The 72,089-nt window shown below is 42.2% G+C and overlaps 3 protein-coding genes across 3 annotated transcripts in view; 2 read left to right on the top strand and 1 right to left on the bottom strand.

Moving 5' to 3' along the window:
- Window positions 1–12,401: 12,401 nt before the first annotated feature.
- LOC121860126 (elongation factor 1-beta-like) lies at window positions 12,402–14,494 on the bottom strand. The gene is made up of 4 exons (XM_042357160.1): window positions 14,318–14,494; window positions 13,678–13,912; window positions 13,273–13,462; window positions 12,402–12,654 (listed from the first exon to the last, which is right to left on the bottom strand). The coding sequence occupies exons 1-4, from the start codon at window positions 14,398–14,400 to the stop codon at window positions 12,500–12,502; spliced, it is 663 nt and encodes a 220-aa protein (XP_042213094.1). The 5' UTR covers window positions 14,401–14,494; the 3' UTR covers window positions 12,402–12,499.
- Window positions 14,495–15,240: 746 nt separating this feature from the next.
- LOC121860128 (NADH-ubiquinone oxidoreductase 75 kDa subunit, mitochondrial-like) lies at window positions 15,241–29,617 on the top strand. The gene is made up of 15 exons (XM_042357161.1): window positions 15,241–15,345; window positions 17,899–18,061; window positions 18,795–18,902; window positions 19,599–19,757; window positions 21,143–21,286; window positions 22,603–22,740; window positions 24,014–24,148; window positions 24,259–24,448; window positions 25,457–25,536; window positions 25,981–26,199; window positions 26,458–26,625; window positions 27,153–27,362; window positions 27,722–27,898; window positions 27,994–28,128; window positions 29,018–29,617. Exons 2-15 carry the CDS (start codon window positions 17,906–17,908, stop codon window positions 29,171–29,173), a joined length of 2,175 nt encoding a protein of 724 aa, XP_042213095.1. The 5' UTR covers window positions 15,241–15,345; window positions 17,899–17,905; the 3' UTR covers window positions 29,174–29,617.
- A 25,561-nt stretch (window positions 29,618–55,178) lies between these two features.
- The window catches only part of LOC121860129 (zwei Ig domain protein zig-4-like), a 30,815-nt gene continuing 13,904 nt past the window's right edge, over window positions 55,179–72,089 (top strand). Inside the window, exons 1-2 of the mRNA XM_042357162.1 lie at window positions 55,179–55,246; window positions 72,055–72,089. The exon at window positions 72,055–72,089 is cut by the window's right edge and continues 43 nt beyond it. Coding sequence (XP_042213096.1) covers window positions 72,064–72,089 — 26 coding nt within the window. The 5' untranslated portion in view covers window positions 55,179–55,246; window positions 72,055–72,063. The remainder of the gene's footprint in view (window positions 55,247–72,054) is intronic.

The following is a 72,089-nucleotide window of genomic DNA, read 5'->3' on the forward strand; positions in this document are numbered from 1 at the left end:
TGTGTGTGTGTGTGTGTGTGTGTGTGTGTGTGTGTGTGTGTGTGTGTGTGTGTCTGTCTGTCTGTCTGTCTGTCTGTCTGTCTGTCTGTCTGTGTGTGCATTATAATATCAACACCAGTATGATCTCCTCAGTACTTGGCAAGAGCCAACCTGACTCACCACCTGACTCACCACCTCACTGACTCACTACTCCACTGACTCACCACCTCACTGACTCACCACCTGACTCACCACCTCACTGACTCGCCACCTCACTGACTTACCACCTCACTGACTCATCACCTCACTCACCACTTCACTGACTCACCACCTCACTGACTCACCACCTCACTGACTCACCACCACTGACTCACCACCTCACTGACTCACCACTTCACTGACTCACCACCACTGACTCACTCACTGACTCACCACCTCACTGACTCACCACCTCACTGACTCACCACCTCACTGACTCACACCTGACTCATCACTTCATTGACTCACCACCACTGACTCGCTCACTCACTGACTCACCACCTCTCACCACCTGACTCATATCTGACTCACCAACTGACTTACTCTGACCAACTGACTTAGCTGACTCACCACCTGACTCATCACCACCTGACTTATCACCACCTGACTCACCTGACTCACTGACTTATCTGCTCTCTGACTTGACTTAGCACCAACTGACTTAGCTGACTCACCACCTGACTTATCATCTGACTCATCATCTGACTCACCACCTGACTCACCACCTGACTCATCATCTGACTCACCACCTGACTCACCTGGACAGTATGGAGGAGCGTCACACTCTTGTGCCACCACAGAAGGTCAGGTCACAGCTAGGAGGCCGCCCATGTAGATCTTACTACAGCTAGGAGGCCGCCCATGTAGGTGCTATTACGGCTAGGAGGCCGCCCATGTAGATCCAACCACTGCTAGGAGGCCGCCCATGTAGATCCAACCACTGCTAGGAGGCCGCCCATGTAGGTTCTATCACTGCTAGGAGGCCGCCCATGCTCAACCTAACCCCACATAACATAGGTGTGTGGGGGGGGGAGGGGGCTGGGGGGTAGGCCTCGGCAGGTAGCAGTGTTCACATTTTCACTTAGGAGGGTTGGCCTCTCTCGTACACTTACACTGTGTACACTTACACTGTGTACACCAGCAATAACAGGGTCGCCACTTTGTATAAATATTAATAATGTACAGTTAAGTAATCCTATTGGTTTATTTTCTTATAGATTAATTGGTATATATATTATATAAACTTACTATTTGATATTCACTCATTTATTTGACATTACACTCACGGTAAGACACTTGTCAAAATACAGGATTATAAAACACAAATTTTCATTCAATTTTCCCGAGGCGGAGTCCAGCAAGAGGTAACATTATCATCAGTAAACGCATTTACTTCTTTTAAAAGCCAAGAAGGACTTAACTCCCCACTAAACACACACACACACCATCACAGCCACGCCATCACCGACACAGCCACGGCACCCTACCGCAGCTTTAAACACTACTTTCCGGGGACTTTATGTCAACTAGAACAGCATCCGGGGAAAACTCTCGGGGCACGCACGTCCACCTTCATCCGCCGACGTTCAGAGCGACACTGAGGGTGGGCGGGAGGGATCAGACCGCCGCAGACTCCTACCTTCAATTTACTGGCGTCGACAACCCCGCCACCACCCGCCCTCAACTCAAAGGAAATAATTAAATCTACCTCAAGGAATATCACCTTATGTACTGTATATTTATCTCACATAATACCCACTGCTATCGTAAATTACGCTAAATATGTCACGAGCGTTTAAAAGGGAGGACTATCAACACAAAGACGATACTTAGCGAAAAATCACCATATATCATTGAAGAAAGTTTTTTATTCAATGATAATGACCTAATTTTAACTGGTTAACTTCCTCGACCAGATAACCTTTGACCTAGTGATATATTTTTTTTCTTGTCGCTTCTATGACCACACAGTCAACTTCCAAACACGATCCACGAAATTAGATCTGAAAATTGGGATCTGTGTGTGCGTGCGTGTGTGTGTGTGTGTGTGTGTGTGTGTGTGTGTGTGTGTGTGTTTACAGCTTAACCCTCACACTGAGTCAACACCTTCCCGGATGACTCTTGGAAAAGTTAATCTCACAGAAACGTTTTACCAAGTTAATCTGACAGTCATTCACCGAGGAGGGTTAGGTTAGGTTAGGTTAGGTTAGGTTAGATGCAACTTAACTATCATTGGGTCAATCATCGTGTCTGAGGGTTGGCGACCGCGGCCCTCCACTCCATACATTTCCCCTTTTGTCTTTTCCGATCTTTCAGTATTGTGTCTCCTGTGTAACGAAGCTATTGCCTAGTGTCTGAAGTGAAGTATGAGCTCTGTGTTGACTACGGGGGAGAGACGGTGACAGATTGGTTTTATCATGACCAAGTGCTCGGAAAATGGACCTGGTACAAGGGATGGGAAGGCTGGGGGATTGATTCGATCGTTGTAAAGGATACGTGATAGTGAACGATAGTCGAGGTGTATTAATTTTAGACACTATCTCTTATTTTAAGGGTCAGGTAGAAGCTGTTGGCCATAAGAGAAGAGTCACATATCACCAGAATAAGTGAGTTGGCCTTGTGTGAATCTGACGTGTTACAAAATTTTAGACTGGAAAAAAAAACCCAGAGGAATTAATATGCCAATATTTTGATATCTCGTGATGGCAGTTCAAGTACAAGCAGATAACATACATTTCAAGTAATAGCAGTTCAAATAATAGCAGTAATAGCAGATAACATTAAACTAGTGTTATACAGAATTATATGTGAAATAGTGAAGTGTATCTCAACCTTTAAGGAGATAAAGGTGAGACTCAAGGAATATAACAAGATAGTACAGACTCCCCCAGGACAAACATGTGTGTACCCCGGAGTCAGTAATGTACTCCACACACTCCACACACTCCACACACTCCACACACTCTAATGTTTCTTGTCTCCATTATGATAGCAAAAGAAGCTGGATATTTTTCTACATTTCGTTCTTAATACATTTCCATAGTTGCTGAAATATGGTAGGGAGGTGCGTGTGGGGTGCGTGATTTATAGAGTAATATTTGTGAATCTGTGAGTGGCTGAAGAAGTCAAGAGCCTTCTGTGATCTGTTATAGAGGTAGGACTCTCGTGTTGTTTGGTCATACGTGGGGTAAGAGCCGAGTACCTTCATATAAGACTCACAATGAATCCTATTTTGGGGCCAAGGGAGCAATATCATGTAGCACACTGTATGTTTACCCCTGTAGGAACACGATGATCTGCAGTGACTTGGGTTGTGTTGCAGTGAGAGTTGAGGTGGTGGTCGGGGTGTCTTCTTTATCCTCCGTGTGTGTCGTATAGTTCAGGGCACATTGTTGACCCTCCATACGCCTTGTCTTTCTGCCGTTGCCTTCACTCCTCCTCCAGCTCTCCCCTCCTCCCCCAGCAGGCGCGACCTTCCCCCACTACTCCCCCAGCAGGCGCGACCTTCCCCTACTACTCCCCCAGCAGGCGCGACCTTCCCCCTACTACTCCCCAACAGGCGCGACCTTCCCCCCCTCCTCCCCCAGCAGGCGCGACCTTCCTCCCCCCACTACTCCCCCAGCAGGAGCGACTCTCCCCCTTACTCCCCAGCACCTACATCGTCCAGCCTCTCCCGTCTATAAAATTTTGCATGACTGCCCGTCCTCAGTTCCTCCTCCACACCATCTCGACTGCCCCCCGTTGGACCAGTTGGGAGCGGTCTTGGAATAAATTAGAATTCTTTCTTTTATTCAACTTGTACGACATAACGAATTCCAGAAATAACTCTATAATTCTTCAAGTTTCATTCAGCAGCAAATGACGTGATAGGAGGAGGCCCATTTTCTTGTTTTTATTAGTTCAATTTCATAACAGGAGATATTGGAGGTAGTGCTGGCCGCCGTGTATCATATAACATGTTAAAGCAGCTCCATTCTGATGCCATTTGTATATGATTCTTCCACGTCGTTAGTCTGTTCGTCGCTTACATATCCAGTGAGTCGAAATACAAACACAAATTACCGCGAAGTTACTTGGAATCATTAGATGAAGTTTATGTCATTCACTTAGTATGAATTGTTTGTAATGAATAATATATAAGAATGAGTTTTATGTGGTTTATGACACGGCTCAAGTGTACCCAGAACGATACCAAGATGGGTCCACTATCAGGGTGTCGTTCGTCTGGATTCGATGGTCGCTGGAAACTGTTTCTCTCTCATACTAGCGGCTGTTATTCACACCCAGGTACCAGTTAGGCTCACTCACCAGCGTTTATGACAACCCTAGAAGCTGCTGGGTGTGGGCTTAAGTGTCCTGACAGCTGCTCCACTAATAGCTGCATTGTTAACTGTTAAATGGTTGGCATTAACACATCCAGCTGAGAACACTCATTAAATATCCCTCTTAATTATACACGTCTATGACCCTGACCTGTTGTGTGAAAGAAAAATTACTTAACGTGGAATTTTGCCTCGCGTACCCAACATTCCCCTCAGAGAACACTAACCTCCTCCTCCTCCTCCTGGTGGTGTTAACAGACTGGACCGTATCAGTGCTGCTTTATCGAACCAATACAAAGCCTGGGAAGAGATCCATCAAGTACTGCGGTCAAAATTTATCCACTAATACACGTGCGTCCGTCCCTCTTTACTAAATTAGATGAAGATAAGTGTCGCCAGATGACGTAGGTAGAACACTAAGGCAGGAAACCCTATAAAGCGTTAGTCTGGACCGTAACAAAATAAAGTTATGGCTTGGCAAAAAGTTCTCCGAGATGAGATGTCAACAGAGATGGTGTCGAAGTTCCCAGACGGCCCCGTAAATGACAACACACTCTGCGGGTTCTTATCGTAACTCATCATCCCTCTGTCGTTACGTCTTAAAGGGAGAGTTACCGTGATCTAAGGTAAACTTTGTAAGAGTAGAAGGATCGTGTTGAGATAATGATGATATCAGTATAAAGTTTGTTTACAGGAGGACGTTCTTTACTGCAGCTGTTGTTATTAAACTGTCAAGAGACTGATGAAGGATCTCTTGATGTTATCCTTCGCTGTTAAGATCCACAACACAGCCTAGTCATGGAACACTTCACCCAGACGAAAACATGAGCCTGGTTGGAGACTTTAGACAAGCATTAAGACGCTAAGTTTGCTGTCTAATTACCCGTGGAAAGACTCTAGTTATTCTCAAGATGGTTCCTCACCCATATTTGATGTTGGTTCTCTTCAAATATCAGTGACTCCTCGAGGGGAATGTCCGTCTGAATGATGTATATGTGAATGTAAAATTTCTTGCATTGACTCGTCTAAAAATGACTCAAGCATGACAAAAAAGATTAAAAACTCATTACGTAACGATGGGTAGAGTTGACTGCATTTAATAGGAACTAATTTACATACAGCATAAATGACGTATAAACTTGACGTAAAATATTATCCTTTATGTAAATTAAAGTAATTATACCTTGTTTGTTAAGTGCCGTGACTAGCTATTTTGTCTTACTGCTAAATTCTTGGAATGTCGTCACCCCTTGTGCCGAGATGTTGACAGTGTTGACAGATACGATAACTCATCTTTTTCTCTCCTTTGTCTATCTTGTGGAAAATATGAACAACAACACATAAAAAGACAAACACTGGGCAGATCCTCCTCCTACCCTACCCTACCCTACCCTACCCTACCTATCCTCACCCTACCCTACCCTACCCTACCTATCCTCACCATGCCCTCACAGTCAACACAATCCTCAAGTCGCGTTGGTCGTAAATATTTTGAGTAGCTCGGACCCCCTCCAATGACCCTAAGGAATTAAAAAGAATAAATAAATAAATAAAATAAATAGATAAATAAATAAACAAACAAATTCATAAACAAACACAAGCAAACAAATAAAATAAATGAATAAATAAATAAATAAATATTGCATACGGAGGAATCCAGTTAATCTTGGAGTAAATTCTTAAAAGCCTCATGCATCCAGTAAGTCTCCCTCACGGAAGTCACAATATATAAATGACGGTCAAAATAGCGTCATTGCAGTGAATACTCTAGTAGAAGATGCTTTATATCCTTAATTAGATGGAGAATAAAATATCATGGGAATCTACTCGTGTTATCTCAGAATATCCTTGCAATATGCCCTGTTAACAATCCGTGCAAGACTAAGTGACGGATATTTTGGTTATGTGTGACGACCAGGAGCTTATATCTCTCCCTTCCTCACCTTATTTTTTGGATATATGAGGTAAAGTTTCCCTCACCAAGTACCTAGGTGACCCTCATCACTCGCCTGGCTGTCATAACATAGTTTACCCAGGCGAGCTGTCCGTTTTCTGTGACGCACTAAGCATGGGATATGTTCTGTGCCTGAGGTTTTTTTAGTGAGGAGGACTGAAGTAAATTAAACTGCGTATTTAACTTATTTTTTTCTTGGTTTAGGACTTGTTTAGCGCTTTTCTTTCTAAATGAATGATATTTTTCATTTTCCGAAATAAATAAATAAATGAAAGGTAAATATGCTCTGATTGCAGTTTTCTAACCACCATTTCATTAATCCAACAGCCACATTTCTTTACAAGGACAGTTCTGCTACTCTGAAGGTCTTCCGTCCTGTTTGAACGTATATACGGCTGACGTCTCTCAGTTACAGCGGCCGTTCCGTTTTGTCGACGTTTGAAGCACTGGGTCTGGTGACTTGGGTCGTAAGCTTCAAAAAAATTTATATTATTTTTATTATATCCGCATTACATAAAATTATATTAAGGACGAGATGTAGATAAACAGTTTTAAAATTCTGTTGAGAGAGAGAGAGAGAGAGAGAGAGAGAGAGAGAGTCCCTCATATTAACATACTAGTGACAAGGGGTCGTTATTGCATTAATAAAATGGTTAACAAATATAATAACACATTAAATGAGCCGCCCTTTCCCCCTGATTAGGAAAGATTATGGCTCCCTCACATAGTTCGCTAATATATACGGGCAGGAACTGAACACCTCCAGGCTAGAACAGTAACACCAACAATGAACAAAATATCAACCAATGTTATAGATTTTCTGTTTCAGTGTTCTCGCCTTCTCTTGGCCTCATACATTTTTATCGTCAGTTCATGTTATTTACGCCGCCTGAAGTGTCTCTCCTCGGACGGGTGTTGTGAACGAGGCCATAAAGTGAACGCGGCTGCCTCACACAACCCCAGCACCACCCTGGCGCCATATGTATTTATATCCCTTCCCACTCGTTCATCCGGCCCGGGAAATTTACACCCTCTGAGCTTTGAAAGGCTTGTCGTGTTGCTCAAACTAAAAATACGGACTAAATATATTAAGATTCGCTCTAAACGCTCCACTCCAAGAGGGTGTGAGTGCTCTGCTGGGAGGCGGTGTTGGTGGCAGCGTCTGGCAACAGTATACTGCGGGTGCCTCCCTCTACACTCTCCTCCACTAAATACAACAATAACAACACTAGGGAGTTTATTTCTAAGATATATGTGAATATAAAGTGTACGTGTTATAAAAACACTTTCCAGGCTGCTTAACTTTTATCCTCTTCACCACTGATCGACTCGTTAGCCGCTTGGGCGATCGGTCACGTCTCTGTCACTCACTGTTGGCAAGTACTGGCCATGCACCGGCTCCTGAATGTACCTGAACCTGCTCCAGTGTTGGTCAAGTCTGGTCTTGAAAGAGCTCACACTCGGTGCCGTCACAACACTTTCTGGTAGATTGTTCCAAGAGTTCACAACTCTCACTCCGAAATAGTTTGCCCTCACAGTTTTCTGGACTTGCGGCTTCTTCAATCTTGAGCTGTGACCCCTTGTGGGGCGAGCGTCCGCCAGCTCCAAGTAAGGGCACTCGACTGAGTAGTGCCCCCTGAGATGCTTATACACCTCAATTAGGTCGCCCCTTGCCCGTCTGTAGTATAAGCTAGGCAAGTTCAGGCACTCCAATCTCTCAGGGTAGCTGAGGTGCCGAAATGCAGGCACCAGTCTGGTGGCCCTCCTTTGGACATTTTCAACCAAATGACAGTCCCTAGTATATCTCGGGGACCAGACGGGGTGACAGTACTCCAGATGGGGAAGCACTTCACTCTTGAAGATCGTTACGAGGGACGGACCGTCTAGATATCTGAACGACCTTCTTATAAGACCCAATAATTTATTTGCCTGATTTACCTTCTTCTCGCAATGGGCCGAGAACTTCAGCTCATTGTCAACATACACACCTAGGTCCTTCTCACATTCAGTCTCAAATAGTGCAGGGTGAAAGAGGCGATTGCAAGCCATAAGGGAACGAGTTCTCTAGGGACGAAAATAGATGAAGCTGGAGCCTTGCTGGTTCCCAAACTGGAGCAAGTTGGGAAAGAGATCCTTGCTAAGACTGAGGAAGTAGCCGATAGAATGGAGGTGGTTGCTAAGAGGAGTTATGCTGACATATTAGCAGGGCCACGGGAGGGGGCGGGGAGTAATGCAGGATCAGAACAGGTTCTACAGCAGCGAGGGACTCTGAAGAAGTGTGTCGAAGAAATGACAATTAATGGACCTACTGTTAGGGGAGAGGAGGAACAACGGGAACGTTTCCAGCGCAGGAACAATGTAATAGTGTTTGGAGTCCCCGAGAGCCAGGCGGAGGGAACCGAGAGTAAGGTAACACACGATAAGATGTAGTTTAAGAATAGATAGACAGTCACAGATAAAAAGTGCTTATCAGTCAAGATTTGTGGTAAAATTTACAACTACAGGGTGTACTGTACTGATGGGGATAAACTGGACACAAAACTTTGCGAGATACTTGTACATATATACAACAGATGAATTGTATTGTGGATAAGCTAAAGTCCTGCACTGTACATCAAATTATCTGGATTTTTTAAACTTAATGGGAAAATTCAGATTTTTTGTATACCCGAGTCATTGTTATTTATCCAGGTTCAGTATCGAAGAAATTTTGGCAAATGATAATTCAAAGAGTGTCTAGACACAAGCCCTTTCAAATTATCATTATTTTTTTTTAAATACAAGCACAACAGACTACTACTGTACCTGGACGCCAGAGAATAACACAGTGGGCCAGTCTATATATAGTCTCAACCTCACAACACCATCACAATTTTCCTTATTATTGTATTACACTTTGGTATACAGTACATTAACCACTCATTTGGGGGTTAGAAGTGTGTTTGTGAGTGGTACTGAGGGAAACATGCAATGCACAGTGGAACTTTGCATTCAGCACACATCCAAGTTGTAAGTTTCTTTTTCTGAGGTCGTTTTGTCGTAGCAGAACACACCCTGCAGCGACGCTGACCCTTGACTCTGTGTTTCCTTGTACTCCCTGGTACTTCTGGAGGTGGTATCGCCCCATCGCCCCTAACTTCATCCCTCTCTAAGATTTTCGAAACTATCTTGAACTCCCATTTTCTCCGTCACCTTGAACGCCTTTCTCTTTTGTCGGATCACCAGTATGGCTTTCGCCAGGCGAGATCTACTGGTGATCTGCTCTCCTATTTCACCCATCTTTGGTCATCCTCTCTTACGGATTATGGGGAAACCTTCGTCGTGGCCCTCGACACCTCCAAAGCATTTGACAGGGTATGGCACAAGTCTTTGCTATCTAAACTTCCCTCTTTTGGTTTTTCTCCCCCACTTTATTTTCAAATTTCTAGCTTCCTTGAGAAACGATCCATGGCAGTTCTTGTCGAGGGATCGATCTCTCGCTCTTTCTCTACCAATAGTGGTGGCCCACAGGGATCTGTTCTCACACCTACTCTCTTTCCTCTTTTTATCAATGATTTACTTCACACTACTGCTAATTCTATCCATTCTTACGCTGATGATTCTACTCTTCACTCTTCTTCACATTTTCCCCTTCCTCCTAACTCTCAAACTAGATATGTTTCCAGAACTGATATCATTACTTCTATCAATGCGGATCTGTGCAGCATCTCTGAATGGGGAGGTACAAACTTGATTAAATTGAATAGTACTAAAACTCAATATTTACCTATTACACTTTGTAAATTAGACGATCTCCCACCAATTACATTTCAGGACTCTATCATCCTACCAAATTCTGAAATAAATATGTTAGGCCTCACCGTTTCCTCCAATATGTCCTGGAAATCACACATCCTTAATATAGCTAAAGCTGCCTCCCGAAAGTTGAGAATGCTGTACAGATGCCGTAGCTACTTCACTCCTGAGCAGTTGCTCCAAGTATATAAGGGATTCATTCGTCCTAACTTGGAGTACTGCTCTCATATCTGGGTTGGCTCTTCTTCTGTCCAACTGTTAGATAGGGTGGAATCAAAGGCATTTCGTCTTATTAACTCTCCTCCTTTAGTTTATTACCTTTCTTCCCTTTCTCTTCGCCGCAATGTTGCTTCACTCTCTCTCTTTTACAGGTACTTTAACGGGCAATGTTCAGTGTATTTGGCATCCTGTGTACCGCCGGCAAGGCCGTGGGCTCGTGACACTCGTCTTGCCCGCGGTGCCCACCGTTTCTCTGTGGATGTCGGTCACACTAGAATAACCCGTTATAGTACCTCCTTCTTTCCTCACACAGCCAAGCTGTGGAATGCTCTGCCTTCTTCTGTGTTTCCATACTTATACAATGTCTCACTTTTAAAAGCTGGTTTTCCGGCATCTTCGTGGTGTAGAATAGCACAGTACATGGTATAACCTTTTTCTTTTCTATATTCAATTTCTTTCTGTTCTTATTTTTTCGTCTCCCAGGCCCCGTTGTGGGTCGTTTGACCTGTGGCCGAGTGGACTAATTCCCAAAACCTTAATTGTGATCATGCCATCCGTAAACGTTGACACAATTCCATGAAATAGAGTTAAAGCACCGCAGCCCAGCCAGCAGCCCGAGCCTCTCAACCAAGTGAATGGGGTCCAGTGCTGTCAATGTTTCCCCGAGCAGCAGCTGGAGCAATAAGTGTGGGATGCAAATTTTCCTAAAGCATTACCTGGAGCACCCGAGGAGTGTGTGATATACTTCCCAAGAGGATAAGATAAAGTAAAGTACACTAAAGTAAATTAATTTCGGTCCCCCATGTATACATGGGGTTCAAAATGCTCAGAATAGCGAGATCTAAATGTACCTGCAGTAGTTAATTCAGTAGAAATTAACCTTTTCTATAGAAATTTTAATAAAAGATTCACCTAATGGAACTTTAGTCAGTTTATGCAAGGTAAATTTTTCGTTGCAGATTATTAGCAAAAAATATAAGAATAAATGAATTTTAGGGTTATTAGGAACCCTTGCCTAGTTATATTGGGTTGGTTAGCTAAGGATATTGTTAAGTTAGGTAGATAAGGTTAGGTTAAGCTGGGATAAATTAAGTTCAGTGGGTTAGGTTAGAATAGGATATGTTAAATTTGATAGGTAAGGTTAGGTTTGATTAGGATAATTTAGGTTTGGTCACAATAAATTAATTTAAATGCAGTTAGGTTATATTAGATTATATTATAACATATCTTAACTAATTGCGAGTTCTTTTTTATGTTTCATAACTCGTATGGTATTTGGGTAACTGCACAATTTGTCAAGTACAATACAACAGCTATGATTTTATGCATAATTACTAAAAGCTCTGCAGGCAGGACACACCAGGAACTGTACTGTAGGTCTAGTTAAGGGAGGTGAGGTCCTACTTAATTTTGGGATCAGCTGGAAAAAGTTTCCGAGTCAATAAAAGGTTTGATAAAGTGACATGATTAATTTAAAAGATCGCCAAGTAATACATTGGTTAAAATAATATAATAGTTTATAATTGAATGGTGTACTGCAGATGAAGACCAGAGGTACTCATGTGGTGGGGTTGAGAATTTAATTAGAATGATGAGGCTTTATTTAGTGAAAGATAAGTCATATAGGTATCTTATGGCAGGTACAAATATATTCCATCAATAAAAGTGTATGTATTACAGCAAATGATCAGGTCTGCTTTTTATGAGGCATTTCTATGGTTTCTTGACAATTTCAGTATTTATTTTTTTTTGTAGGCCCTTTTTTTTTTATTTGATTTTGTCCTTTAGATGGGTACTATCTGTTTCTTTAACCAATAGCTTTCCTTTATCTGGAGGCATTATAGAAACATTTGTCCATCTACTTACCACCACCTGGCAGGGCTGGCCACCATTTTGTGAACTCATTCAGGTTCATCATATCAAGTGTACTGTATTTCTGATGTCTAGTTTTTCCCCATAAGTGACACAGTGTAGTTAGTTACCCAGCTAACATAAGGCATCACTCAATCTGCTCGACTGTATCACATACATGAAGGTGATGGGAAGAATGCTAATTCTAGAGGATAAATTTAAACTTAAGAAAACGCATTTAATTTTTAAGTTTGACACTTTATTAAAAATATTTTTTCGAGTTTTTTTTTATTTTCAACGTTATTACTGTAACAACTGGAAGCTCCTAGAGACAGAGAGCTTATACTTTGTTGAAGGCTGCAACGTCTACGGACTGGACAAAGTCCTCATAGTCTTGAATCTTCTCGGTAAGGTCATCGACCGAGACCTTTGCGTCCTCCACCGTGCACAGGATGCTCAGCTTCATAATACCATACGCCAGAGGATTAAGCTTACCTAGGAGGGAAAGAGAATACATCACACACTGTAAATGGTAACACTTCATACACAGAAGCATTTACTATAACAAATCCCCTTAGTAACAATAATTGTTTTAACTATTATTATTTACTATCACTTCATCCCCCATACACTACCACACTTCTAAAGCCAAGACAAATATTTTCCTATACTAATATCAGAAAGAGGATTCACTTCAAGTCTAAGTCATCAAACAAAACAGACTCCTAATGTGTCCCTAGAGATGGGTGGTCTGGTGTTAGTCATTTTAGTCATGAATTAACGGACCAAGTGATGGTCATGGTGAAGTGGGTATTTTATTTGACATCTGGATCCCACATATAAATTTTACTCATCTAATACCAATTCTAAGCTGATCCAACCCATGTAGTCTCAAACAGATGAGTCCTTGAACTTATTTTTCACATCTAACTATTTACAATGATTAAATGTTCAATGTAGTTTGGTCATTAGTTAATCAAGGAATTAGGTTTCATTATTTTACTACATATTTATAAACCAATTCAGGCCTGACATTAATTGGCATAAATACAATAATAAAAAAATATATATATATACTGTATATATAAATAAATAAAATTATACAATACTTACTAGCACCCCAAACTAGGCCGTCCATGGTGACGGTTCTAACTTTCTTTTCCAATTCCTTCATGTCTGTTTCATCATCCCAGGGCTTGACATCCAACAATATCTGGGACCTCGCAATTGGACCTGGTTTGGCTGCTTTCTTTGCTGCATAAGCCGCCAAGCGCTCCTCCCTTACACGGGCTGCCTCGGCACTCTGAAATAGTTAACGGGTCTCAGAGGACGTTCTCTCAAAATGACTGCCATTATAGCTGACTCAGTACATCAGATACTATCTAGCAAGGCACATTGTAAATAATTCACCCGTGAGTTTTAACATCATTATAAAGAGGCATTAAATAGTCAATAATTTTTCAGGTACTCGAGACAACTTATTTCCTGTAAAGACACATCTATAGGTACAATACTAACCTCCTCTTCATCATCATCTGAGCCAAACAGATCAACATCTTCATCATCATCATTATCGTCATCATTAGCTGGGGCAGGGGCATTAGTAAGAGGCTTTTTGACACCTGGGAACTTAGACTTCTCATTGCCAAAGGAAGTAATATGCTTATACCATCTCAAGGCATGTGCAAATTTTTCTGCAGGGGCTTTACCAATTCCTTCAAACACACTGACATCAGCCTGAGAGGGTGAGAAGCTGTAAAAGACCAAATACTTCATTTAGGTAACATACAATTATACAAATACTTAAGTAACATTTACCATTATGAACTTATAAATGCTAGACAGACCTGACTGATCGACCCCACCTTAATATTACTACAGTAGCTCATTTTTCCCAATACCAGCCTCTTATAACTCTTATGTTCTTATGACAGGTGCAGGAGTTGGACCTCTGCCAGACCTCCATTTCCCATTCCTAATTTTATATCAATTTATCCACATAGACATAAATAAAATAATATATACACACAGGATACATTATAACAGGTTTTTAGAATCATTATATAGTTAAAGGAATAATAGTTGCCTTAATATACCCTGACTAAACACATGGTCAGTAGCCTAACTTGAAACGTATTTTTCACCTTTATCAACGTACCCTTCGATGTAGCTCTTGTCCCCTAGATGGTCATTGAGGGCTTTAACACCAACATCACTCTTCAGGTTGCCGAAATTTGTCATTTTAATAGCTGTGTGTGTCTAAATACCAACACCCTGTGCACGGCCGTACCTCTCAGGCAACAGTTGGACGGCAAGAGACCAGATAACTGTTCGGATGAGATATATTGACTTTTATATTTAATAGTTTATTTTATATCTGTGAATACCCTAATATGCAAATTTGGTAGAATAATTATGTTTTAAGAAAGATTATTTAATATTATTGCTTATTTAGATGTAATTATTCAGTTATAGGAACATACACGTCGTTACAGTTGGAATCTAAAGCCGGAGTCATTTGGTAGTTCGAACATCGTTGCCTTGGGGAATGTCTGCATGGTTCCAAATGCCATTCAGATAGTGAATTAAAACAATATTATAACATGTTTGATATAATAAAGGAATTATTAAAAGCTTTTTTTTTTATGCTTTATTTTAATTCTAGACATTTATTAATTTAAGGAATAATATAATTGTGAATGTGTCCGTCAACTTCTCCCCCGGCTTGTTACCGGTTACATTTTTTAACTCATTTCACACATTAATTTTGTCTTATGTTTAGTCATATAAAACAAATGGAATTCTTGGTGGATTTAATAAAATAACGATGACCATCTTTACCCTAAGAAATGAAATAGGTCAGAGGTCACGTTCGTAGTTATTTTTCGACATTAACTACCATGTTTCGGCAGCATAATATAAAGAAATATAATGAAGTCTTTTATTATCGAATCATTAAGACCAATTAGAAGCTTATATTTTTAAATTAATTATAAAAGATATTATTTTCTTAATAAACTCCATATAGATCCATAAAGACAATAAAGAACTTCCATCTCATCTATACGCAATGATCCCTGGCCGCTGATTGGCTAAGAGCAGTTCTTTAGCTTTACGCAATGATCCCTGGCCGCTGATTGGCTTAGAGCAGTTCTCCATCTTGACTCTCAGCTGATTGTTGTTTTGGTAAGAGTCTCCACCAATACTTGTCTATTATCATGACTTATGGCTCATATTTATTAAACTCTCTTTATGTTTCACTTAAATTATATCACAGGTGTTATGATGGTGTATATATAAGGTAGACCGTGGTGGATAAAGGGTGTTATGGCCACCCGGTGTGTGTAATGGTCACTGGCCCTTGAGTATGATGATTTAACCCTTGAGTATGATGATTTAACCCTTGAGTATGATGACTTAACCCTCGAGTATGATGACTTAACCCTCGAGTATGATGACTTAACCCTTGAGTATGGTGACTTAACCCTTGAGTATGGTGACTTAACCCTTGAGTATGATGACTTAACCCTTGAGTATGATGACTTAACCCTTGAGTATGATGACTTAACCCTTATTTACATTATTGAATGGTGAATTAATTTATAGAGGTGTTTCTGTTTATTAGGAGGTTAGGTCTTGTATTTGCATATAAGACATTGCTAAGGGAAGAATCTTGTTTTTATCAGGAAATACAGGAAGTAGATGTTGGTAGTATTAAAGAGACAGTGTAGGAAGAAGGATACAGTATGTGGTGGAATAAAGTACTCTACTATATTGATAAGTGGTGTGGGTAGTACTAGAGACGGCTAACACCACAACTTGTTTAGTTTGGTGATTTTTTTTACCACATGTTCTTATCATTATAGTATTTTAATGGAGGTAACAACTTGTTATTTTAATTTTAAGTATTTTTTTGTCTATCTACGATCATAAGTCACCTGTAGTGGGCAGGGCATGAAGGAGAGGGAATTTGTGGGGTAAAACTTACTTGACACTAAAATGATGTCTGTACGTTTTTTGTACGTGAAGAAAATTATTTACCGTAAATACTTCTCTGAAAAATCTGCCGAGTCAGCTCGTGTTGTCATCGCTCTGTTTGTGTACAACGGACCCACCCGATCCGAGTTTACTCTCATGTCCACAAAAAATTTAAAATTACACCATGACGCTTCAACGAAGTTGCTTTCATTGATACCAGCTATCAAAATAAGTACAGTATTCTCTGTTTAACATGGCTGGGGTTATAGGCTAAAATTTGTAAAAACTTTAGGAGTAATACTAAAAATTTACAGAAAAAGAAAAATGAGATATTGTTCCGTACTTTGATGCAGATTAGCAGTGCCCAGCAGTCTGGACGTGCCCAGACTAGGGGCCAGAAAAGTGATTCTTTAGGTCCTTTTGCCCAGCGGACAAGTTAATGTTTTGAGAGTAAAATACCAACAGGAATTTGTCAGGTGTTGCGTGACCCAACCTCCCTGTAGTACGACCAGGCTGTGAGCGTGTGTGTTTGACCTGATGCCATATTGTGACATCACTGCTAAGCTGATCCCTCTTATTGGTCTATTCTCACACTGATCTGACCTGTAAATCAGTATAAAAGTTCCCACTGAGTGTTGTGTGAGACAGAGTTGTGCTACTAATTGAAATGAAAACATGAATAAGAATCAAGTAAAATTAACCGAGTAATGATGAAAGGCATTTAGACGGTCAAAAGTAATGAGTGAGGTGATGCACAATAAATTTGGTTGTTTTGAAATCTTAAAAAATCTTTATTTAACTTTTCCCATAAAAACTTGGCTAAAAAATTTCCTGTACAAGTAAAAAAAAAAAATATCCAGCCAAGTAAATTTCATAGATCAGTTCTGGGATAAGTAAATGTTCGACATAATCTGTACAGTACAGTACAGTACAGTACAGTATAGTATAGTATAGTATCTTTATTGATTGATTCATTTTGTGTGAGGGACTGAACATTTTTGTGCCAAGAACTGGAGAGAAATCTTTTCACAAAACTCAGAAACTTGGGGCGGCTCACAGTACACCATCTCTTATTTTATTGCACAAACAATATAGAAAAGAAACCTGAAATAAGGTCAAAAAACATTTTGTCTCATTATAGTTGTAAGCAGTATTATAAATGATGTAGCTACAGTGGACTAAAATACATACATATACTAAAAGATAGATACATATACATTAAACATTATAAAGAGAGAAGAGGTTAAATGTTAATGTGTTGACTTGACTTGATTGTAACAAATGGTAAATGTGAAGGAAATGAGACCACCCAGTTGTACTGATCTGACCATCATAGCTACACTACACTTTTATTTTTGGGGTACAAGTCTTTTACACTCACTGGCAGGTATGAAGAACCCATGTTTTTCCCTCACCCTCCTGCCAGTGTTTGCAAGTATCCACAGTAACCAGTCTGTTTTCATTCACTAGAGAGATGAATGGCTCTCTGTTCATCAATTTGTTTACAGTACGATAAGAGAACTTTTTGGATTTATTTCAGTAATGTATATTTGTGTGAGATTGTTGGGCTTATTGCTGGTCCAAGAAATTGTATTGTTTTAGTAATTTTTGCTGGATCAGTGTGCTGTTACTAATGGCTGTCAGTTTAAAGTACAATATTAATATTATACTATGTAAGTAGTATGACTTCATTAACTTGGACAAGTATACTGAAGAGTTTCCTGCTTCAGTACTGCTAAACTTTGTGTCTTTCAATAACAGAAGCACAATGCTGCGTATAGGAGCATCACGCCTGCTCCAGCATGGGGGCAGGCATGCTGCTGTGGTCAGTGCAGCACGTACCCAGTCGTCAGCACCGGACAAAATAGAGGTTTTCATTGATGACATGCCTGTTATGGTGCCACCAGGAACCACTGTGTTGCAGGTAAGTTCTGGTACAGGATGGTATAAACTGTACCTCCTGTATAGTTATGTTGGTATAAAAGGGTAGATAAACCTGTACTAACAGATTACATCTTTGTTCAGTTATGAGAATTTAAGTTCCATATACTTACAGGAGGTCCCCGACTTACGACCGAGGTTAAACTTGAAATTTACAATATTTTATTTACTTGATGACTTATTTTTTGCTTTCATTTACTGTATTTTGTCATTCTGTTTCTTCTTTAGTCTTAAATTAAATGATTTTAGATATATAAAAGGACTTAGGCTATGATATAGTGGGATTTTAAACATTGTTCTGACGGACGCACAAATCCGTCTTACGAACGTCCTCAGGAACGGAACACGTTCATACCAGTGGCTTGTCCAGGACATTTTGGATGGGGTGGCCAAGGTGGGGCACAGACCCAAAGGCTGAGGAATAATACACACACACTGAACAAGCTTTGTGTCTTTTATAGAGTTCCATGTACTGTACCTGTAGTTAATAACCATTTTGCTTCATACAGTATTGAAGTTTATTATTATTTTTTAACTGGAAGATGGTGATTTATTAAGCACCTTGGGAGATAATATGGTAGACCTGTTAGCTGTATTATCTAGTCTACCCTCTGTCTGTATTCAAGCTTTATGTAGGGATAACTCCTAGTTCAGCTTATGTATTAATTGATGAGTGCTATTGTACCAGTATACTGACCACACAATGATTTTTCCAGGCTGCTGCACAAGCTGGGGTGGAAATCCCAAGATTCTGTTACCATGAGAGACTGTCTGTGGCCGGCAACTGTCGCATGTGTCTCGTTGAGGTGGAGAAGTCTGTCAAGGTCAGTATTTTGTTATGTTACATATCTTAATTTATGTTTCTTGTGTGTAATTTATTCCTCTTTGGCTCATGCTAAGTCAAGAAGATTCATGTAGTTGCCCCGAGGTTCAGACTCGTGAACCTGAAGCATTTATGGACAGAATAATACTTCAGTGTCTACTGCTTCAGGTTATGTGAGTCTGAATCTCGGGGCTGGTGGTTCATGAAAGGAGAGAGTACTTTTGTGGGTAACTGTACAGGTTATATACAGCATGTCTAGTATCTGTCCTGAAGGTACAAAACATTAATACAGGGATTAACCCACCCTGGCAGTAGTACCTCCCTGTTTGTTACCTGCCTTCTACCTTGTACCTAATGACTTATTTTTCAATCTCATTTACTGTATTTTGTCATTCTATTTCTTCTTTACTCTTAAATTAGGTGAGTTTAGTTGTATATGAGGACTTAGGCTATGTTATAGTGAGATTTTAAACATTGTTCTGTGAGTACGATATGCACATTGGGTAGGTGTTTCGACTTGAGGACATTTTCGACCCAAGAACGTCCATAGTATCTGAACTCGTACTTAACCCCGGGATTGCTTGTGTAGACTGTATAAGGAAGAGTTGGTTCTTCATTAAAGCTGTTGAAAGTCTAGATGATGACACTTCTCACTCAAGCTCTACTCTCTCACCTGTATAAATTACTGTACTTTCAGCCTGTAGCAGCTTGTGCCATGCCAGTGATGAAGGGCTGGCGCATCAAGACCGACAGCGAGATGACACGCAAGGCTCGCGAGGGTGTCATGGAGTTCTTGCTTATCAACCATCCACTAGACTGCCCCATCTGTGATCAGGGAGGAGAGTGTGACTTGCAGGTAAGGTGATGAATGATGTACAGTGGTCCCTCGGTTAACGAATTACCTTCAATAAGAATCTTCAATTCGTTTAACGAAAAAAATTCAATTAATGAAATTCTTACAAAAATCACGCTTTGTTTTGAACATCAGCTGATAAGCTGAGGAGGTACTCAACCAATTCAGTAATCTCTACTATGTTTACATTCGTTTCCAATGGAGTAAATATAAAGAAAATTGTGCTCTTTAATATTTGTGCATTTTTTATACAGTACAGTATTAAAATTATTGGTCATTCTAAAATTTAGCCATCCAAGCTGTCTACATAAAGTTTTTCAACTATTATTTTTGGCTCGATATATGTAACTTTATTCATTTATTGAAACTCACTTACATGCACACACTGTCCTAAGGGCAAAGCTGAACTGTACATGTAATCAGAATAATGTACAAAATGAGTACTAAAATTTTTGTCTAGTGCAAACTATGGCATGTTTACATTCAAATTAATCACTATCTTATAAGAATTCCAGCTATGTAAATTATATTCTCTCCGGGCATATCTATGGAATTTTATGAGCAAAAAGAAAAACTATTAAATACTCCCCCTTTTCCCTCCCTCCCTCCCTCCCTCCCTCCCCCTGCACCTGCCTCAGACAAAGGTTTGGGGGTTTTCACTAGGCTTACAGTTTTAATCATATATAATATCTCAGACTAAAGTTAGGAGAATATAATTTGCATTGCTAGATTCCTTGCAAGACAGCGAATAATTTGAATATAAACGTCATTTTTTTTGCACAAGATATAAAATTAATCGCCTGTATCACATTACAGTAATGATTTGAGAGCAAGAGTGTATATGTACGTATATATATATAGTGATTTAAGGGCGATTTAGGGGAATTTTAGGAGTGTTTCTGACTTTATGCATTTTTGGCTTTACTTTGTATATACTTTTCTGTGAGCTGGAATCAATTACCCAATATCCCATTGAAACAATGATTTTGGTTAACGAACGACCCTCTGGAACAAATTGAGTTCGTTAACCGAGGGACCACTGTATTTGTCCAGAATTTCCCCATTGTTGAGAGAAAGTTGGACTGACTTTGTTGCAATACATTATCTCAACATTACTGTAGATGTGAGACATACTGTACTGTATACAAGAATGACTAGTTTAGTTTATTCTTTGCTTTTGTGAATTTGGGGAACTTTTGCCAAATGATGACATTTACAGACGTTATTGTTAATTTTCAAGGGTAAACTTGTGGTTGTAATATTCATGTGATGTGAGTGTCTGTTAAGGCACAACCAGAGTTTCTATTGAATGTTCCTTTCCCATTGCACTATTACATAGGGTCACATGTGTTACCCCAAGTTATGATATTAAATTTCTTTATCTTCAGGATCAGTCGATGGCCTTTGGTTCTGATCGGTCTCGCTTTTTGGAGAACAAGCGTGCTGTTGAGGACAAGAACATTGGTCCCCTTGTTAAGACAATCATGACGAGGTGTATCCATTGTACACGATGTGTTCGCTTTGCAACAGAGGTAAACGTTGTTTTTTATTTTACCAAAGTTGTGTAATATATCTCCAAGTGTAAAATAAAAATTATTCTAATAGAAACTTAGTAAAGAGAAATGTAGTATTATTTGAGTTTAACGAGTGACCTGGTGAGATTGTGTCATGAAGCAGCTGTAGGGAGAACCCACCAGATACCCATAGTCTAGGTTAGGTTAGGTTTTTGATAGGACACAATTCCTGCAAATAATGTTTATGCTGTAAACCAGAGGCTGGATCTCTCGGCAGTAACGGAAAACAGATCAGAAATTTTCAGTACAGCTTAATGGCGTTGTGAAGCCTTAAATGATAAAACACATTTGCCTCTCCATTCAGATTGTTAGTTGCAGCCATTGTATCAGAGGATCGACATGTCCTGCTGTTATAGCAGACAAGTGTTAAGAATTTGTACCAACAGTCCCTGTAACCATTTGAACCACCACTAAACCAAGCATCGTACTAGACCGTGTGGTACATGGCTCACACTAACTCGGGACAGTTGTACAGTAATCAAACAGCCGGTGTTGATCTAAGTCTTGTAAGATGTGAATTTTAATTGGTTGATGTGGTCCTGAGCTCCTTGTCAGAGATGCTATATTTTACCTGTACTTGGCTTATAATGTTTGAATTTCTGTTATATTACACTATTATGTTTACTGTTGTATTGTTCCTCTTTTATTTCTTATTTCTCTGTGATTATTTACAATATATACATCATTTACAATACTTGTGACTAATGGGATAAATTACTGATATGAGTATTTTTTTTTTTTTTTAGGTAACAATTTTTGGATCGTGAATGTTGAGTCACTTACACACTAAAAAACACATTATTATTATCTCTATATAGTACAGCAGTTACTCCCACATACCACCGTAATCAGCACCTCAATACATTAGTGGGAGCATTCCACCATTACACACAGCATCATTACTCAAGCACAGACCAGGTTAGGTTCCCTGGTGCCCTGCTTGGTGTTTTAGGATATTCACCACCATATCACATCTCAGGTTCCACACCTTGTTAGCCACTGGTTTAAAGAGGGAGTAGCTGTTTTATGCTGTTTTAGCTTTATTCTGCTTAGGACATTTACACTGAACCAGAACACGTGACCCCTTGGACCCGATAGATTATGCGTTGGGTCTGGGGAATCAAGCAGGTCACTGGACTTTTTCCTTTGGCTATTACATGTGATTTCCAGATTCAATCCTTCATATTATTTGTTGCTTTAGTTTTTATTTTTTTTATATATATCTTAAAATGGTGAAAGTTTCTCCTGTTACATTTAATTGATCCTCTGACCAGATTGCCGGCGTGGAAGACCTCGGTACGACCGGACGAGGGACTAATATGGAGATTGGGACTTACGTGGAGAAAATGCTGTTGTCCGAGTTGTCCGGCAATGTGATCGACCTCTGCCCTGTTGGAGCTCTCACCTCCAAGGTATGTGTGGTGGTGTAGGGATTCTATTTCTCATCTGTGCTTCCTTCCCTTCCTTTCCCTTCCCTTCCCTTCCCTTCCCTTCCCTTCCCTTCCCTTCCCTTCCCTTCCCTTCCTTTTCAAAGTTGTAAGCTCTATATGTTCCCTGTATCCCCAGATAGTGTAATGCAAATTCTTCAAGTCACAAATGCCAGATAAACTAAATCTCGTTCTTTGTACATTTTAACGTGTACATCTTTAAATAGACCTTTACAGTTAGTTTGGCAGGTCAGGAGAATACTCATAGCCACTTGTGTACAGGGTCCCCTCTCTACTTAATAAAATCATCTGGTGTTAGACAAATATAATAGTCAAAGTAGTGTCCTCATAGTGAAGGGGTTAAGCAGTTGATTTTATGCATGTTTGATGACTTTACAGCATTTAGCTACATCCCTTTTGATAATTCACTAACTTACACTTCTCTCCCTATTTTTCTTTCACCATTTTTGCTCGCTTGTCTGTAAAAAAATAGCGGCTAAACTAACATTGCAACGTTACGCAACTTTGTCGTAGTTTTGCCTCCTAGTCCTTACTTCACTTTATACTCCTGATGAACACAATGGACAGCATTTGGAAGTTTCTCATTTATTACATATATTTCAGCACTTCCAACTTAGCGTTTGTATCTGTTTTGTCATATTATTTCTAATTCCATGAATGCCACAAAAAATATTCTTCCAGTTCTTCATATGCTTTCCGATCATATTCTTCAGTGTGAGAACTTTATCCAACTTTATCCATTTATCCTCTTAACCAACCTTACTCTTAACTAATAATTAATCAGTGGCTAAGTCTTCCCCAGTCCCCTTCCCCATGGACAAATCATAGAACACAGATGGACTTGAAACTTCCATAGATGCCTGGCTGCTGTCTCTGCAGATACTTTCCACCAGTGATGGCTGCTGTTTAAGGGTTAATACAGGTTAATACACTTTCCATGGAATACTGGACTCAGAAAACATTCCTGTATGCTTTCATTTATTCATATCACCTTTCCTTTCTTACAGGGGAACTAACTAAACATTGTCTGTCATTCCTGTGTCACCCATCACTCCATCACACATAGCCTCAATGTTTTGTCGTCCACTCTAACACTCATCCAACGTCTTTACCATTTCAAAGGTTCAGTCCATTTACTCCTGATGCTTTACCATTATTGAGCTTATACACTCACCTCTATCTTTCTTATTTCCTTTTCCTCTTATAGACACTGTTTAATCCAGCCTCAATATTTCAGCCCTATGCATTTACTGCGCGTCCCTGGGAAATTCGCCGCACTGACTCGGTGGACGTGATGGATGCTGTTGGCTCTAACATTGTTGTCAACCATCGCACAGGAGAAGTACTAAGAATCTTGCCCCAAGTGAATGAGGTAAGTTAATCATAATCTGTTGATGTAAGCTGAATAATAATGAATGTTTAAAAAAAAAAATTCTCAATGGTTTGAGATTTTAAGAATGTTTGAATTGTGTTTGTAAACAGGACATCAATGAGGAATGGCTGTCTGACAAGTCCCGCTTTGCCTATGATGGTTTGAAGCGGCAGCGCCTTGTGTATCCCATGGTGAAGGACTCTGACGGTGAGCTGCGTCCCTGTGAATGGGAGGACGCCCTTATTGTGGCGGCCAAGGCACTGAAAGCAGCAGATGGTTCTGTTGCTGCTATTGCTGGAGGTAAGATAACTGATCTTCTCATCATAATTGTTGAAAAATATATGTTACCATCCATACCTATTGTAATGTCTAGTTGAAGTAGTACATACAGTTAACCCTGGTCATCCTTTGAAGCTTTACACTGGCAGAAGTAAGGTGGTCGTCATTTTCCCATTGATAAAGTTTATTACTGACGGATTCATGTACTGCACCACCATTCCTCAACCCAGTCCTGGCTGAGTCAAGTGTGAGAAGAGCATTGTCCAGTGAATCCTTACCACACACGACCGGTTCTCTTCAGGCATATAACACACAACGGGACCTTTACGAGACCAGTTAGTCATTACTATAATAGAGCTGTACACTCACTCCAGTCTCACTATATAATCAATGTCATATTATAAACCTTCAGATTGTCTTCTCAGGATTTGTTTTTTCTCCGTTCTATTCCCTTTCCTTTGTTTATTGTATGTTTGCTGTCTTTGTTTATTTTACTTTCTCTGTACGTGGCTGCTGAAGAAAACCCTAATCCTCTTTTACCCAATGTTGTTTTACTGCACATGACAGACAGCTGGTTCATTGTGTAGTCGTCAGAGAAGTGTAAAATTATACCACTCATGTGTAAAATTATACCACTCATGTGTAAAATTATTCACTCAAATGTTTGTAGTGTTTCAGAAATATAAACAATGTAATTATTTTATTTATTTATTTTTTTATTTTTTTATTTTTTTTTTTGTGAAGCATTGAAAATACTGTTGACATCTGTTGAGAGGAAGAGGAGTTTGTTGTTATTGGAAGTTTTGGGGAGGGAAGGGAGTGATTACTGAACTACATGGTGGGAGGAGAGGTCACAGTGGGTCATTTATCGATCACACTGAGTACAGATAGTTTTTGAGTGACTGTATTTCAGACTTTTGTATTTGACCTTTTTGAAAATTATTTGTATTAAGGTTTTTTCCATAGCATCTGTGTGTTGTACTGGGATACCACTTACGGTTATTTATTTATTTATTCTCTTATCATTAGGCCTGGCTGATGCTGAAGCTCTCGTTGCACTGAAAGACTTAGTCAATGGTCTTGGTGGTGAGTCTACCTGCACTGAGGAGGTAAGGAAGGCATCAATCTGGTCTAGAGGCTCAGGTACAGTCTGGGGAAAAGTCATGTCAGTCCGCCACCCTGTCCACGAACCCAGAAACTCATGAACCTGTGAATTCGAGACACGACACAGTACGCCGTTTATGGGAGCCAATGATGAGTAATGTCCCGGGTTGAGTGGTTCATGGACTGGGTGAAGGACTGCCAGAACCCTTTTCCCTGACAGTACATATGTTTAATTGAGCCAATATTTTTCTTATATTATTTAAGATATTTTTTTTTTTAATGTATTTCAGAAAGCTCTATTATTAATATGCCATTGATTTTATAACTCAATATAGTCGTCACATTTAAAGATCATAATCTCAGACCCCAAGAAAAGAAAAATGGACTGTGACATTCTACCCACTTAATTATTTCCACAGACTAATGTAAGATACTGTTTCTTTATGTAGGTCTTCCCGGACGCTGGGACTGGCACCGACCTCCGCTCCTCATATTTACTAAATACGAAAATTGTCGGCGTCGAGGAAGCCGACATGATCGTTTTTGTCGGCGCTAACCCCCGATTCGAAGCTCCGCTGTTCAACACCAGAGTTCGTAAGGCGTGGACGTATAACGAACTTCATGCCGCCATGATTGGACCAGACGTGAATTTGACGTATGATTGTGAGGTAAAGAAATAGATAATACAGTTTTTCTTGAGGGTGCAGTGTGGTGTAGAGAGAAGAGTGTCTGTGTTTGGAAGGCTTACATGATAGGTCTCAGTGGAATTATGGTTGGTATTAGTACATTGATATTCTGGGTAATTTATAAATGTTACCTGATAATTTAGAATAGTTATCATTTTAGATTATGGTTAACATTAGCATAACAATGTATTATAATGTGTAGTAAAATTACTGGGGATGCTAATTATATATTTGTTTCAGCACTTAGGAGACGACGCTTCCATTATTGGGAAACTGTTAGACGGCTCGCACCCATTCTCACAGCGCCTCACTGCTGCCAAGCGGCCAATGATCGTAGTTGGAACTTCCCTTCTGGCTCGCCCGGATGGTGATGTTCTATATGCTCAGCTTCTGCAACTGTCGCAAAAAGTAAGCAGCATTTGTATCTCTGCTTCTGTTGTCATGTCATCTTAAGAGACAGATTCGCTCTACTAATTCACCCTGTATTATGTGAGCTGCCTGGCTGTCGGGTCATTGTGCGAACTGAAAGTTGGGGATAACCTCAGCTGTGACGTCATGATATTTCATGAGGTTAAGCACACTCAAACGGGTCACCTCGCTAGTTGACAGACCTCGTAGGGGAAGGCGGGGTCATGCAGCACGTGACAAATTCCTGTTTGGGTGTTTTCCTCTTAAATTATCAACTTTTCTGCCGAGCACATGGCCATGAAAAGCTACTTGTTTGGGCACGGCTGTGCTGCCAGGCACTGCTAATCTGAGCGGTCTGCCTTATTTTTATAACCTACTTTCACTATTTTAGGTAAGTGCTGAAAAATATACTGTACTGTTTAATCATCAAAATTCATTACAGTACAGTAATTATTATTGTACTGCAGCATAGAATGACATTGTATTTTCAGTTATTATTTTATCCATTCCTGTTGTGATTGTTGCAGTTGCGCAGTAGTTGTGAAGGTGGATCAGAGTGGCGAGTGTTTAACATTCTTCATCGAGTAGCCTCACAAGTGGCTGCCCTCGACCTTGGCTACACTCCGGGCGTGGCTGACATACGCAACAATCCTCCCAAGGTGCTGTACCTCATGGGTGCCGACGAAGGAGCTATTACTCGTGAAGACCTTCCCAAAGATACACTTGTTATCTATCAGGTTAGTTCCCTCTTGAACACTGTTATGAGGTGTTTACATGCAGTGTGTTAGAAAAGTCCCTCTGCATCTCTAGTTATTTACCTTTTTCTACTTACAGTAATTATTGGAAATGGTCGCAGTAAGTGTTGGAAGCTGATGCCATTCCCAATATTTACTGTAAGTATAACAAGGTAATATAACAAGGATGAACATTGTGTAGTAGAGTATAAATGTTTCTCTGTGCATCATTGGTGGCCATCTTGACCACGTGAGAGCTAAGAGTTCACTTCCTTCACAGAAAAAGGTTTGTCAGCATGTGGAACAATTATGTTTATCAATCATACATATCTCAGGGGATGACTGTACTATGACTCCTGTAGGGACACCATGGAGACCAGGGAGCAGAGATGGCAGATGTGGTCCTCCCCGGTGCTGCCTACACCGAGAAGACTGCTACTTACGTCAACATGGAGGGACGAGCCCAGCAGACACAGGCTGCCCTGGTCCCCCCGGGCATGGCTCGTGAAGACTGGAAGATCATCCGGGCACTCTCAGAGGTGGGGTATTGAGTTTCATGGTGTCCTGATTGGTTTAAATTTTAATCCCTCTGGAAGGTTCACTAAACTTTTACTTCACTCTCTTTACTTTCCAGATTGTGGACACGAGACTTCCCTATGATAAACTAAATGACATTCGTAATCGCCTGGCTGAAGTGTCGCCCAATCTTACACGCTATGGGGACGTAGAAGAAGCGAACTACTTTGCACAGGCCACAGCTCTTGCCGAGGTGAGAATATGTCGTCATCGGGAGAACATACGATTTTGGTTGAGCTCATTAAGGTTTATGTTTACAAACTATACAAAAATATAATGTAGGTTTATCAGGAAGGGTGTAGATTATTTTAGTGCTTGATGCCTGGCTGTGGTGACTCGAGTATCATCTGAGCAGACTATTGCCTGAACATCCATGTATCCCAGGACTCCCAGCATTGTTGACTTACACTAATTCTAAAGTTAGTCGACCTTGCTATCACAATCATATCTCCTTAATAACACATAAATATGGGAGGCAAGAGATACTTCTTTGGGCCAGTAGTCTTCACCATCACACTATCAGGTTCACCTCTCGTCCCATGTGTACAGTTGCCTGCACTTACACCTGGTACAGTGGCTGGTGCATTTTGTGAGATGTGGCAACTCTGTGGAATGCTTACCTAGTCTGGCTGCTATTGTGAGTTTCTTTAGAGGCCATTCCTGGAGTTTTAATATGATGTAAACAAACACAGAGTTGCCACAGAACACACCGGGTATAAGTGCGGGCGACTGTTCCTGCTTTGTTCCAGCCCTGTTAGCTGCTGCCTGTGGACTATGGCTTGGTGATAATTCTCTATGTGCTTCCCTGCTTATGATTTTGGACATACAGTACATGTACACTCACCCCAAAAAGTATCTTCACAGAGGGTGATCGATGAGTTCCACAATGAACACCGTGACTCCTGTTGTCTCGGTCGGGTTGTCAGAATCCTTCGTCCGTTGTGTCATAATGTCTGGCACAAAAACATAAAGATACTTTTTGGAGCGAGTGTATTTTAGTGACATGTAGTGTAAATAATAATTCATTGTTTGTGAACTGTTTTTTGTAAATTTTAATATCTTTTTTTGTTTCCTTCCATCAGATGGTAAGTGGGAAGAAGGGAGCAGCACCTATTGATGTCCCTCAAAAGAAGCTTGAAGACTTCTACATGACCAACTCCATTACCCGAGCTTCTCCCACAATGGCCAAGTGTATTGCAGCAGTTAAGAAAGAAGCAGCCAATAAATACATTGAATAACGGTTCTGTTCGTGTAGATTATAGTGGGTGAGCTCTGCAATAGGTTATATATTGCTTGGAGGCTTGTATAAATAAGGTTTATTTCAACTCAAGCAGAATCAATGAAAACACTTCCAGTAAACTACAGTAGTTGCCAGATCATATAGATTCATATTTATGTTTTGCCTGAGACAGAACTAGCAGTTTAGAAACAATATGATGTGTTTTGTTATAAGTTAAAATACCTTTCAATTTTTCTGAATTGCTAGCTGTGTCTCGGCTGCTGTCATCCTTTTTGTAGATGATCTGAAAATATTATCACTTAAAATTGTTGTAGCTACAAGAATTGCCATTAGGAACCTTGTTATCCCAGCACCACATTGACCTGCAGCTTCTCTGGGAGATATTGTACAGATGTCTATATTTTATTTGTATAGTTTATCCTAAAATAGGAATTTATAAATAGTGTGTGATTTCAGTATCCTCCTTTTGTTTGTAACCGAGGGATGACAAGCGTGCCAGTACTCAACTCTTAATGCCAATCATGACAGTAATAAATAAACATAAACCTGCTTTAATAAACCACATACACACCACATGAGTGAATGTCACAAGAAACTGTGAGTGATCAAAAGAAAGGAACCCGACATACTGTACTTGGGTTCAGAGCTGGTAGCCTGAACGTAGGTAAAGTATATTAAATGGAAGAAGAGTGAAATTGTGGATACATTGAGCCATACAAAGTGCTATGTCTGCTGTGTGCAAGAAACAAGTTGGAAAGATGATTAAACCATAAATGTCAGGATTGCCTGGAGATGATATGCTTCTCTTGTCCCTCAATATGGAGATCATCTATATCTTGGGGATTTTTCTGCTCCATGTTTTCTTAAGCTTGGCATCTGATTTCTGCTCGAGTATTTTATTGTCACGTGTCAACTTTTCCATATACTTTTGGTCCCTCCCTCCAGTGGTGTGTCTTGCTGAAAGACCCCTGGCTGCAGTAGTGATGCTTTAACACCCTAGAAAAATAAGTGGAATATGATGAGATCAGAGAGTGATGGTGAGATTGATAAGCCGAGTAAATCCAGGAGTGATAGTACATAGAGACCAGGAGGAAAGTGAGGTATCTCCAAACATGTGTACCAGGTAGGAGTGCATTACCAACATGTGCCCGAGATGTTTGTGGTGCAGAAGATGGGAGTCATGGCGATGAGAAAACTAGAAACATTCCGTGGCAGTGAGAGGGTCAAAATAATGGCTGTCCTACTGAGTGCGGGTAACAAGCTGGACGAAGGACCCAGCAGGAACATGTACAGAGCGATAAAGGAGACGAGAAGATTGTACAGGCAGTCTCCGAGTTACAAACGGGTTACATTCCTGGACCCTGTTGGTAAGTCGGAACTGTGTTAATTCCATAGGTTAGGTTAAAGCACAACCCTGCCCTCACAAAACAACAATAATATCCCAAGCATAAATAATAATGTAAACACTGTAAATAAAGTTATGTTAAACAATATAGAATAATATAATAAATTTAAAAAGTGGGATTTTAGTTGCAGATTATTGTGATGAATATATTGGGATCCCGTTCGTCAGTGTGGGTGTTCATAACTCGGGGACTCCCTGTATAAGGCCTGGAAGATAGTGGTTACAAGGAGTACCTGGAGGTCAAGTACAGGTCCAGAAGAAAGGTTTACAGGGCTAAGAAGCACATTCGCAGACAGTACTGTATTCTGAACAGTGAAGATGCGAGAGATGAAATGTTCAGAATGCCCGGGCAAATAGTGAGTAGAATATAATGTTGGTGAGCAGTGTGTGAGAAATAACTACTGTAATGTGATTGTTTATAACGAGGAAATCAAGGATGACCGGAGAATATACTGTAGTATGGTCAACTACTGAATGAGGAGTACAAATGGGACAAGGTCAGTAGAACCAGTACACGGACAATACCTAAGGACTGAAAGAGAACGGATGAAGAAAACTATTGACAAAATGAAGAATGAAAAGGTGCTGGAAGGTCTGGGGGACTGAATTAAGTAATACAATCATGATGGAATGTGCTGTACCAGATAACTGTTGGAAGAGTGTGATGTGAACACTTACAAGGGTAAAGGTGATGCACTTGAATGTGGAACTACAGGGGCCTGAAGTTGTTAGATCAGGCTATGAAAGTTGTAGGAAGAGTGATTGACAAATTTATAAGAGAGGATATAAACAAAATGCTGTCTGGATTTATGCTCGGTAGAGGTACTACAGAGTCAATATTTATGGCTAAGCAACTACAGACTAATATCTTGAAAAGGAAAGAAGGTTGTAGTTTGTAGAATTAGAGAAGTATTAAAGTGGGCAATAAGAATGTTAAGAGTCAAGCAGTGACTTTTTTGAGTAATTTACTTAATGGCCAATCACTACAGGTAGCCATGCCGAGGGAAGGAAGCCAGTGGCCTGTGTAAGATCCCTCCATTGTTCTTGATAATTTTACCTTGGGCCATTTTGAAGCCCCAATACTGTTCTTGATTCCACTGGTCGACTGTTCCATAGGTCTACCACCCTCTGTGTAAAGTTTGTTCAGCATGATAACTTGGCGAGCTTGTCTTGTCTTTTCGTGTTGGTGGTGCGTGACATCACAAAACAATGGCCCATATTCCCATTTTCCATCCTACTTTAGGTTTTGAATGTCTATGAGATCTGCCTTATTGTGTCTTGTCTGATGGCATCCCTCAGAATATGGGATGTTAGGCTGATCGACTTGTAGTTTTCTGCTGCACTTTTCCTGCCATTCTTTTTATACAGGGGTGATGTTGGCTGATTTCCAGTCCCTAAACACATTATTGAGGCTCAAACCTTTGTGTGAGTAAATAGTAAGGAAAAGGGGAATTTGAGGTGAAAATCTTAGCATGGGTGAGGGACCCATGGCAGAAAGTGGAAAATGTCCATGTTCTGTCTGTAAGAAAGGTGTTGGCAGTAACTCAATAATGTGCAGTGGAGTAGAAGGCATAGTGCAGGATGTGCAGGTAACCATGTGTCCATAGCAAGGCTAGAGAAAACATTTGGGACATGTCCCTGGACTGTCGATGAGTTCTGTTACTGGTGCCTGTGATGCAGATAGGCCACCACTCAGGCTGGTCAACCACCAGGACTGATGGCTGCAAGTCGTATTTCTTGAGAAGGTCCTTGGAGTGGTGGTCTCTGAACATTTTCTGCTGGCCGCCAGTGGATCCATTGCATTGATGGAGTTGGCCGTACAGTGAGGTAGGTGGTATTCTGATGGTGTGCTCCAGCCAGCCGAGTTGTCAAGGATTGCTTAAATGTTTGTGGTTTGTTTATGGCAGAAAATTTTGTCAAAGGTCAGACAAGCTTCCCAAGATAACTCCAAGATCCACCGTAGACACTTAGGTGGAACGCTTCTAGGGACCTAATATGACGACACTGATGACCGGCTGAGTGTGGTGATGGCTGAGTGTGGTGATGGCTGAGTGTGGTGATGGCTGAGTGTGGCGATGGCTGAGTGTGGTGATGGCACAATGTGGTGATGGCTGAGTGTGGTGATGGCTGAGTGTGATGATGGCACAGTGTGGTGATGGCTGAGTGTGGTGATGGCACAGTGTGGTGATGGCTGGGTGTGATGATGGCTGAGTGTGATGATGGTTGAGTGTGGTGATGGTTAGTGTGGTGATGGCTAGTGTGATGATGGCTGAGTGTGGTGGTGATTTGAGTGTGGTGATGGCTGGGTGTGATGGCTGAGTGTGGTGATGGCTGAGTGTGGTGATGGCTGAGTGTGATGATGGCTGAGTGTGGTGATGGCTGAGTGTGGTGATGGCTGAGTGTGGTGATGGCTGAGTGTGGTGATGGCTGAGTGTGATGGCTGGTGGTGATGGCTGAGTGTGGTGATGGCTGAGTGTGGTGATGGCACAGTGTGGTGATGGCTGAGTGTGGTGATGGCACAGTGTGGTGATGGCTGAGTGGTGATGGCTGGTGTGATGATGGCTGAGTGTGGTGATGGCACAGTGTGATGATGGCTGGGTGTGATGATGGCACAGTGTGATGATGGCTGAGGTGTGGTGATGGCTGAGTGTGATGATGGCTGAGTGTGGTGATGGCTGAGTGTGGTGATGGCCGAGGTGTGGTGATGGCTGGAGTGTGATGATGGCTGAGTGTGGTGATGGCACAGTGTGATGATGGCTGAGTGTGATGATGGCTGAGTGTGATGATGGCTGAGTGTGATGATGGCTGAGTGTGATGATGGCACAGTGTGATGATGGCCGGGGTGTGATGATGGCTGAGTGTGGTGATGGCTGAGTGTGATGATGGCTGAGTGTGATGATGGCTGAGGTGTGGTGATGGCTGAGTGTGATGATGGCTGAGTGTGGTGATGGCTGAGTGTGGTGATGGCCGAGTGTGTGATGATGGCTGAGTGTGGTGATGGCTGGAGTGTGATGATGGCTGAGTGTGATGATGGCTGAGTGTGGTGATGGCACAGTGTGATGATGGCCTAGTGTGATGATGGCTGAGTGTGATGGCTGAGTGTGGTGATGGCTGAGTGTGATGATGGCACAGTGTGATGATGGCTGAGTGTGATGATGGCTGAGTGTGGTGATGGCCAGTGTGGTGATGGCCAGTGTGATGATGGCTGAGTGTGATGATGGCTGAGTGTGATGATGGCCGAGTGTGATGATGGCTGAGTGTGATGATGGCTGAGTGTGATGATGGTTGAGTGTGATGATGGCTGAGTGTGATGATGGTTGAGTGTGATGATGGCTGAGTGTGATGATGGCAGAGTGTGATGATGGTTGAGTGCGGTGATGGCCGAGTGTGATGATGGTTGAGTGTGATGATGGCTGAGTGTGATGATGGCCGGAGTGGTGGTGGCTGAGTGTGGTGATGGTTTGAGTGTGTGATGTGATGGCTGAGTGTGATGATGGCTGAGTGTGATGATGGCTGAGTGTGGTGATGGCTGAGTGTGGTGATGGTTGAGGTGTGATGATGGCTGAGTGTGATGATGGCTGAGTGTGATGATGGCTGAGTGTGGTGATGGCTGAGTGTGATGATGGCTGAGTGTGATGATGGTTGAGCTTTTTCAACTCATGGCTCCTCCAAGTCCACACTAGAACATAATTTCAGCGGGCGACTCTGCCCTCGTGGGTGGACTGTCAATGACCATTTTGAGACGGTCTGGTTTGATGTAAGAGTCTTCTCACAAGGCGATATTCACTTAACCTGGAGATTAATGATCCTTAACACACGCCTCAATCACTCTTCCCCCACATTGTTGTTAAGTGTGAGAAGAGGCTATATGGTAACCGTCATTGTGCAGACAGTAAGGGTGAGAACGTCGTGTTGGCAGACCTTGGTTTGAGTCTTCCTGTTGGTGAGAGGCGTCAATTGTGGGTGTAGATCATGATATTTATACAAGGTTTATAAACCCTCGTCATCACGGGTGGGGTGCAGGTGTTGGGTATTCCAGCTGTGAAGAGGACAATAGTGAAGGTGTTCCATGGGTTACCGAGAAGTGGTGGTCGATGGCTGGGGGGTGGGACGTCCCTGCCAGGTTTTGTCACGGTGATTATTTTTTTCACTCGCAGTGGGACTAATTAGCTCACCTTGTATCCAATAGGTTTTTGCTGATTACTGAAGACTAATCAATGAACTAGTTGATACAGTCATAGATAGCATTTAGTGAGTTAAACTGGTAGGGAATAAGAATTGATGTTAGGTTTGGTTAGGTTAGTTATTTATATATTATTTTTGTCCATGAATAGAAAGTTCTGGGGTATTACTATTGGACGGAGGTAAGGCGTATTGTAATCTTACTCATAAAAAGATGACTGGACACTTTTATTTTTTACGAGAACTTGTTTGTGTCAAGTGATTACAAGACAGTCAATCATCCTTATGTCACCTCAGTTGCTTCACTCATTGCTCAGTCATATGTTGTTTATCACTGTATACTTTTACCTACTTTTACTACTACTGTTCTTCCTTATCCTCCCCCTCCTCTTCTCCCCTCCTTCTTCTCTTTCTCTTCCACCCTCCCACCTCCTCTTCCCATCCTCCCTTTCCTCCACACCCTCCTCCTTATTTTTCAATATAGTGTCTGGCAGGAATAGTAGTCTCTCACATTTGTACACTTTCCTGTTACTGTGTTATCTCTAGTAAATGCTGAATACAAGACGGCATCTCTTATCAGTGCCACAACAACACCTTGACATTATCGTGATAAGATTTATTGACGCCACACACACACACACACAAATACTTACACACAGTCATCCTCACTCCTACACACACACACACACACACTTTCACACTATTACGGACTCTCCCCCACACACTCCGACATAACACACATTCTCATACTCTCCCACACAGCCCCACACACTCCCACACAGCTCACATACTCCCACATACTCACCCACACATTCTCTAACACTCAACTGGACAATCATTAGCTAACGGAGAATTTCATATACAATTAGCATTACTGAGTCCAAAGTAGATGTTTCAGCGCCAAAATACCTCAGAGTCGACGATAAACCTTGTACGCCATTAAGTTCCGGAGATGCTGGACTGACGCCATCACCCAGACCAGACCACAATAATGTATGTACACAAGAAACAATATTAGGTGATGCAAATGGAAAAGAGCGATGCAATAATAAGGAAATAAATGGAGAAATACTAATATTATAATTTTTTTTTTAATTTTGCCACTTACAGCAGCTAGTTTATTGTGCACCCCATACCCATCCTGTGAGCGGTAGCACAAAGGATTACAGAGTAGAGGTCACAAAGGGTCATAATAATTAACCCCCGTGGTCAGGATATTATGGCACTGAATGTTACACAGTATTTCAATTACATTATTTGTTTAGTTCTACATAAGGGTAACTTATTCACAACTGCGTGAGTACAGGCGTGTGAGGCAGTATGTCTGGCCGCAGGGTGTGAGGCAGTATGTCTGGCGCAGGAGTGTGAGGCAGTATGTCTGGCGCAGGAGTGTGAGGCAGTATGTCTGGCCGCAGGAGTGTAGGGCAGTATGTCTTGCGGAGTGTAGGCAGTATGTCTTGCCAGGAGTGTGAGCGTAGCATGAGGAGTGTGGGGCAGTATGTCTGGCGCAGGAGTGTAGGCATGTCTGGCCGCAGGGTGTGAGGCAGTATGTCTGGCCGCAGGAGTGTAAGGCAGTATGTGTGTGGCCGCAGGGTGTGAGGCAGTATGTCTGGCCGCAGGAGTGTGGCAGTATGTCTGGCCGCAGGAGTGTGGGGCAGTATGTCTGGCTGCAGGAGTGTGAGGCAGTATGTCTGGCCGCAGGAGTGTAAGGCAGTATGTCTGGCCGCAGGGTGTGAGGCAGTATGTCTGGCCACAGGAGTGTGAGGCAGTATGTCTGGCCGCAGGAGTGTGAGGCAGTATGTCTGGCTGCGGGAGTGTGAGGCAGTATATCTGGCCGGGAGTGAGGCATGTCTGGCCGCAAGAGTGAGGGCAGTATGTCTGGCCACAGGAGGTGTGAGGCAGTATATCTGGCTGCGGGAGTGTGAGGCAGTATGTCTGGCCGCAGGAGTGTGAGGCAGTATGGGCCCTGGCCGCGGGAGTGTGAGGCAGTATGTCTGGCCGCAGGAGTGTGAGGCAGTATGTCTGGCCGCGGAAGTGTGAGGCAGTATGTCTGGCCGCAGGAGTGTGAGGCAGTATGTCTGGCCGCAGGAGTGTGAGGCAGTATGTCTGGCCGCAGGAGTGTGAGGCAGTATGTCTGACCGCACACTGTGTTATTCATATTTCCGTGAGAAGTATTCAAGCACATTGTGTGTTTGGTTCTATACATGGGAGCTGATATAGCTACTAAGTGCAAAAAAGTGGATACAATCTTAATATGTCGGCCATCTTGCCATTAGAGATGAAGTGTTGTGCCATTTCACACACAGTGTGTTTGGACCTGTCCCTAAAAGGTTCTATCTTCACACAGTCGAGGACGTAGGGTTCAAGTGTGTGGCCATATGTCTGGCCACACACTTTACATTTAGTCTTGTTCACGTTTGCTTGAGGAACATACTGTCAGTGTGTGGCCATATGTCTGGCCACACACTTTACATTTAGTCTTGTTCATATCTGCTTGAGGAACATACTTGCTCCATATCCATGTTTCACTTGATACATCTCATCCTGGTAACCTTTGGATCGACTAGTGCCTGTTTGTACTTGTCTACTTGCGTCAAATTCATCAATAAGTTCTTTCCTAATTACAGTTTTAAGGGTTCTTTTTGACAGACCCAGAATGTATTCAACAGTGTCTTTGTTAGACGCGAGTTTGGCGAGGACATCAACTCTGTCATGTTTTATGAGGATGTGAGAGGGGATCCACATGATCCACAACAGTTTGACCTTGACATCCCGGTCAACAAGGTGCGCACATTTGTGTCTGGCTTCAGAGACAAGCGCGTGACAGCTTGAGTTGAGGGTGTCAAGGGCGGTGACCGGATAAAACCCCAACGGACTAAACCCCAGTCTAATATAAAATAAAACACTTTTATGTTTAGGTTAAATTATTGTTGACAAATGACAATCCCGTTGGGGTTTTGTCATGGAACCGTCAAGGGCAAGTAGTGAGGATAGAGAATCAGTGAAGATGAGACTGGCAGTGAGTATGACAACTAATTCAGTGTGTAGAGTGGATGTCCAATTGTTAATTCTAACTCCCTTTTCAATTGTAATAGGAATGAGCAAATGTAACATCGCCTTGAGGGTTTAATAAGGAAATTGAAGATGTAATGAAGAAATAGGAAAAATGGTTTTAGGGATGAAATACAAGAGGTGAGAGGTGTTGTGGTGAGGCGGCTTGCTGATGTGGACAAGGCAGCAGACGTCTAGACGCCTTGCTTGATAAGATTAAATACCCGAAGCTTAGCGAATTATGATCAGCGAGGTAAGCAGAATTGGTAAGGAGTGAGAGAGAGACATAGACAGTGACAGGGGGGGAATGGGGAGAGGGGGGGTGAGCAATAAAAGATAGAAATTCAGTTACATGTTCAAGGCTGTAGCAGAGTAGTGGCGGATCTGTGACCGAGGAATATACTGTATAGGTAAGTTTTACGCTACATTTCGTTTAGTTTATTGTTATCAGGCAAGTGTTGTTGTTTTTTAGGTGTTGTGCCACACCATACGGATCAATGTCCACGCAAGTTACTGGTAATGATGTAGAATGTGGTAGACTACATCATATGAGTCCGCATCCCCTCATCACGGTACAAAGTTGATCATGTGGTCCGAGGGATGTCGATGCTAAATTTCTCAAATATTTTGTTTCGTATTGAGTTACAATTATTAATATATGATTTTATATCAGTGAGTTTAAATAAATTCTATCACTATTATCTGTGAAAGAATAAATTGATTCGTATTAGTTAGCGATGCTTTTGCCATGTACTTCAGGGAGGCGACACTGTACACACGTTAACACCAGGAGAAGCGCGCGCGCACACACACACACACACACACACACACTACAATTCTCTAAGGAACCGAATCTAGTTCTTGTTCATCGCCACCCTCCCATACTTTGTGACGCGCGAAGCCCTTGACCCGAGGATGCGAGTTCTGAAAGGAAGATACTTGGTGGTTGTACCGTTTGTTTTTGTTGTTCTGTTATCTATGTCATGGCGATATCTCAGGCACGTTTTGAGCCAGGAGGTATAATTATGGCAGGGGGGGGGGTGAAAGGGGCGGGCAGGGGAGGGGAGGAGGTGGGAGCTGGCAGGGAAGGGGGATTGAATTGAAACAGTTTATTTAGCGTTAAAAACACAGATACAGAGTGGACAATAATAATGCGGTGTCCTGCCTAGAAGGAGAGTTGGCAGTGAATGGTTGTCAAGGGTGGTTGGTGTCAACGACCGTCTTGACAGATATTGCAAGTCAATACCGGTCCCATTCATTGACAACTGGGACAACTTCTACGGCAGAAGGGACCTTTATGCTAGGGATGGGGTGCACCTGTCTCGGGATGGGGTGGCAACCCTGGCTGGGTCTCTAGAGGGGGCAGTTCAAAGGATATCGAAGTCTTTAAACTGCTAGGGGAACATATGGGCACGGGGGTGGGGGAAACTGCAGTGGGAGCGGGTAAACAAAGTAAAAGATTACAGGGAAATAGTGTTAGGAATGATGACAAAACTAAATTAAACAGGGAGTTTAAAACTAAACGCGGTAAAGGGAGGACTCAGAACACGACTAACTTAAATGTCTACTACGCGAACAGTAGAAGTATGAGAAACAAAATGGATGATATTAGGGCCTTGGTATGTACCGAAAAAATCGATATAATAGCATTCACTGAAACATGGATCAACCTAGACTCACGTGAGTTACCGGTCGAATACCAAATTGCGGGTTACAAATTGTTCCATACCGATAGGCAACCAGGAAAGGAGGCGGAGTAGCAATCTATGTCAGGGATAATCTGAAGTGTGAAATAAATAAGGAAATAAAAACTGAGCAGAATACAGAAACAATTTGGATAGAATTAATCGACGGTAGGGAAAAATTAATCATAGGAGTAATATATAGACCTCCCAATCTTGATAGAGTTAATGAGCGACTTATCTGGGATGAAATGCGCAGGGCTTCCATACACAACAAAGTCTGTATAGTAGGCGATTTTAACCTTGGCCAAATAGATTGGACTGACCTTACGGGTAACTCAGTATCAGAGGATTTCCTCGAAACGATCCAGGACTGTTTCCTAAGTCAACATATAACCGAACCCACCCGGGGTAATAATATACTCGATTTAGTTCTGTCGAACAGAGAAAACCTCATTAGCAATGTCGAGGTAGGGAACGAACTTGCAAACAGCGATCACAAAGAAATTAGATTCCAGTTAGATTTTCAGGTCAGACGTAAAGGGAATTCCATTAAAGTCCCAGATTTCAGAAGGGCAAACTTTGATAGTTTAAAGAGGCAGCTGAGAGAGGGGGTGTCACGCTTGGATGTGAACCTGACAGATGACACCGACCTGATAACGAGATCTGAGATTGCCGAGTTCCACGACAATTTAAATAACGAGTTACTTAATGCACAAAGGCAGAACATACCATACAAAAAACTCAGATCAGACAACAATGACCCTAAATGGATAAATAATTATTTAAAGAACATTATTGGCCAAAGGAAGGCTATAGGTAGAAGGATAAATCGTGGCGAATTTTACCTCCGGGAGTATTATAAGGTATTGGCCGGTAGGGTTAAGACCGAGATAAGAAAAGCCAAGAGGAACTATGAACTGAAGGTAGCAGGGGAGGCGAAAACAAACCCCAAAGGATTCTACCAAATGTATCAAACTAAAACACGAGATAAGATTGGACCAATACGTTCAGATACCGGCGAGCTAACTGATAACGACGGAGAAATGAGCAATAATCTGAATAAATATTTTTCAACAGTTTTCACCACCGAAAATTTAAACATGATACCCGAGGCACCGACTCTATTCAGAGATAGTGAAGAAAACAAATTAAGCGAGATAGTAGTGACTAGTAACGATGTTAATAAGCAAATAGACAAACTGAAGCCTAATAAGTCACCTGGTCCCGATGAGATATTTGCCAGAGTATTAAAGGAATGTAAGGATGAGCTTAGTATGCCCTTAGCAAAGTTGTTTAACATGTCCTTAAAAACAGGTGTAGTACCAGAATCCTGGAGGATAGCGAATGTAATACCGATTTTCAAGAAGGGGGATAGATCACTATCCTCTAACTACCGCCCAATCAGTCTAACATCAATAGTAGGTAAATTACTAGAATCAATTATTTCAAACTCTATTCGAAACCACCTGGAGAAGCACAAGTAGATCAATGATTCCCAACATGGCTTCACAAGCGGGCGTTCATGTCTAACTAATCTATTAACATTCTTTTCATCAGTTTTCGAATCGGTGGACGAGGGACACAATTATGATGTGGTATATCTCGACTTTAGCAAAGCCTTCGACAGAGTCCCCCACGAAAGACTAATTAGAAAGGTAGAAGCGCATGGCATCAAAGGTAATATCCTTAAATGGATTAGGGCGTGGTTACGGGACAGGAAACAGCGAGTGAGCATAAACGGCACTAAATCGCATTGGAGCAACGTCACTAGTGGAGTTCCCCAAGGCTCAGTACTTGGACCATTATTATTTATTATATACATAAACGACATAGATATCGGCATAGACAGCAACATAAGTAAATTTGCTGATGACACTAAAATAGGACGTGTAATTAAATCTGACGAGGACTCTGCAAAACTACAGGAAGATCTAAACAAATTTTTCGAATGGTCGGAAAAATGGCAGATGAAATTCAATGTGGACAAATGTAAAGTACTCAGTATAGGAGATGTAAACAGGGAAACCAGTTACCAGATGAACAACGATGCCATTGTGGAATCCGACTGCGAGAGAGATTTAGGAGTAATGATAAGTAGGAATCTTAAGCCAAGTAAACAATGTGTTTTTGCTCGTAACAAGGCTAATAAAGTACTTGGGTTCATACAAAGGAGTGTTAGTTACAAGACTAGCGAGGTCATCTTAAAATTATATCTAGCGCTTGTGAGACCTCACCTGGATTACGCAGTTCAGTTCTGGTCACCGTATTACAGAATGGATATAGAATCACTGGAAAGAATCCAGAGGAGAATGACAAGACTAATCCCGGGCATTAGGAACCTTGAATACAGAGACATGTTAAAGCATCTTAATTTGCATGCCCTCAAGAGACGTAGAGCGAGGGGCGACCTGATAGAGGTGTATAAATGGAAGTCAGGGCTAAACAAAGGGAACATTACAAAGGTACTCAAACTATCCAACCAGGAGCGAACTCGTAACAATGGTTTTAAATTAGACAAATTCAGATTTAGGCGTGAAATAGGTAAACACTGGTTTGGAAACAGAGTAGTGGATGAGTGGAACAAGTTACCAAATTTCATCATTAACTCGAATACGCTGGATAGCTTCAAACATAGGTTGGATGCTTACATGAGCAATAGGGGTTGGGCATAAACGGGACTGCCCAGTATGGGTCAATAGGCCTGCTGCAGTTTTCTCCATTCTTATGTTCTTATGTTATGTTAACAATAATAACATGGCTGAGCCAGTTGAGAACCTGAGCTCTCTTTTAGGCACCTGATATATACTATACATTTATCTCAAGGAAGTATTATGTAACATTTAGTATCATCTGGAATAGTACAATAGCACGGTGGTAATAATGTAATGGGCCCCTGTCTCATCAACAGAACATATTATATAAATGGGTCAATACATCTGATATTATATTCAGATTCACCACCCTGTAACTTTCCACTGGCTATGAGGTGACATGTTCAATGCACGTGATAAGGTGTGCCCACGGGAAGCTGCGTCATACTATGCTGAGTAAAGGCATAAGTAGCCGGCTCTCTGGCCACCTGAAGCGAGCAGTAGTTTGATATCCTTGACTAGAGGAAGGCGTTATTTGAGAGCCGCAGTGGATGGCTCCGTCTTCCCTCAAGGGGGACCGACGTACCCATACCGTTCTCCCTCGATGGGTCACTACTCATGAGTCGCTCACAGAAAGATATATCGTAAGGACGTGACCTAACGTTTATATTACATAAACGCCGTCCCTTTCTCATTCACTCATATACAGTGGAACTTACGGTCGATCTACACTCAGGAATTATAGATACAATCCTTTTATAATAAAAAAAGGAACTACAGTTTGGGTTTCGTTACTTAAACCCAAATAATAAATATATGTGAACAGCCTGGTTAATTGTACAAAACAGCCGATTCAATAAGAACATCTGATAATGTTGCCACGGTTATCACTTGAAAATTTATTTAGTTTATTTATTTATTATTTGTTTTAGTTTATTTATTTTTTATTTACAGTATATAATAAGTATGTACATAAATTACAGTGAAATTTAAAAACATAAGTATAATGGGGGAGCAGTACAACATGGGTTGTACAGTAATAAGGTTGAACAAGAGGACAGAGCTGTCAGGATTATGTCTAGTTGGCAAATATGTTTATTGCAATGGTAATTACTTATCTATTTACATGATAATTTCTGATAAAACAGTTTTGATGGTACAATAAAAGCAGGTACTGTAAGTATAGTAAGTGTTACAAGAAATATTAATACTTCGACAATGGATATTTTTTAAGAGATGGTTTAAAGGAAGGGAGCGTAGTCTTTGCTGGGACGGGTGGGGGTAAGTTGTTCCACACCTTCACACTGTGATATTTTATGGAGGTCTGGGGCTGAGAGGAGCGCATGGGGGGTGGTCTTAGTAGCTCTGGGTGCCTTAAGTTGTATCAGATTATTCCGGAACTGGAAATAACTATTGTCAAGCAAGTGATTGATAGATTTGTGAACAAAGAGGGCACAGCAGTAGGTGTTAATATCTTCGAATTTTAACATTTTCAATTTAGCAAATTTTTCGTTTGTGTGATCTGTTTTTTTTCAAGTAGGTCATTGTCCGTACAACTCTCTTTTGTGCAGTAACCAGGGATTGTGTTTTGAAGAGCCAGAGGCCCCCCATAGTGTGTGGCAGTGTATCAGGTGTTGGTAAACAAGATCATGATAGATTTCTTTCATTGCTGTGAGAGTGAGTGACTGTCGAGTGTGATACATGATACAGCACTATTTATTGACATTACTGTGAATGTCTTGTATGTGGTTTCTCCAGTTAAGTTTCTCATCAACAATAACTCCTAGGAATTTAGTATTTTGTTAGCGTTTGAGGGCTATATTACCAAGGTACAGGGGGTCCAAGTCTGGGGGTAAGTTTTTCCTTCTGTGAAAGATCGTGGTAGGTGGTGACTTGAGTGTTTCTACAGGAAGGACGAGTGATTACTTGTATTACTGAACTGTGTATGAACGTTATACTGTAGAAATGATGCACTACTAAATATAACGAAGAGTTTATGATATTTAGTAATAAATTTATATGTTTATTTCTTTAGATTTTTTTGTGGAATATTCCCACTACATAAGGAACTCGTGTGTGTGTGTGTGTGTGTGTCGTCTCCTCAGTGTAGTGTGAGTGTCCATGTTACAGAGGTACCCCGTACGTCTTCAGCTTCGACTAAATTCATTAAACCACCAAAGAAACTTTTCCTTAGTGATATATTTTTCTTATTTAATTTCCCCGTCAACTTTTGGATAATTTTCTTCCTCCAATTGGTCAAGTCTCCTCTCAAGCAGGTCTTTTAAGCTTGTTGTGGGTCGTGTTAGTTCAGCTTGACTTCCTTTATTATCTCGTCCGGGGAATTTTCAGAACATGAGTTAAAGGCTGAGCGAAGCGTGTTACCAGGCGGTGTTTCTGAAGGCTGCTATTAATAAAGACTTAGTGGTTTATTACTACACTTCTGTATATGAGAGTTAGGTGAGTTGGCGTCTTGTGGTTAATAAAGGGTTTATATTTAGTCAGAGGAGGAATATTATGTGGCCTCTGCTGTGGGTTTATTTTTTTATGAATGTTTAACCTCATCCTTCAACTCTTCTGGTATTTGGAGGAGGACGTGATCGAGGGAGAAGGTTTAGAGGATGAGGTTCATTCAGTCTTATGGGACAGGGAGATAGTATCCTTCTTCTCAGGTTCAAGGACACAGCCGAGGGTGTTTAGCCTGTGCTGAGACTCCCCTTGGAGCCACCACCTGTAGTGTTGTGAGAGTCGCAGGTGTCAGTGTAAAGCACAGTGTTTTAACGTAGTCCTGTTTATGTTTCCAATACCATGTTTTATGCACTAAGTCTTATAGTTGTGAAGGTAAACCATACCAGTCCTCGTGGGTTAGGTTACGTTAGGTCTTTCTTAATTCTTACAGCAGCCTCTGATGTTTCTGCAGGAACCTGACCCCTTGGAAAGAGTTCTTGAAGTCTTAATCAAATTACGGGAGTTTGTGGCCAGTGATGAGGGAGTAGCGCCCACGACTGTCACTTTCCTTCTCCCGGTAGTGTCAGGAAGGAGGGCGTGTGAGGTGTACTCTCTCAGGAGGGGCGAGGGGTCGTACTCTCTGACCAGTCTCGTGGATGGGCAAGTCTCTAGCCCAGGAACTGTGACAGAGAGAAGGATTGAGTACAAGATGAGAAGAAAAATAAAGAAAATATTGAAAGAATGGAAAAGATGGTGGAGTTAGATGATCTTACAGTACTCATAACAAGACCCTCTGTAATGTAACCTAACAAGGGGTGACTGGAGTGGTTGAACGTGACTCCAATATGGCGGGACCTAAACAAGTACGTGACGAGATGTACACACGAGTACTGTGATGTCATGACTCGGTGACCTCCCGCTTGAAATGGTCGAGTCTGAGGGTGACAGTGACTCAATACAACGGGGGTGTGTAAGAATGATTAATTCGCCAGGTCATTCCTTCCAGGCGCCAGTGTCTGGGGTCTGTGTCGTGTCTGGGGGTCTGTCTCGTGTGTGTGGTCTGTCTCGTGTGTGTGGTCTGTCCCGTGTGTGTGGTCTGTCTCGTGTGTGTGGTCTGTCCCGTGTGTGTGTGTGTGTGTGGTCTGTCTCGTGTGGTCTGTGTCGTGTGTTTGTGGTCTGTCTCGTGTGTGTGTGGTCTGTCTCGTGTGTGTGTGGTCTGTCTCGTGTGTGTGGTCTGTCTCGTGTGTGTGGTCTGTCTCGTGTGTGTGGTCTGTATCTCGTATTGTTATTGGTCTGTCTCGTGTGTGGTCTGTCTCGTGTGTGTGGTCTGTCTCGTGTGTGTGTGGGTCTGTCTCGTGTGTGTGGTCTGTCTCGTGTGTGTTGGTCTCTGTCTCGTGTGTGTGGTCTGTCTCGTGTGTGTGGTCTGTCTCGTGTGTGTGAGTCTGTCTCGTGTGTGTGGTCTGTCTCGTGTGTGTGGTCTGTCTCGTGTGTGTGGTCTGTCCGTGTGTGTGGTCTGTATCTCGTGTGTGTGGTCTGTCTCGTGTGTGAGGTCTGTCTCGTGTGTGTGTTCTGTCTCGTGTGGTCCTGTCTCATGTGTGTGGTCTCATCTCTGTGTGCTGATTCTGTATCTCGTGTGTGTGGTCTGTCTCGTGTGTGTGGTCTGTCTCGTGTGTGTGGTCTGTCTGGTGTGTGTGGTCTGTCTCGTGTGTGTGTGGTCTGTCTCGTGTGTGTGGTCTGTCTCGTGTGTGTGGTCTGTCTCGTGTGTGTGGTCTGTCTCGTGTGTGTGGTCTGTCCCGTGTGTGTGGTCTGTCTCATGTGTGTGGTCTGTGTCTCGTGTGTGTGTGGTCTGTCTGGTGTGTGTGGTCTGTCTCATCATGTTTGGTCTGTCTCTGATAATGTGTGGTCTGTCTCATTATTGTGGTCTGTCCACGTGTGTGTGGTCTGTCTCGTGTGTGTGGTCTGTCCCGTGTGTGTGGTCTGTCTCGTGTGTGTGGTCTGTCTCGTGTGTGTGTGTGGTCTGTCTCGTGTGTGTGGTCTGTCTCGTGTGTGTGGTCTGTCTCGTGTGTGTGGTCTGTCTAGAGTCGAGAGAGCCCTTGTGTTGCCTCTCTTAAATTCCTCTGGTTTAATGAATTACAGGTCGGGGAATCATATATTTCCTGTAATAAGTCTCTCTCTAATACAGTTTAATTTTGTATTATTTCGATCCTTCTGTAACACCCTCGCCTCCTGTACCCTTACCTGACTCGCTATATGGTCCCTGCCTGCCTTTCTGATACAGTACATAAGAACATAAGAATGGAGGAAACTGCAGCGGGCCTATTGGCCCATACTGGGCAGTCCCGTTTACACCCAACCCCTATTGCTCATATGAGCATCCAGCCTCTGTTTGAAGCTATCCAGCGTATTCGAGTTAATGATGATGTTTGGTAACTTGTTCCATTCATCCACTACTCTGTTTCCAAACCAGTGTTTACCTATTTCACGCCTAAATCTAAATTTGTCTAGTGAAAACCATTGTTACACACAAGTTAAGCTCCTGGTTTGGAATAGATTGAAATTACCTTTGTAATGTCCCTTTGTTTAGCCCTGCCTTCCACTTATACACCTCCTATCCAGGTGCCCTCGTTCTACGTCTCTCAAGGGAGTCTGAATTAAGATGCTTTAACCTGTCTCTATACTCAAAGTTCCTAATGCCCAGGATTAGTCTTGTCATTCTCCTCTGAATTCTTTCCAATGATTCTATATCCATCCTGTAATACAGTGACCAGAACTGAACTGCATAATTCAGGTGTGGTCTCACAAGCTCAAGATACAGTTTTAGGATGACCTCGCTAGTCTTGTAACTAACACTCCTTTGTGTGAACCCAAGTACTTTATTAGCCTTGTTACGAGCAAAAACACATTGTTTACTTGGCTTGAGGTTCCTACTTATCATTACTCCTAAATCTCTCTCGCAGTCGGATTTCTCTATGGCATCGTTGTTCATCTGGTATCTGGTTTCCCTGCTTGGCGCACTCATGGTTTGTTACTTTACTGTTTGACGCTGGGAAATTTCTACAGCCATTTTTACCATCTGAAAAATTTACGATCTTCCTGTAGTTTTGCTGAGTCCTCGCCAGATTTGATAACACGCCCTATTTTAGTGTCATCAAGAAATTTACTTATGTTGCTGTCAATGCCAATATCTATGTCGTTTATGTATATAATAAATAATAATGGTCCAAGCACTGAGCCTGGGGAACTCCACTTTGTGACGTTGTTCAATGGGACTTGAAAGCCGTTAATGTCACGGTTTCCCGTCCTGTAACCACGCCCTAATCCATTGGCGATTTTGTCCTCTGGACGGCCGTAATGGAGCTTCTACCTCTTTTCTTCTGAATTTAGTTCCTTTTCGTGGGGACTCCGGTCAGCTATTTTGCTAAAGTCGAGATATACCACATCATAATTGTGCCCCTCGTCCACCTATTCGAAAACTGATGAAAAGAATGTTAATAGATTAGTTAGACATGAACGTCCGCTTGTGAAGCCATGCTGGGAATCATTGATCAATCCGTGCTTCTCCAGGTGATTTCGAATAGAGTTTGAAATGATTGCTTCCAGTAATTTGCCTACTATTGATGTTAGGCTGATTGGGCGGTAGTTAGAGGATAGTGATCTATCCCCCTTCTTGAAAATCGGTATTACATTCGCTATCCTCCAGGATTCAGGTACTACACCTGTTTTTAAGGACATGTTAAACAACTTTGCTAAGGGCATACTAAGCTCTTCCTTACATTCCTTTAATACTCTGGCAAATATCTCTATCGGCACCAGGTGACTTATTAGGCTTTTTAGTTTGTCTATTTGCTTACTAACATCGTTACTAGTCACTATAATCTCAATTTAATTTGTTTCTTCACTATCTCTGAATAGAGTCGGTGCCTCTGGCATCATGTTTAAATTTTCGGTGGTGAAACTGTTGAAAATATTTATTCAAATTATTGCTCATTTCTCTGTCGTTATCAGTGAGCTCGCCGGAGTCTGACCGTATTGGTCCAATCTTTTCGTTGAAGGCTTGATACATTTGGTAGAATCCTTTGGGGTTTGTCTTCGCCATCCCTTGCTATCCTTACCTCATTATTCTCTTGCTTTCCTTATCTCGGTTTTAAACCCCTACCGCCAATTATCACCTTATAACAGTCCCGGAGGTGAATTTCGCCACGATTTATCCTTCTACCTATAGCCTTCCTTTGGCCAATGATGTTCTTTAAATAATTATTTATCCATTTAGGTCACATAATTGATCTGAGTTTTTTGTATGGTATGTTCTGCCTTTGTGCATTAAGTAACTCACTATTTAAATTGCCGTGGAACTCGGCAATCTCAGATCTCGTTATCAGGTCGGTGTCATCTGTCAGGTTCACAGCCAAGCGCAACACCCCCTCTCTCAGCTGCCTCTTTAAACTGTCAAAGTTTGCCCTTCTGAAATCTGGTACTTTAGTGGAATTTTCCTAACGTCTGCCCTGAAAATCTAACTGGAATCGAATTTCTTTGTGATTGCTGTTTGCAAGTTCGTTCCCTACCTCGACATTGCTAATTAGGTTTTCTCTGTTCGACAGAACTAAGTCCAGTATATTATTACCCCGTGTGGGTTCGGTTATATGTTGACTTAGGAAACAGTCCTGGATCGTCTCGAGAAAATCTTCTGATTCTGAGTTACCCGTAAGGTCAGTCCAATCTATTTGGCCAAGGTTAAAGTCGCCTACTATACAGACTTTGTTGTGTATGGAATCCCTGCGCATTTCATCCCAGATAAGTCGCTCATTACGTCAGATTTGGGGAGGTTACATATTACTCCTGTGATTAATTTTTCCTACCGCCGCTTAATTCTATCCACTCGAGCCGTATTCTCAGTTTTTATTTTGGTTTATTTCACACTTCAGATTATCCCTAACATAGATTGAACTCCTCCTCCTTTCCTGGTCTGCCTATCGGTATGGAACAGTTTGTAACCCGCAATTTGGTATTCGACTGGTAACTCACGTGTGTCTAGGTTGATCCATGTTTCAGTGAATGCAATTATATCGATTTTTTCGGTACATACCAAGGCCCTAATATCATCCATTTTGTTTCTCATACTTCTACTGTTCGCGTAGTATACATTTAAGTTAGTCGTGTTCTGAGTCCTCCCCTTACCGCGTTTAGTTTTAAACTCCCTGTCTAATTTAGTTTTGTCATCATTCCTAACACTATTTCCCTGTAATCTTTCACTTTGTTTACCCGCTCCCACTGCAGTCTCCTCCACCCCCGTGCCCATATGTTCTCTTAGCAGTTTAAAGACTTCGATATCTTTTGAACTGCCCCCTCTAGAGCCCCAGCCAGTAGTTGCACAACACATTAGTTTATCTGGGTCTTGAGTACAGTTTCAAACACCGCTGTCTTGTCAAGGAGTCTCTGTGTTTGTGTACAGGACTTTTATACTGGAAATAGTCTAAAGAGGGTGTGACTTATTTTCTGATGCTTCTTCCCCAGCCAAACCATTTCGACGGGGACAATTTCATCTAATTTCAGAGTATCGGATGAAGTATTCTGAAATTTTATCCTATCGTGTGTTTTGCTATTTTCGTCTTCGTCTGATTGACTCTTACAGGGACTGGATTTACTGACTGTGATCTATTAAACACTCTTCTGCTGAGCCCCTAGTTGCTATATCACCTGTTAAAATCCTACATCTGTCTCAGCCATTATCTGTGTCCCTGCTGCAGCCTGAGCACATTAACAAAGTAAAACTACCCAATTAGCGGAAGTCTCGTTGTAACGCGATACTCCTGCGCATGCGTAAAGGTTGGAAATTTTACGATAATTATCATATTTGTACGATGGGTTTAATGGTGTGTACAATATACGATAGTGACTTTGAAATGTATGATATTTTTGCCTTTTCACTCCTGTACTGTAATAAATCAATTCTTAAAGTTTCTACTATCGACACCTTGTTGACTAAGCTTCTTTTTGCTTGCTTCTGGTAAACAGCAAACACTTAGGTCTGGGCACGAGTCCACCCATCTGGACGAAGTGACACAGATCGTAACTGAAGATTATATATATATATATATAGAGAGAGAGAGAGAGAGAGCGAGAGAGAGAGCAGACTTAAACTAACACAAAAGTAACCCACAAAATTACATCAATATTAAACTAAGTCGTATTTTAATAGAACTTGTACGATAATTTTGGGGTAAGTACGATATTTCTGACTTACCGGTACGATACAGGAAAGAATTTGTTAGTCTTAAAGTGAGAGTGGTGGGTGTGCTGTCTCAGAACTACTGACCATTCAACGTGTTTTTGTAAATAATGACGCTGTTGGTGACACTTTTCATGGCCTTAGGTGTTCTGTAAACATCCGTAAAGTCTTGAAAGTGTGATGCAGACTGTCATTATTGTGAAGAAAAACATGTTTGGTCTTTTCACGAACGATCAACATTGGTAAGACAAAGGTGAGGTTAGGTTAGGTAAAGTAAAGTTAGGTCAGGTCAGGTTAGGTTTGGTTATGTTAGGTTTGCTTAGGTCAGTTCAGGTTAGGTTAGGTTTGGTTGTTAGGTTTGGTTAAGTTTGTTTAGGTCAGTTCAGGTTTGGTTGTTAGGTTTGGTTAAGTTTGTTTAGGTCAGTTCAGGTCAGGTTAGGTTTGCTTAGGTCAGTTCAGGTCAGGTTAGGTTTGGTTGTTAGGTTTGCTTAGGTCAGTTCAGGTCAGGTTAGGTTTGGTTATGTTTGGTTTGGTCAGTTCAGACTCCCAATTCCTCCATAGATGTAATTTTTGGTAAATTTGTATAAGTGCACCCAACTCTATTGGAAAGTCAAAAATATATTTTCTAGTGTATTTATGTGTGTTTAGATCGGTTATGACCTTCATTTCCGTCGGAAATTGGCCGGGTTTTTTTCGATTTATTTTTGGTGGGGCGTTTCCCGAAAAAATAATGGCTAAGCGAATACAAAATACACAAAAACACACTAGAAAAAGATAAACCTGACCTGACCTGACCTGACCTGACCTGATCTGACCTGACCTGACCTAACTGACTTTCACCATGTGATGGAACCACTTATTTCTTTCCTTATTGGCCTGGTTCTCGTTCGTCGTTGGAGTTACCACAATGCCACACATGTTGGTCTTGACGATACTTACATTCGTTCTTGCACTAAGGACACTTCACTGGGGTCGGGAGAACACCATGAGATCTAAAAATGCTATAGTTTCTTCGTTTCTCCCCCCAAACTCACACTCGGCTCCATATAATTGAAGTGACACCCATCACAGACTTCCATGGTCGGAAATGAATTTGAATTTCGAAATATGAGACCCAAAATAAAAATCGAATTTGATTGGGCCAAAAATACCGCGAATTAAACCAGAAATCATTTGAATTGGCTAAAAAAAAACCCCGCTATTGATGGCCGCGTGACGTGTACGGGAACGAATGCGTGTGATGATTTATTTAGGAGATACAATAATACCATTTTTTTTGTACTAAACTAAGACTTTTTACCTTCGTGTCAATATAATATTTAAAAATGTATAATCTTATGGTGAAATAATCCAGGGTGCCTAATCTTCAGATGATCCAAATTATCTCTAGGTTTTTGTGTGAAATTCTTCCACCACCTCTCTCACGGAAAACAAACCTTGTCTAATTGTCTCCTTCTCATCCACGAACCCTAAGACTCATGAACCTGTGAATGCGAGACATGACACGACCCATAGCATCATGTCTGGGCCTAACACTGTATCATCATGTCTCGGATTAGCAGGTTCATAAGTCTCAGGGTTCGTGGATGGAGGACTGACAGAACCCACATGCCTTTACTCTCTGGAAAAACTGACAAAGTTAGTAGTAGAGAATATAAAAAAATAATGTAGGTGGTTCAAGAAGAAATTAATTCATACGTATACACAGAGACATGATAAAGAGGAAGATAGAGGAAAAATCGACTCCCTGGATACCGTAAAGGGATCGTCTTACAAGGTGATCGAAAACTCCCTGTGAACCTCCAATAATATAATCAACAATATATATTTTTTCCTTTGTAATACCTACATTATTATATACATTGTTCTACTTATAATAAATATTGAAAATAGTATCCCATTCCAACATTTACTGTAACCAATTCCAATATTTACATAAGTAGAAAATGGTAAATAACTACATTTTGAATTATTTCGTGTGCACAGGGACTTTTGGACCACCCGGGAAAAGCTTGTGTGGTCGAGTTTGAATCCATAAACCGGGAGCAAGAAATTAACGTAACGAAATGTCTTATAATTTATTTGATTATTTAAAAGTCATAATATTAGTGATCGGTAGTACATGTTTCTGAAGTGTTGTGTTGAGTGTGTTGTGTTGCGTGTGATGTGTTGCGTGTGTTGTGTGCTGTGTTGATTGTTGTGTTGTGTGTGTTGTCGTGTGTTGAGTTTTGTGTTGAGTATTATGTTGTGTATAGTATGTTGTGTTGAGTGTGGTGTGTTGTGTTGAGTGTGTTGTGCTGTATGTGTTGTGTTGAGTGTTCTTTTGTTGTGTTGAGTGTGTTGTGTTGTTTGTTGTGTTGAGTGTGCTGTGTTGTGTTGAGTGTGTTGTGCTGTATGTGTTGTGTTGAGTGTGTTGAATGTGGTGAGTGTGTTGCATTGTGTTGAGTGTTTTTACTGTGTTGAGTGTGTTGAATGTGGTGAGTGTGTTTTACTGTGTAGAGTGTGTTGCTGTGTTGAGTGTGTTGCTGTGTTGAGTGTGTTGCTGTGTTGAGTGTGTTGCTATGTGTTGGGTGTGTTGCACTGTGTTGTACTGTGTTGAGTGTTGCTGTGATGTGTTGAGTGTGTTGCTGTGTGTTGAGTGTGTTGCTATGTGTTGAGTGTGTTGCAGTGTGATTTTATTTAATGGTGTGTGAGTGTGTGTGTTGTGTGTGTGTGTGTGTGTTGTGTGTGTGTGTGTGTGTGTTCGTGGTGCACAGCGATTTGATATCGGCCCCAAAAATGTATATATTATTTAATTAAAACACACACACACACACACACACACACACACACATACACACACACACACACACACACACACACACACACACACACTCACACACTAGGATCTCATATAGTCATCGTGTTCAAAAGCCAACTTAAACCCACCTACATATATTAAGAAAGTGTTATAACAAATGTATAGGCTATATTAAGGTGGACTTTATAATAACTTCAGCTGCTTCAGGCTATAGTGACCTGGAGACGGCAAGAGGTGGTGGTGGTGGTGGTACAGTGTGTTGTTAGCTGCAGTAGTCAGGGGTGTGTTGTTAGCTGCAGTAGTCAGGGGTGTGTTGTTAGCTGCAGTAGTCAGGGGTGTGTTGTCAGCCAACATCCTCACCCACATCGTCACCAACATCCCCAACAACATCCTCGCCACCATCCTCACTAACATCCTCACTAACATCCTCACCAACATCCTCACCAACATCCTCACCAACATCCTCACCAACATCCTCACCAACATCCTCACCAACATCCTCACCAACATCCTCGCCAACATCCTCGCCAACATCCTCACCAACATCCTCACCAACATCCTCACCAACATCCTCACCAACATCCTCGCCAACATCCTCGCCAACATCCTCGCCAACATCCTCGCCAACATCCTCGCCAACATCCTCACCAACATCCTCACCAACATCCTCGCCAACATCCTCACCAACATCCTCACCAACATCCTCACCAACATCCTCGTCAACATCGATCCCCACCAACATCCTCGCCAACATCCTCGCCAACATCCTCACCAACATCCTCACCAACATCCTCACCAACATCCTCACCAACATCCTCGCCAACATCCTCGCCAACATCCTCGCCAACATCCTCGCCAACATCCTCGCCAACATCCTCACCAACATCCTCACCAACATCCTCGTCACCAACATCCTCACCAACATCCTCCAACATCCTCGTCACCAACATCAACATCCTCGTCAACATCCTCGCCAACATCCTCACCAACATCACTCATCCCAACATCCTCACCAACATCATGACCAACATCGTCACCAACATCCACCAACAACATCCCTCATCAACATCCCGCCAACAACCAACATCAACATCCTCAACATCCTCGTCAACATCCTCGTCAACATCCTCACCAACATCCTCACCAACATTCTCGCCAACATCCTCACCAACATCTTCACCAACATCCTCACCATCATCCTCGCCAACATCCTCACCAACATCTTCACTAACATCCTCACCAACATCCTCACCAACATCCTCGTCAACATCATCGCCAACATCCTCACCAACATTCTCGTCAACATCCTCACCAACATTCTCGTCAACATCCTCACCAACATCCTCACCAACATCCCCGCCAACATACAGTGTTTTACCTGATTGAATGTAATGTCTCAACCAGTCATGCATAGTAAGTCTGTGTGTTAGACATATAATGAGTTACCTGTACATCACCACTCACCTGTACATCACCACTCACCTGTACATCACCATTCACCTGTACATCACCACTCAGGGTAAATAAGAGGTCGTCCTGCGCAGGTCGCCCTAGCCTAGTGCCACCTGCTACCTATATAAACACAGAGGCGTCAAGAACTTTGTCACTTTCTCTACAGACAAGAGAGCGTCAACACCACAACCCCGTCTCTCACGTGAGTCTTCCTGCTGTTGGCTACTTTTCCAGGTTAGTTAAATTCAGATGTTTTCACTGATAAATCATGCTGTCATAGGTATAATTACTGTATATCTATAATTCGTATATTGGAGTACACTACATGCAGTATATACTTCGTAAACATAGTGACTGTGGTTTATGTGTGTGTGTTTGACAGTTGTATGTACGCGCGTGTGTGTGGATCCAAAACCTGAATTCAAAACACTTTAATAATATTTCCTTTACACTCAGTCGTAACATTTCAATCCTCAACTTAGAAATTCTTCCCAGATATCTGTCGAAACTAAAAGATTCTGTGATTAATCTTGTTTTTTTAGTTTGAACGAGACTTAAATATTCAGCAAGTAATATTAGATCAATATAGTCATAATGTCAAGGTCACAAGAAGATATGAGGTCAGGGAGATGTGTTAGGGGTCACCAGGAGAGGTCTAAGGAGGGGGTTGCGTATAAATGTTGTGACGTGGTATGTGTAGGACCCTCTGAACTGTGTTGTGTTCGTGGATATTATGGCAACATTCGCTACATCTCTCGTCTTGACACCAAAAAGGACATAATGTTGGAGTGTGTGGCCATATGTCTGGTCACACACTGTACATTTATTCTTGTTCACATCTGCTTGAGGAACATACTGCCAATGTGTGTGGCCATATGTCTGGCCACACACTTTATATTTAGTCTTGTTCACATCTGCTTGAGGAACATACTGCCAGAGGTACTTATATCCTAACCTTAGTCTAGCGGTTACAACATCTTGTAATCTAGTGATCTTGTTTCTTGCTCCATTAATTTTTACTTTACTTTTTCTTTTATCCTCTTCACTGATCGGCTCGTTAGCTGCTTGGGCGATCGGTCACGTCTCTGTTACGCACTGTTGGCAAGTACTGGGCATGCACCGGCTCCTGAATGTACCTGAACCCGCTCCAGTGTTGGTCAAGTCTGGTCTTGAAAGAGCTCACACTCGGTGCCGTCACAACACTTTCTGGTAGATTCTTCCAAGAGTTCACAACTCTCACAGTTTTCTGGGCTTCCTGCTTCTTTAACCTTGAGCTGTGACCCCTTGTGGGCAAGCGTCCGCCAGCTCCAGGTAAGGGCACTCGACTGAGTAGTGTTTTGAGATGTTTATACACCTCAGTTAGGTCACCCCTTGCCAAGTCTGTAGTATAAGCTAGGCAGTTGCAGGTGCTTTAATATCTCAGGGGAGTTGAGGTGCCGTAGTGCAGGCATGGCCCTCCTTTGGACATTTTCAATCAACTGACAGTCCCTGGCATATCTCGGGGACCAGACGGGATATACACAACATTGCAAAAGCTGCCTCCCGAAAGCTGGGAATTCTGTACGGATGCTGTAGCTACTTCACTCCTGAGCAGTTGCTCCAAGTATATAAGGGATTCATTCGTCCTAACTTGGAGTACTGCTCTCGTATCTGGGGTGGCTCTTCTTCTGTCCAACTGTTAGATAGGGTGGAATCAAAGGCATTTCGTCTTATTAACTCTCCTCCTTTAGTTTATAATCTTTCTTCCCTTTCTCTTCGCCGCAATGTTGCTTCACTCTCTCTCTTTTACAGGTACGTTAACGGGCAATGTTCAGTGTATTTGGCATCCTGTGTACCGCCGGCAAGGCCGTGGGTTCGTAACACACGTCTTGCCCGCGGTGCCCACCGTTTCTCTGTGGATGTCGGTCACACGAGAATAACCCGTTATAGTGCCTCCTTCTTTCCTCACACAGCCAAACTGTGGAATGCTCTGCCTTCTTCTGTGTTTCCATACTCATGCAATCTGTCTGACAGACCTAGATTGTATTCAACAGCGAGTTTGGTGAGGGCATCAACTGTCATGTTCTCTGAGGCCTATGTGAGAGGGTATCCACAACAGTTTGATCTTGACTAGCGCGTGACAACTTGGGTAGAGGGTGTGAAGGAGAGAGAGAGAGAGAGGGTAATGGTGAGACTGTCAGTGTCATCAACAGATTTAATGGCTGGAGGGATAGATGGTGTGTGTGTGTGTGTGTAGGTTAGGTTACAGTAGGTCAGGTCAGGTCAGGTTATCCAAGGCCAGGTCAAGAAAGGTGTTCGTTGACAGTAAAGTAATAAGAAGGAAGAAAATTGAAACATCTTTGGAATAAAAAAAAAATAAGTGGAATTTTTTTTACAGTGAATCCTCCACATAACGGACTTCCATCTTCATATAATCCGTTAAAAAGAGGTTTCACATCTAACGGACCTTCCATCTAACGGACTTTCTCCTCTATAAAGTTCGCTAATGAGAGGGAGGTATTAGCTTTGATATATTATATACAGTTTATGTTAGTACATTAAGTGTGACGTAGGAAGAGGCACTGTGACGTAGGGAGAGGCACTGTGACGTAGAGAGAGGCACTGTGACGTAGGGAGAGGCACTGTGACGTAGAGAGAGGCACTGTGACGTAGAGAGAGGCACTGTGACGTAGAGAGAGGCACTGTGACGTAGGGAGAGGCACTGTGACGTAGGGAGAGGCACTGTGACGTAGGGAGAGGCACTGTGACGTAGGGAGAGGCACTGTGACGTAGGGAGAGGCACTGTGACGTAGGGAGAGGCACTGTGACGTAGGGAGAGGCACTGTGACGTAGAGAGAGGCACTGTGACGTAGAGAGAGGCACTGTGACGTAGGGAGAGGCACTGTGACGTAGGGAGAGGCACTGTGACGTAGGGAGAGGCACTGTAGGGAGAGACACCAGACGTAGGAGAGGCAAGCACTGTGACGTAGAGAGTCACTGGGGACGTAGGAGAGGCACTGTGACGTAGGGAGAGGCACTGTGGACGTAGGGAGAGGCACCAGACGTAGGGAGGCACTGTGACGTAGGGAGAGGCACTAGACGTAGGAGGCACCGTGACGTAGGGAGGCACTGTGACGCAGGGAGGCACCGTGACGTAGGGAGAGGCACTGGTGACGTAGGGAGAGGCACTGTGACGTGGGGAGGCATTGCATGTAGGGAGAGGCATCAGACGTAGGGAGAGGCACTGTGACGTAGGGGAGGCACTGTGACGTAGGGAGAGGCACTGTGACGTAGGAGAGAGGCACTGTGCGGAGAGAGGCACCAGGACGTAGGAGAGGCACTGTGATGCACGGAGAGGCACTGTGACGTAGAGAGAGGCACTGGGTAGACGTAGAGAGAGGCACTGTGACGTAGGGAGAGGCACTGTGACGTAGGGAGAGGCACTGTGACATAGGGAGAGGCACTGCGACGTAGAGAGAGGCACTGTGACGTAGGAAGAGGCACTGCGACGTAGAGAGAGGCACTGTGACGTAGGAAGAGGCACTGCGACGTAGAGAGAGGCACTGTGACGTAGGAAGAGGCACTGTGACGTAGGAAGAGGCACTGTGACGTAGGAAGAGGCACTGCGTAGATAAAGGTGTGCCAAGGAATGACACAAGCGAGTTAGGTTTCTCACCAGGTATTTCGGAAAGGTGAGAGGGTAGCTTGGTGACACCTGGCCTCTCTCTCTCTCTCTCTCTCTCACGTACACTTTCATCCTACTCTCTCCCCCATCGTACTCAAGTGGTTAAGTCATCGTACTCAAATGGTACTAAAGGGGTTAACTCACCGTACTCATTATCCATACATTCGGATTATCAACACTTTTTCGATTACTTCTTCTTCCGTTTTCTCTTATTTTCTCCATATTCTCCTCTTTATTCATTTACTTAACATCTGTTTTATCTAGACTTATTAACTTCAAGAATACATTGGTACAATATAGTAAGAAAATTAGACGTATTGTATTATCGTCAACATCTTTTCATTGCGTCTATATTTGTCAGGCTGTTGATTGTCATTTGTTTTTTGTTGTTCTCACGTCATTTATTGTTTGTTTATCCGCCATTTGATGAACACAGAGTTTTATAGGTTCTTTAATCTACACATAGTATGATATTATCCTCCCAACCTAACCTAACGACCAGGCTGGCAGGTGCATACTATCTCCCGACGGTAGTGTTGTGTTGGTTATCAGAGGGAGTACACACACACACACACCCACCCTCACACACACCCACCCTCACACACACCCACCCTCACACACACCCACACACAAACACACCCAATCACCTACACTACCCGCACCTCCCTACCAATTTTCAGCACTATATTTAAAACTATCCTCGTAATGTGCCTTAGGTCACACTCGACTTACAGGTCACACTCGAGTTACAGGTCACACTCGAGTTACAGGTCACACTCGAGTTGCAGGTCACACTCGAGTTGCAGGTCATACTCGACTTACAGGTTAGAGAAAATGAGAGGTAAGAAAGCGCCTCCGTTCGTGGATGAAAAGAATTTTATTTCTGCCTGCATTCTTCGGACCCACACACACCCACACACACACCCACACACTCCTGTCAACAAAAGATTCACTTCACTATGTCAAGTGTATCGGTGAGTGACTCAAAGTTCTTAGATGAAACACTTGAAGGAAGAGCACCAAAATAAAGTGAATCACAACTCCACTTTATGACACTTGCAGGACTTTGAAGTGAGGGCCTTAGTATGAGTGGGTATAGAGTGGGGGGAGGGTATAGAGTGGGGAGATAGGGGGGAGGAGGGGGAGGTATAGAGGGGGGGACAGAGGGGAGGGGTATAGAGGGGGGGAGGTAGAGGGGAGGGTAGAGGGGAGGGCAGTGGGGGGGAGGTAGAGGGGACAGAGGGGGAGGTAGAGGAGGAGGTATAGAGGGGTGTAGAGGTGTGGGGGGGTATAGAGGAGGAGGGGTAGAGGGGGAGGTTGGAGGAGGGGAGGTATAGAGGAGGAGGGAGGAGGGGGGAGGGGTAGAGTGGGGGAGGAGTAGAGTGGGGGGGCAGGAGGGGGAGAGGCAGAGGGGAGGGGTATAGAGGGGGAGGCAGAGTGGGCTGGAGGGAAGAGGGGAGGTAAGAGGGGGAGGTAGAGAGGGGGAGGCATAGAGTGGGGAGGCAGAGTAGGGAGGTATAGAGGGTGAGGGCAGAGGAGGGAAGGATTAGAGGCAGAGTGGGGGAGGGTAGAGGGGAGGAGGGGGAGGGTAGAGGGGCAGAGTGGGGAGGTATAGAGGAGGGTAGAGGGGGGGAGGTATAGAGTGAGGGAGGAGGAAGGTATAGAGGGGGAGGTATAGAGTGGAGGTATAGAGGGGGGAGGTAGAGGGGAGGGAGGAGAGGAGGAGGAGGGTATAGAGTGGGGGAGGTATAGAGTGTTGAGGTATAGAGGGGGAGGATAGGGGAGGGGTAGAATGGGGAGGGGTATAGAGTGGGGGAGGCATAGAGTGGGGGGAGGTATAGAGTGGGGGAGGTATAGAGTGGGGGAGGTATAGTGGGGGGGAGGTATAGAGGGGGAGGAGGGGGAAGGCATAGAGGTGGGGGGAGGTATAGAGGGGAGGGGCAGAGAGGGGGGGAGGGTAAAGGGGAGGTATAGAATGGGGGAGGTATAGAGGAGGGAGGCAGAGGAGTGGGAGGAGGTATAGAGGAGGGGAGGGTAGGAGTGAGGGGAGGTATAGAGAGGGGAGGGGAGGCAGGAGGGGAGGGGTAGAGGAGGGGAGGAGGGGAGGTAGAGGGGGAGGGAGGGAGGAGGAGGCAGGAAGGGGAGGTAGAGGGGAGGTAGAGGGGAAGTATAGAGGGGGAGGAGGAGGATAGAGGAGGAGGGTAGAGGGGGGAGGCAGAGGGGGAGGTATAGAGTGGGGAGGCAGAGGTTGAGGAGGAGGGAAGGGCAGAGGGGGAGGAGCAGAGTGGGGGAGGGTGGAGTGGAGGTATAGAGGGGGAGGAGGAGGGGAGGAGTGTAGAAGTGGGGAGGCAGAGTGGGTGGAGGGTATAGAGGGAGGGCATAGATGAGGGAGCATAGAGTGGGGAGAGGGGGAGGTAGAGTGGTGAGGCAGGAAGAGTGTGGAGGCAGAGTGGGGGGAGGGTATAGAGGGGGAGGTATAGGAGGGGAGGGGTATAGAGTGGGGAGAGGGGAGGGAGAGGGGGAGGGAGAGAGGAGGGAGGTATAGAGGAGGGAGGGTATAGAGGAGGAGGGTATAGGAGGAGGGGAGGTAGGAGGAGGGAGGTATAGAGTGGGGGAGGGTATAGAGGAGGTGAGAGAGAGGAGGAGGTAGAGGGGAGGTAGAGGAGGAGGGTAAAGAGGAGGAGGCATAGAGAGGAGGAGGGCAGAGAGGGGAGGGAGAGAGGGGAGGTATAGAGGGGGGAGGGTATAGAGGGGGGGAGGGAGAGGGGGGGAGGTATAGAGGGGTTGAGGGGCAGAGGGGGAGGAGGGGAGGCATAGAGGGGGAGGTCAGAGGGGAGGTATAGAGGGGGAGGCAGGAGGGGGGAAGTATAGAGGGGGGGTAGAGAGGGGGGAGGCAGGAGGGGGAGGTATGGAGGGGGAGGTATAGAGGGGGAGGGTATAGAGTGGGGGAGGGTATAGGAGTGGGAGGTATAGAGTGGGGAGGCATAGAGGGAGGAGGGGGAGGGTATAGAGGAGGGAGGCATAGAGGAGGAGGTATAGATGAGGGGAGGGGGAGGTGATAGAGGGGGAGGTAGAGTGGGGGGAGGTCAGAGTGGGGGAGGGCAAGGGAGGAGGGAGGGTATAGAGTGGGGGAGGGTATAGAGGGGGAGGTATAGAGGGGGAGGTATAGAGTGGGGAGGTATAGAGTGGGGGAGGCAGAGAGAGGGGAGGTATAGGAGTGGGGAGGGGTATAGAGTGGGGGAGGGTAGAGGTGAGGTATAGAGTGGGGGATAGAGGGGGAGGTATAGAGGGGAGGGATGGGAGGGGGAGGGATAGAATGGGGGAGGGCAGAGAGTGGGGGGAGTGCAGAGGTGGGGGGGAGGTATAGAGTGGGGAGGTATAGAGGGGAGGTATAGAGTGGGGGGAGGGCTAGGGGAGGGGTGAGGGAGGGTGAGTAGGGGAGGGTATAGAGGGGGGAGAGTGAGGGGAGGTATAGAGGAGGAGGGTATAGAGGAGGAGAGGAGGAGGTATAGAGGGGAGGTATAGAGTGGGGAGGTATAGAGGGGAGGGAGGAGGGGGGGTAGAGGTGGGGAGGAGGGGGAGGGTATAGAGTGGGGGAGGGCATAGAGGGGTGGGAGGGTATAGAGGGGTTGAGGGTATAGAGGGGGAGATAGAGGGGGGAGGGTAGAGGGGGAGAGGGGGGGTATAGAGGGGAGGAGGGCATAGATGGGTTGAGGTAAGGAGTGGGGGAGGTATAGATGGGTGTAGAGTGGTGAGGGTATAGAGGGGTGGGGGGTGGGAGGGCAGAGTGGGGGAGGGCATGAGGGGGGGGAGTGGGGAGGGGTATAGAGGGGGAGGTAGAGGAGTGGTTGAGGAGTGGGGAGAGGGGTAGAGGGGGGGAGTACAGAGTGGGGGAGGTATAGGGGGAGGGATAGAGTGGGGGGGAGGGATAGAGGGGAGGGGACAGAGTGGGGGGAGGGCATAGAGGGGGAGGAAGGGGAGGGCTGAGGGTATAGAGTGGGGAGGTGGCAGAGTGGGGGTATAGAGGGGAGGGGAGGCAGAGGGGGGAGGGCAGGGGAGGCAGAGGGGAGGGCAGAGGGGGAGGTATAGAGGAGGAGGTATAGAGAGAAGGGTATAGAGGAGGGGAGGGAAGGAGGAGGGGAGGGGTATAGAGGAGGGAGGTAGAGTGAGGAGGGTATAGGAGGGGGAGGGTAGAGTGAGGGAGGTGAGCAGAGGGGAGAGAGAGGAGGGTATAGAGTGTGGAGGGTAGAGTGGGGGAGGAGAGGGGGAGGTATAGAGTGGGGTTGAGGGTATAGAGTGGGGGAGACAGAGGGGAGGCATAGAGTGGTTTGAGTGATAGAGTGGGGAGGTACAGAGGGGGGAGGTATAGAGTGGGGAGTACAGAGTGGGGAGGTATAGAGTGGGGGTGGGTATAGTGGCACTTGCACAGCAGCTTGGACTTTGGAGGTGTGTGTTGGCCTGGAGGTGGGTCACGAGGTACAGAATAGGGAGGAAACTCAACAACCAAACCCCAACCAGAACTTAACCAAACACCACCCAACCAGACCAAACCAGAACCCCAACCAAACAGCACCAGACCACCAAACCCAACACAGAACCAAACAGCACCAGACCAACAAACAACCAGATGCAACAAATCCAGACGTACCAAATGCATCAGATTTAAACCAAACACAAATCAAGACCAACCAAACCTACCAGACGCACCAAACCAACCAACAATCAGACCAACACAACAAACACCAGACCAAACCACCAAACCAACCACCAAACCAACAACAAATAACACACAACCAGACACAAACCAACAACAGCACAGACAACAGCACAGACAACAACAGAAGCAATAACAGACGTACCAACAGTACTAGATGCAACAAATGACCAGATGCAACAAACCAGACCAGAACCACCAAACCAACCAGACTAACACCAGACCACCAACACCAGACACCAACAACAGATGTACCACCAGACACCAACACAACAGACACACAACAGACACACAAAACCAGACGTACTAAACCAACCAGATGTACCAGATAACACCAACAGATGTACCAACCAACCAGATTTACCAAAGCCTACCAGATGTACCAAACCAACCAGATTCAATCAAACCAACCAGACTAACCAAACCAACCAGACCAAACAACCAGACTTAACCACCAGACCACCAGACATGCACAACCAGACACCAACCAGACACAGACACAACAGACACACAATAGACACACAGACAACCAGACAATACCAGATGTCCAACAGAGTAATAAAACCAGATTCCAAACAAACCTAAATCCCAGACGTACCAAACGCCACCAGACATTACAACACGCTTGTGAAATGAGATCAGCAACCACCTGTTTCTGGGGTCATAGCCTGATAGGTCAAAGAGGTGAGAGAGAGGTGGGGGTGACACAGAAGGGGAAGAAGAGGGGGGAGGAAGGGGGAGAAATGGGTGTTATAGTTAGTAAGGGCTTGTAAACAAGAGAAACTATTGGGTAGTTGGTCTGGTGTAGAGTGGTGTCTGGTAACTAAACAGTACTACAGTGGTGAATTTATACAATACTCCAGTTATACAGACAGTGGTGAATTTATACAATACTCCAGTTATACAGTATTACAGTGGTGAATTTATACAATACTCCAGTTATACAGTACCAGTGTGAATTATACAACACTCAGTTATACACAGCTACAGTGGTGAATTTATACAATACCCAGTTATACAGTATTACAGTGGTGAATGTATAACACCTGTTATACAGTATACAGTGGTGAATTTTACTCCTATCAGTATACAGTGTGTGAATTTATAATACTCAGTTATACAGTATACAGTAGTGAATTTACAACACTACAGAGTTACAGTGGTGACAAACTCAGTTATACAGATACAGTGGTGAATTTATACCCAGTTATACAGTACTACAGTGGTGAATTTATACAATACTCAGTTATACAGTACACAGTGGTGAATTTATACAACACTCAGTTATACAGTATTACAGTGGTGAATTTATACAATACTCCGTGTTATACAGTATTACAGTGGTGAATTTATACAATACCTGTGTTATCAGTATTACAGTGGTGAATTTATACAATACTCCAGTTATACAGTATTACAGTGGTGAATTTAACTCACTCCAGTTATACAGTATACACAGTGGTGAATTTATACAATACCAGTTATACAGTACTACAGTGGTGAATTTATACAACACTCAGTTATACAGCACAGTGGTGAATTTATACAATACCAGTTATATAGAGATACAGTGGTGAATTTATACAATACTCAGTTATACAGTATTACAGTGGTAGTTATACAATACTCCGTTATACAGTATTACAGTGGTGAATTTATACAATACTCCAGTTATACAGTATTACAGTGGTGAATTTATACAACACTCAGTTATACAGTACTACAGTGGTGAATTTATACACTCCAGTTATACAGTATACAGTGGTGAATTTATACAATACTCAGTTATACAGTATTACAGTGGTGAATTTATACAACACTCAGTTATACAGTACTACAGTGGTGAATTTATACATTCAGTTATACAGTATTACAGTGGTGAATTTATACAACACCCAGTTATACAGTATTACAGTGGTGAATTTATACAACACTCAGTTATACAGTACAGTGGTGAATTTATACAATACCCAGTTATACAGTATACAGTGGTGAATTTATACACCCAGTTATACAGTACTACAGTGGTGAATTTATACAATACTCAGTTATACAGTATTACAGTGGTGAATTTATACACACTCCAGTTATACAGTATTACAGTGGAATTTATACAATACTCAGTTATACAGTATTACAGTGGTGAATTTATACAACACTCCTGTACAGTATTACAGTGGTGAATTTATACAACACCAGTTATACAGTATACAGTGGTGAATTTATACAATACCAGTTAACAGTATACAGTGGTGAATTTATACAACACTCCAGTTATAGCAGTATTACAGTGGTGAATTTATACAACACTCCAGTTATACAGTATTACAGTGGTGAATTATACAACATCTCGTTATGCAGTATTACAGTGGTGAATTTATACAATACCCAGTTATACAGTATTACAGTGGTGAATTTATACAACTCAGTTAATAATACAGAATTTATACAACACCCAGATACAGTGGTGAATTTATACAACACTCCAGTTATACAGTACTACAGTGGTGAATTATACAATACCTGAAGTTATACAGTATTACAGTGGTGAATTTATACAACACCAGGTAAAAGTATTACGTGGTGAATTTATACAATACCCAGTTATACAGTAATACAGTGGTGAATTTATACAACACTCCAGAGTACAGTATATGTGAATGTGAATAACACTCCAGTTATACAGTATTACAGTGGTGAATTTATACAACACTCCAGTTATACAGTATACAGTGGTGAATTTATACACTACTGTTATACAGTATTACAGTGGATTTACACCTGCTGTGCATACAGTGGTGAATTTATACAACACTCCAGCAGCAGTACAGTGGTGAATTTATACAATACTGTTATACAGTATTACAGTGTAATTTTACAATCTCTCAAGTATCTACAGTGGTAGTATATAACACTCCAGTTATACAGTATTACAGTGGTGAATTTATACAATACTCAAGCAGTATACAGTGGTGAATTATACAATACTCCAATCAGTATTACAGTGGTGAATTTATACAACACTCCAGTTATACAGTATTACAGTGGTGAATTTATACAACACTCCAGTTATACAGTATTACAGTGGTGAATTTATACAACACTCCAGTTATACAGTATACAGTGGTGAATTTATACAATACTCCAGTTATACAGTACTACAGTGGTGAATTTATACAATACTCAGTTATACAGTATTACAGTGGTGAATTTATACAACACTCCAGTTATACAGTATTACAGTGGTGAATTTATACAACACTCAGTTATACAGTATTACAGTGGTGAATTTATACAATACTCCAGTTATACATATTAGTGGTGAATTTATACAATACTCCAGTTATACAGTATTACAGTGATTTATACAACCTCAGTTATATTACAGTGGTGAATTTATACAACACTCAGTTATACAATGTACAGTGGTGAATTTATACAATACTCAGTTATACAGTATTACAGTGGTGGATTTATACAATACTCAGTTATACAGTATTACAGTGGTGTTATACAACACTCAGTTATACAGTATTACAGTGGTGAATTTAACAATACTCCAGTTATACAGTATTACAGTGGTGATTTACAATACTCAGTTATACAGTATTACAGTGGTGAATTTATACAACACTCCAGTTATACAGTATTACAGTGGTGAATTTATACAACACTCCAGTTATACAGTACTACAGTGGTGAATTTATACAATACTCCAGTTATACAGTATTACAGTGGTGAATTTATACAACACTCCAGTTATACAGTACTACAGTGGTGAATTTATACAACACTCCAGTTATACAATTACAGTGGTGAATTTATACAATACTCGGTTATACAGTATTGCAGTGGTAATTTATACACTCCAGTTATACAGTATTATACAGTGGTGAATTTATACAACACTCAGTTATACAGTATTACAGTGGTGAATTTATACAATACTCCAGTTATACAGTACAGTGGTGAATTTATACAATCTCCAGTTATACAATTACAGTGGTGAATTTATACAATACTCCAGTTATACAGTATTACAGTGGTGAATTTATACAACACTCCAGTTATACAGTATTACAGTGGTGAATTTATACAATACTCCAGTTATACAGTATTACAGTGGTGAATTTATACAATACTCCAGTTATACAGTATTACAGTGGTGAATTTATACAATACTCCAGTTATACAGTATTACAGTGGTGAATTTATACAATACTCCAGTTATACAGTATTACAGTGGTGATTATACAATACTCCAGTTATACAGTATTACAGTGGTGAATTTATACAATACTCAGTTATACAGTATTACAGTGGTGAATTTATACACTCAGTTATACAGTATTACAGTGGTGAATTTATACAATACTCCAGTTATACAGTATTACAGTGGTGAATTTATACAACACTCCAGTTATACAGTATTACAGTGGTGAATTTATACAACACTCCAGTTATACAGTATTACAGTGGTATTTATACAATACTCAGTTATACAGTATTACAGTGGTGAATTTATACAACACTCCAGTTATACAGTATTAGTGGTGAATTTATACAATACTCAGTTATACAGTATTACAGTGGTGAATTTATACAATACTCCAGTTATACAGTATTACAGTGGTGAATTTATACAACACTCCAGTTATACAGTATTACAGTGGTGAATTTATACAATACTCCGTTATACAGTATTACAGTGGTGAATTTATACAATACTCAGTTATACAGTATTACAGTGGTAATTATACTCAGTTATACAGTATTACAGTGGTGAATTTATACAACACTCAGTTATACAGTATTACAGTGGTGAATTTATACAATACTCCGTTATACAGTACTACAGTGGTGATTATACAATACTCAGTTATACAGTACTAGTGGTGATTATACAATACTCCGTTATACAGTTACTACAGTGGTGAATTTATACAATACTCCAGTTATACAGTACTACAGTGGTAGTTATACAACACTCCGTTATACAGTATTACAGTGGTGAATTTATACAATACTCAGTTGCACAGTACTACAGTGGTGAATTTATACAATACTCAGTTATACATTACTACAGTGGTGAATTTATACAATACTCCAGTTATACAGTATTACAGTGGTGATATACAATCTCTTATCATCGTGGTGAATTTATACAATACTCCAGTTATACAGTACTACAGTGGTGAATTTATACAATACTCCAGTTATACAGTACTACAGATTTATACAATACTCCAGTTATACAGTACTACAGTGGTGAATTTATACAATACTCCAGTTATACAGTACTACAGTGGTGAATTTATACAACACTCCAGTTATACAGTATTACAGTGGTGAATTTATACAATACTCCAGTTATACAGTACTACAGTGGTGAATTTATACAATACTCCAGTTATACAGTACTACAGTGGTGAATTTATACAATACTCCAGTTATACAGTACTACAGTGGTGAATTTATACAATACTCCAGTTATACAGTACTACAGTGGTGAATTTATACAATACTCCAGTTATACAGTACTACAGTGGTGAATTTATACAATACTCCAGTTATACAGTACTACAGTGGTGAATTTATACAATACTCCAGTTATACAGTATTACAGTGGTGAATTTATACAATACTCCAGTTATACAGTATTACAGTGGTGAATTTATACAATACTCCAGTTATACAGTATTACAGTGGTGAATTTATACACACTCCAGTTATACAGTATTGTAATTTACAACACTCCAGTTATACAGTATTACAGTGGTGAATTTATACAATACTCCAGTTATATAAAATTACAGTGGTGAATTTATCAGTTATACAGTACTACAGTGGTGAATTTATACAATACTCCAGTTATACAGTACTACAGTGTGAATTTATACTCCAGTTATACAGTACTACAGTGGTGAATTTATAACACTCCAGTTATACAGTATTACAGTGGTGAATTTATACAATACTCCAGTTATACAGTACTACAGTGGTGAATTTATACAATACTCCAGTTATACAGTACTACAGTGGTGAATTTATACAATACTCCAGTTATACAGTACTACAGTGGTGAATTTATACAATACTCCAGTTATACAGTACTACAGTGGTGAATTTATACAATACTCCAGTTATACAGTACTACAGTGGTGAATTTATACAATACTCCAGTTATACAGTACTACAGTGGTGAATTTATACAGTACTACAGGTTTAAAGCGCTTGGGAACTTCATGTTTTCTTCTTTCCTTGTTGTTATCAGCATATATATATATATATATATATATATATATATATATATATATATATATATATATATATATATATATATATATATATATATATATATATATATATATATATGTATGTGTGTGTTTTATTTTTTATTTTATTTTTTTTTCATGTAGATCCACAATGAAAACGTGGATAAGATAAATCTTGATAAAATCACACAGGGAAAAGGGAAATAATGGAGTCTTGAAGAAAGACGAAAGTGCTCCATTGTTTCCCTTTTCCCTGTGTGATTTTATCGATATATATGGCGGCTTATTCGCTAGGCCACGGTAGGACGCCACCCTCCGGGAGGCTCCACATTGTCTCACTGTTCAGTCCCCAAAACTTCTTCCATCAATAGTTCATTCACGGTGTATGTAAGTTCCACCTTGTTTTTCACTACAACAGTACAGCAAAGTATATTTTTTTAGCATTAAACTGTTATTATTTTATTGTCTAATCATCACTACATATAACACCACCCATTATCACTACATATAACATCATCCATCATCACTACATATAACACCATCCATCATCACTACATATAACACCACCCATCATCACTACATATAACACCACCCATCATCATCACATATAACACCATCCATCATCACTACATATAACAACATCCATCATCACTACATATAACATCATCCATCATCATTGCATATAACATCATCCATCATCACTACATATAACACCATCCATCATCATTGCATATAACATCATCCATCATCACTACATATAACACCATCCATCATCACTACATATAACACCATCCATCATCACTACATATAACATCATCCATCATCACTACATATAACACCATCCATCATCACTACATATAACACCATCCATCTTCACTACACATAACACCACCCTTCATCACTACATATAACACCATCCATCATCACTACACATAACACCACCCTTCATCACTACATATAACATCATCCATCATCACTACATATAACACCATCCATCATCACTACAGATCGGTAAAGTAGTTTCCGAGATTCTCGTGCGGACACACAAACAAACAAACACACAGAGAGACAAATTTCTTTGTTTTATATATATATATATATATATATATATATATATATATAATCCTGACCTAAGTGTAGCACTCCCTAAAGTCAGCATACGCTCTCCTACCCCACACAACTAAACTGTATTAATGTAATTTAAGCCATACCATACATGTAAGTACGTATAGCGTGAGCAGCACTGAGGCGGAGCTACAGCCAAGCAACCGACCGCTGTCCCTCGTCCACCCGAATGAGTCGTATGTCTGGTAATTCATTTTTACCCAACACTTCACTTTTAACTGCTACATGTAGTTAAAAGTGAAGCGTTGAACATTGCTCCGGGAGCTCCCTTGACTTTGCTACGGGAGCTCGCTTGACTTTGTTTACAAGGAATTTGGGTGAAAGTAGCTGGGATGGGTAGTAGTATATAAAAGATATAAAATAACAAAAGGGCCCCCCTAAAATGGACTTTTGTTCTGGGCCACTAAAAGGGACGCTTGCCCCTGGGGTCCTATGGTCCAAAAATTCAACCCTGATGGACTTCGACTGACGCAACAAACTGATAAGTTTGATATTGAGAAGCTGTGGAGTAAAGTATGGTGGCGTGTTACTACCTCAGTATCCCTCGCTTTAAAGACACGGTCCTTGGTCAACACTGAACCACAACACCAAATAGTCCCACAACAACAGCGACACCCCACGGGCATTTCAGATACTAACAGACACAACTCATACTATCACAAATTAATCCCTTACACCAGAAAATACGAAAATATTAAAAGTATTAAAAAAAAACCTTATCTTTCTCACTCCTTGAAATATTGGAGACAGTGTGTTGTTACTATGTAGGTAGACGCCCAGTGACATGAGACACATACAGTACTTCAGGTTGGATATAGTAATAAAACAGTTGGTTGGGTACAAACATTAATATCGCAACTGTGTTTGTTACAGGTGTGTTGTGGTAATAGTGGTGGTGATATTACAGGTGTGTTCATATTACAGGTGTGTTGTGGTAATAGTGGTGGTGATATTACAGGTGTGTTCATATTACAGGTGTGTTGTGGTAATAGTGGTGGTGATATTACAGGTGTGTTCATATTACAGGTGTGTTGTGGTAATAGTGGTGGTGATATTACAGGTGTGTTCATATTACAGGTGTGTTGTGGTAATAGTGGTGGTGATATTACAGGTGTGTTCATATTACAGGTGTGTTGTGGTAATAGTGGTGGTGATATTACAGGTGTGTTCATATTACAGGTGTGTTGTGGTAATAGTGGTGGTGATATTACAGGTGTGTTCATATTACAGGTGTGTTGTGGTAATAGTGGTGGTGATATTACAGGTGTGGTTGATGATGAAGATCTACCTGGCTTTACC

This window comes from Homarus americanus, unplaced genomic scaffold (assembly GCF_018991925.1).
Source record: "Homarus americanus isolate GMGI-L3 unplaced genomic scaffold, GMGI_Hamer_2.0 scaffold5831, whole genome shotgun sequence".
Classification (NCBI taxonomy): Eukaryota; Metazoa; Arthropoda; class Malacostraca; order Decapoda; family Nephropidae; genus Homarus; species Homarus americanus.

Bases quoted from the DNA above. Each gene is read 5' to 3' on its own strand.
- LOC121860126 (XM_042357160.1), bottom strand. From the start codon at position 14,400: ATGACAAATTTCGGCAACCTGAAGAGTGATGTTGGTGTTAAAGCCCTC. The intron at 13,463-13,677 runs GTTAGTATTGTA...TAACTATTTCAG, and splicing joins CAGATGATGATGAAGAGGAG to AGTGCCGAGGCAGCCCGTGT. The intron at 12,655-13,272 runs GTAAGTATTGTA...TTTCCCTCCTAG, and splicing joins CGGCCTAGTTTGGGGTGCTA to GTAAGCTTAATCCTCTGGCG.
- LOC121860128 (XM_042357161.1), top strand. From the start codon at position 17,906: ATGCTGCGTATAGGAGCATCACGCCTGCTCCAGCATGGGGGCAGGCAT. The intron at 21,287-22,602 runs GTAAACGTTGTT...TCCTCTGACCAG, and splicing joins GTGTTCGCTTTGCAACAGAG to ATTGCCGGCGTGGAAGACCT. The intron at 27,363-27,721 runs GTTAGTTCCCTC...TGACTCCTGTAG, and splicing joins ATACACTTGTTATCTATCAG to GGACACCATGGAGACCAGGG.